Source organism: Diplotaxodon limnothrissa, linkage group LG20 (assembly GCF_057381915.1).
Source record: "Diplotaxodon limnothrissa isolate DT_005_m linkage group LG20, D_limnothrissa_male_GT1.1, whole genome shotgun sequence".
NCBI lineage: Eukaryota > Metazoa > Chordata > Actinopteri > Cichliformes > Cichlidae > Diplotaxodon > Diplotaxodon limnothrissa.
The window spans coordinates 12898243-12970331 of NC_140615.1; the positions used below are offsets into that span (position 1 = coordinate 12898243).

Here is a 72089-nt window from a genome sequence, read left to right on the forward strand (position 1 = left end):
CTGCATGCAAATGCACCCGACCGGGGTAGAATAAGGCTGGTTCACCACGCTCAGGTGGAACCGCACCATTGACTTGGCGTGGAGCGGTGCTTATCCTCGAACTTAAAGCAGCAAGACACGGTCGCTCAGAATCTTCCAGATCGCATCCAAAGGCTCATACAGGTGACAAGTGTGCCCAACTTCACCGCACCGGCCGTGCTGACGCGCACAGTGCGTTTGTCCAGAGGTTGCTCGCTGCGTGAGACCCCGCCGCTCCTCTTCTGACATTTCGCAGCGCTGCCGTGCACATGCAGACTGTGCGTGTGTGGCAGCGTGACGCATTTGCGCCTTTAGATTTGATTTATTTATTTTTAAGAGTCTGGAGTGTCGCGTTTTCGGACAAGTTTGGGTACCGATCGGAATGATCGTCATGTCCGCATGGGATAACTTGCGCGTCTCTTTGTAGAGTGACACAGAGCTCGGCTAGGTGCTGAAGTTGGTTGGGAATAATAATAACAGTACGTAGCGCAGAGGACGAAAGAGGACGAAACGGCTGAATTTATTGCCAGCATCGTCATCTCCGTGTAAGGAATCGAAACTGCGCGGGGGGGACTGCTGCTCTTTCCTCCTCTTCATCTGCACACTTCCAGCTTTTTCTTTTCTTTCCCCCCTCTTTTCTCTTGCAGAAGCATCAAAGTGAATTCCAGCTCCTGAAAGCACAGCTGCGTAAACTTGGCCAGATCTGGTGACATTGTAGCCTGTGTGTGTCTGTGTGGGTTTGTGTGTGTGTGATAAGCAGCCTGGATGGATATGCGGCTCACCGAGGGAATTTGAAAAGCAAAGGGGGATTACTATCGGTCCCTCTTTTGTTATAACCTCAAAATGGATGCCCACGTCAGGCTTTGGAGATGCAACTGGATTAGCCACTCTTCCGCTGATCTGCTTGACATCTGAGTGGCACAAGTGTTCAAAGTTTGGATAATCTCAAAGGCTGACGGTGTAGAATGCAGTCTGGAGTGAAGACGCTCTCCGCAGGTGGAGGTGCGTCACTCTGCTGCCTACTGCTCCTCTGGCTCATCTACTCCCATCTGCTCAGAGAGGGTAAGGGCACTTACAGCTATTTATTACTTTGCCAACAGCAGCAAGGTCTCTGAGGGCTTTTTATTGGGATGCAGCTGCACATGGTGTGGTCAGATCCTGTCATTCTGGGGGAAAATTCCTATTACGCCCAATTAAACAGCCTCTGTGCTCATCAGAAGTCAAATTACGGTGACCTTGTTGAACCTCTTTGCAGCCTGATTTGGCATCTCAGTAATAATATTCCCAGTCAGTGTATAGTGATGTTATTTTGCACAGTTTCATCATGTCTGATAGCACTATTATGTACCTAGGAGCTTTAGACCACCATTTCCAAAACACTTTTTAAGAATCTGAAATGCATTAAGAATAGTTATAACCTTCAACCCAAACAACCCTGATTTTTTTCTGTTTTGATGCTGGACCAAAAATCAGGCTCTTTGCTGTCATGTGGGATAGTAATTTGGCGAATCTATAACTGAGCCTTAGGTGAAAAAACATCAGAAAGCCTTCAGCTATTGTTTTTCCACTTAGGTTAAGGCCTTTATATGCTTCCAAGCCATGTTTTCATCTTGAATAATGCATCCACTGGTGCAATTACACCTTCACCCTGACACAGAATAGAAAGCAAAAGGATGTTTCCCTGCACTTCATTGGCTGCTGTCCATAACACAACATTTCCGCCGCTGTCAGAGACAGAGAACAGGCTTAAAGTACTGGAACTTGTTGGGAGATGCTGAACACTAAGTTTGCAGATTAGATCTTTTAATCAAGCATTGGCCGGCAGCATAATTACCACTGTGGAGGAGGGATAGTGCCTACATCAATGTCTTTGGCAGCTTGCCGGGAACAAAAGTAGACACTGATGTGAAAAATGAACTGCCTGCGCGTTGAAATGTGCTCCCTTTGCCTCTAATTTGCAGTGTTTTCTCCCAAAAACGCTGCTGTCACCAGCCTCTAATTCCCACCCCTCTCAAGCCTGTGCATATTATCCAAGGAGCCACAGCTACCCTCCTGTTCCCCACAGCCATTTATTATTGACTCGTTTTCATCTGAAAGTGATCTCATTAGCACATGATTGTACAAATTACTCGATCAATCTCTTGTGAACTTTGTTGCCCTTCATATATTCCCAGGGTAAGTGAGATCTCCCGTGCATGGCCTGGTAGTTAAAACCTCTGGATATGATTTTTGGGGTAGACAGTCTCCCTGTTTGTTGCTGACTGGTTTTAGAATAAAATGTGTCATATATATATATATATATATATATATATATATATATATATATATATATATATATATATATATATATATATATATATATAATCATCAAAACCAAGTCATTTGAAGCTGGCTGCACTGACCAGTTACTGCACTCATAAAAGCAGCTCTGATTTTTTTAGCATTACAGTCTAAAAATATAACAAGATTCATTTGCAGTATTTCTTTTAGCATTTATAGCTAAGCATCACTGTTAGAGTCAAAGCACTGTTCACTTTCCATGAAAAGCTCGGCCAGTATGGCCCCTGAGGGCCTGAGAGCCACACTGTGTGCCGGTGAACTGGCGAGCAGGACTAACTTGAGGTTAGAGGCTGTGCTGCCTCCACCGTCTTCATAGCCCATCTGTCATGGCGACCAGGACAGGAAATCAAAGCCTAGCAGCTCTGTCCATGCACGCCATTGGGCCACCGTCGGTCACAATAAATGGCCTGTCGGCTGCTCTCAATGTTGCCAGTTTATTCAACAATAAATTTGGAATTGTCTGGGATTTTCGTACTTGGGCCACATTCCGGTTCAGTGGTGCAGCCAGGGAGCAGCGGTGACACATCTCTGCTTTGTCACCCACAAACCTCGGAGTTAGTATGAAAAGGGAGGGTGGAGTGCTGCATTTTTACCCACATTTATTCGCTGGAGGTGAAGGGATAGTTGGCCTTTGCTCTAACTCATCTGACAGAATTCTGTTGCCATGGCAGTAAATCATTAATCTGAAATAATTTGCTCAGATGAGACTTCTTAAATCTTTATTCATCTTTGATGCAACAGCAAAATCATTTCTGTGTTTCTCAGCTGCTCTTTCCATAGATTACTTATCAGCATGTGTAGTGTGGTATCTTTTCTTTGGATTTCCCATTAAGGATGTTTAAGCTGTCATAATTTCTCATTTTACCACAGATGATTATGTGAAACGGTTGTAGTAGCTAACCGATTTAGCAGCTCTCGCCTTCATTTTCATTCATCTTTTTGGCCTCTTTATATGCACTGTTTGGGTTTTCAAGCATTCGAAACTTTCTGAGACTAGTCTGATTGCAAATAGCGGTGGGTGACTGCCTTCATCTATAAAGCTCTGATGACAGCACTCAACACTGCTCAGCAGACAAACTTAGCAGCAAGTTGGTGAAGAAAGCTGAACCTCTGTTTTTCTCAGTAGAAGATGGAACTCTGAAAAGGGTTGAAAGCAGAGCCATTGAGTAAGACAGTCCAGTCACCGGGGGTTCTGAATTCGGGGTAAACAGTTCCTGCAAGTGCTTAGCGGGCAGTTGGAATGTACGCTTAAAACATACAGCCTTGTTTTTGTTTAACTACCTTTTAAAAAGACATCTCAGACTTCTGTGCTGCTATATCTCTATGGTGCAGCTAGCATAAGTTGCTAACCCCCGTTGCTAAACTTCTGTGAGTCTCCGTGATCCGCCATTGCTGTAAAAAAAAAAAAAATGGTGAAGTGACTCTTCCATTCAACAGCTCTGGTTGAGAGGAGACTCCAAATTCATTTTATCTGCTGGTTAGCGGATCTAAACCTGTTGAACATTGAATGTGACTCTGAAAAACAAACAGAAACATATGATGTAAAGCAAAATATATTTAATACAAGAGAAGGTGGACAACCCAAATAAATGAAACCACAGGGTGATTTCCTGATCTTGGTGTTCTGTTTTGTACAGAAAGTGCTTCTCTATACAGCGCATGTGACGTGTCATGATTAACGTGTCATTTTGGTTTGTTTGAATAATCCAGTGAGTGCAACAATCTATCCTGTCACCCTGCTCTGCTGTCGACGCGGCTGACAGCACATTTATGAGCCACGTCTGTGGCCCGTGTCACTACATTTTGATGTGACTCACCGAGACTGTACAGAGAACAGGCTCATGCGGTTCAAGTATCAAAACCAGACCGATTTTACTCCTGATGAATTATTCTGTATCCTATCATGGTCATTTCCCCCCGATGTATATGAGAAAGCAAATCTTCATGGTGCACCAGAGAGATAAAATTCAAAATCTTTGGTTGGTATTCTCTTTTAACTCAGAGAGCAGGGCCTATCCATCCAAGCATTAAACTAATCAGAGTACCGGAGAATTACTGACTTTTTGAAGTGAAAAGAATGATTTCCATTCCAGTCTTCTTCAAGGCGGCATTTTAAGCATGCAAAGGGAGACCTACTTTGATTATGACCTTGGCTGTAAATTGTAAGCAAATCATTGAGACCTGCTTATATAGGCGGTGGGGCTTTAAAAGTATGAGCATCTTTATGGAACAAAATGAAAAGAATTTTTACAGCTAAATCAATTTGGCAGCACACAAAGCTCATATTTCATAACTCCCCGAATATAAATTCTTTCTAGCCGTCAGCTTTGACCTCCCTTGTGGTTGACTGTAGCGCACTACTCAGTGTATTTCTGCATTGTTATTTTCTCTGCGGAAATCTCTGGGCTTGAAACTGCTCCATCATTGGCAGAGTGGTGTAAATGATTTGAGTTATGTTCCTTCGGACTTCTGTCCCTTTCTATTTTCTGCCTGATGCCGTGATCATATTTTCTGAGAGGGAATGTGCTTGAGTGTTAAAGCTCACACAATCCCGCATTACTGTACAGTACTTATGGGGTCGTAATAGTCCTCTGATGTTCACCATTTTCTCTGTGTTTGCAGTAAAGAAGGAGGGCATCATGGAACGCTATCTGGGGGGGAATTTGAAATGAGTCACCGTGGCTTTATACAGTCATCTCTGCGCTACATTCAGCAGAGCTACTGTTTGCATTTGCAAGGCATATTGTACATTCGCTCTCCATGCCTCTAGCCTGTTTTCATCCACAGCAAATTGTTTGAGCGCACTCTGTATTGTAATATTCTGCAGCTGTGCTGTGCGACAGCAAAAGAAATGCATTCAAAGCCATCTCAGTCATGTGAACCGTACCACAGGACAGACCTGAAATACACTGTGAGTCCTAGCAGGGGATGGATGTAAGGGGAATGTTTTCTATTTTAAAGCTGCCCTTGGCAATGTCACACAAAGGTTGCAGACAAACTGTACAAAAAAATGAACTTGGGGATCTTGAAGTTCTCTAATATGATGTTAGCAGACTACACAGCATGCTTTTGCTTTCTAGTGAGAAAGGAGACAATCTAAAGCTACTGTGCCCCGCTTTCCCCAAGGGAGTGCCATCCTACGGCGGCTACGGGAAGTTTCAATTTTTCATTCCCTGTGGGTGGAGTAGTGTTCACACCTGACACGGGAATTAAATTTGAGCAAATAGAGCCCATTTCTGGTGTCTCAGTTGGCAGGGCGGCAGTGCCTTTCAGTGGTTGCTTGTGATTGTCTGAAAATCACACTTGATGCAGCTTAAAAAATTCTGTCATTCGAATGCAGAGCTCAGCATTCGAATATGAGCAGCTTCTCAAGAGAGAACAACAAGGAGCAGACTGACTGAGGGCTAGCACACTGCAGAGAAATGTTCTTTATCTAATAACATAATTCATCCCACCCCAAATGCTCCAACATCTCCCTACCATTACACCCGATTCCTTTCGCACTGTTTTATTTGAAATTGCATAGTTACCATTACAGGTCCTCTAACATCAGCAGGGAGTTGTTCACTTGTATAATTATCAATCGGACTAACATAGAGTATTAAAATAGCATGTGAAATTAAGTGGTGGCACATGTTATGCTCCACTGCTCTGCTGCCCTACTTGTTTAGCAGCAGAAGATCACGGCGATGTCAGGAAACATATAGCACGGGGTCAGTCAAACATCTGCCTCTCTCACCTGGTGTCCTATTACATGCTACCTACTGCGCTGCACGCGTCAAGTGCTGTTAAGGTAATGAGATGGACTTGGCTGCGGCTGCCTTGGCTACCATATGCACAGTCAAATAAGCTGGCTGTTTGATGTCATCCTGAGTTGTTAATAGAAGCCAGAGCTGTGAGATCAGAATGGACATGAGGAGAAGATCAGGTAAAAGTTCGGGCTGCAGTGGCGAATAAATCCAGATTAACTCACTGAAATTACCTTTATGTTTGTGGGATTGAGTTTATTAGCTTCCTTTGAGGTCGTGAAGCAGAGTAACAGTATTTTAGAGTGATCTCTTACTTAAGTTAGCTGAGTCTATATGTGCCACAATTGGTGTTGAAATAATTATCATCTATTAGAAAGCCAATTTCAAGCAATTTCAAGAACTTTAAACTATCGTTCTTATAAACTATAAACTATAGAAATTCTTCTGTGTGAACAAGAAAGTCATTTGACCCCACAAGACAATAACTTATGTACACAAAAACCAAAACCAAAGGAAAATCCCACACTGGGCTTCACTGACTCACATTACTGAATCAGAAAAATTTGAAAATTATTCAAGGTCTTCTTATTACAGATTTTTTGGATACCAGTAAAAATTAATGGTGTAACATAAAGTTATATTCTAAGTACACCAAGACTTACAGTGGGAGTCCATTGTCAGGCTCAGACTACAGTCATGCACACTCTCACTCTGTGCAGTCCTGTGAAAAACTAAGTGCAATCTTGCTGCTTCCAAAGGAAGTAACAGGGTAAAAATGCAAATGCAAATTAACAGGATACTCAAATGCAGCTGATCAACAGCAAGTGTGAGCGCCTCTATAAAAACAGAGGTTTTTGTAAATTTCCTGGTCAGTAGCAGGTGTGTGTTAAAGATGAAGTCCCAACAAATTCACCAAAAAGCCTTAAAATCGACGTGAATGAACAAATGCCCACAATTCTCAATGACCTGAAGCAACGCTGTGAAGAAGAGTGGCCCAAAATTCATTCACAGTGATGTGAGAGACTGAGAAAGTCATATGGAAAATGATCACTGTAAGTTATTACTGCCAAAGGTGTTTCTACATACTTTGAATGGGCTGTGCTCAGTTGTCCTTATAACAGCTTCCTTTTTCACATGACTGCACATTGTGTCTTTCTGTTACAGTAGTCACTATCTCAGCTTTGTCAGTTACAGTCAAAATCTTGTGACTGAAAAACATGATAGTTTGCATGTTCCTCTCTTTCATGGTGTTTGGGATGTAATCGGTAAGGAGACGTGTTCCAGAAAAAGAACTTTAAAAATCACTGACACACAAAGTGGTTTGTCTGATGCTGGCACTTGTGTTTTCAATTTCTCAGCTCCATCCAGCTTCAACAATTCTTCGTATTTTTCTTTGCTATGTCTAAAATTGTAGAGCTGGTGTAGAGCACTGCGCTCATTTGGGTCATCCTCACAGAGGTGGTGGAGTCATGGTGGAAGAATCAAAACATTTCTATCATGCTAGTCTTCCTGTCATGAGTCATCTCAGGTGCAGCATCAGTTTTCATCCATTATGACACAGCATGCAAGATAAAAAGACCAGTGGTACCCATTTTGTACTATTCCTGGCCCAAAGCTGCACTCTACGTCTTCCAGTTTGGTCTGAAGCAGTTGTTGGGCAGAAAAGAATCAGATAAACAAGAGTATAAAGCCTAGTACAGGGAAGGGTGTTCATTTCTACAAATAAAGACAACGCAAACTGTGTTTTTCCAGTGCTTATGTAACTTTGTAAGTTATCAGACAAAATTTTCAAGGTCCTCTGTGGTTAAATTGTTCAGGAAACTGGTCATAGTTAATGTCACACAAAGAATTTTAACTTCCCTTTATCCGGTCGTTAAGTGATGACATGACGAATCCTACTTCCGGGTATAAAGTAGTCTGCGTTTAATATGGCTTTTGTGTTGTTAACATGTTTAATGTTTTGTATTTTCTTCTATTTAATCTCAAAAAGCTCCTAAAACAGTCAGTGAGCACTGTTGACCTACCTCGGCTTTTATTACCGCTAATCGTTTATTTAAGCTCAGTTTTTAAAACCTTAGGATGTAACTACAGCCCAGCCCATGCAGCAGTATATGAATGACTAACCTCGTATTGTGGATGGATTATCTCAGTTGTTCTCTTGGATGAAGTTTGGTCCTTTTACAGCATAGGTGTCAAACTCTGGCCCGCAGGCCAAATTTGGCCCGCAGTCTACTTACATTTGGCCCGCGAAGCCATACCAAATTACTATCAGAGCTGGCCTACTGGTATTATACAGCTAATATATATATTGTTTAGTATTAAGCTTTGCTTGTTCCATATTCAGTTTTTCAGCAAAATGTGTTTGAGTCCATAAGAAAAGATTCATTCTTATATCTGGAGGAATAAATATATTTCAATAAATATTAACGTTAGCCCGCGACTTTGTTCCAGTTTTGAATTTTGGCCCACTGTGTATTTGAGTTTGACACCCCTGTTTTACAGCATCCTGCCATGCGATTACATTTGTTCCTGACCACCGAGAACACTCACGTTAACTTTTATCGAGTGGAAAAAAGTTAGCTTTTTTATATTATGCTAACATAGCTGTGTCGCTAGCGGTCACGTAGCACATCATTATATACCAGCTAGCCAAACTTCAGTAACCCTACAAACGTCACTGCTGTTTAGTTTTCTGTCTTCATTTATGTTGGAAGTGATAGCAGAGCTGTATGTTTTCATTTGTTTCCAAAACCCCGCAGTCAGGACATGCTATATTGTATTTAGATAGAAGCTAGCGAGCTAACTCCCTGCTAACTTCTAACTCCGTTAAATGTCATAAATTCCGTTTTCATGGATGCCTGATCATTTTATTAAAGATGAAAGACTTTAGACAGTTTTTCAACTCTCAGTAATGCCATAGTGTTCGTTTGATATATGGACCCGCAGCGGAGTTTAGGCCCAGACACGGCTAGTGACGTCAGACTTAACGACCGGATTGTGCAGTTGTGTTTTTTTTTAGCACCACTGATGGCTCCTGTGAACCTTGATCACACCAGAGAGGTTCTAAATAAGAGAAAATGTGTGAACATGATATGTTTTGTGCCTCTTAATATTAAATACACTTTTTTTGAGGGTGGCGTTCTGTCTCCGAGAGACCCTCTTTGTGTCCTTGTCACTGCAGTTTTTGCTATTTTGGGGGGCTTTGGAAAGGACAGTCATTAATTGTTTCCTTCCTTGTTTCCTGTTTCCTTCTTCCCAAATGCTGGGTAAGCATCACTGAGCAAGATGCAGATCCCAAAGATTTCACCTTGACACCACCACTAATGTGTATTTATTTGTGTGTGTGTTTGTGTGTGGCTTAATGAGAGGATTTGCAGAGAGCTTTGTCCTCAGAAAAAAAAATAAGTGGAAAGCACTTTATAAAAGCAGTCCATTTAAAAAGTTGATTTAATCCATAATCAAAACAATCATTAGTGTGTCCCTAAACACAAGACAACTACAAGGAAAGCATAAATGTGCTGTGTGAGATAGCTGGCTGATGCTGAATGGGGGTTTTAGCCACTTTTAATTACATTTAAAAAATTGATAAAGGCAGCCACTACTAATCAGTTATGACAGATTACCTGCATCATTAACATTTATAATTTTTCCTGCAATGTTTCCAGTCTCCCACAGAAGATCTGCTGGATTCATATCAGATTCTATACATGCTAATATGATTGTCATGCTCTCTAAACTAGCGTTTTGTTGCCAGCCCCATTTTCATTCTTGAGAATGCCACTTCTGTCACAAAAGGAGCGCACAATGGAATGAAGATAATCACTCACACTTATTATTGTATCTGAGTGCGGTGATTAGAGTCAGATTAGAAAAGTGGTCGGAGTCAGTTCCGGATGTTTAGGCCAAACCAGCACAGAGGAGCTTTGTGCTATAGCTTTGGTCCCTATAGGGAATAATTCCAAACACAATACGTATTGTCATGAATAATTAACTGCACCACTCTACAAGATGTGGAATTTTTTATAAATATAGTGCAAAACTGTATCTTGGAAAGTCGCGTTGTGCAATAAAACATTGTGAAACCTCGCTTCCATGTGTTTCAAAGCTCCAGTAATTACAATCTATAAAGGAAGATTGTTTTAATATGGAAATGGAATCCTAGTCATAGTTCATTCAGTGCAGCCTCTCATATAATTTTATGGCAAATTCCCTGAGGAGAAACAGAGCTTTTCTCACAAGCTCCCAATGTGGTTTCACTTGTACAGGAGCAGCGCGGCGCTGTCTCCTGCGGATGTCCGTTAAATCTGATAAAGCTTTTTTTCTTTTTTTTTAAATCAGTTAAGACTGACTTCTGATGTATCTGCACAGTCTTAATTAAAGACACAAACAAGGAAAAAAAAGATAAGCTAGAAAGGACTGAAAGTTTTTATTGGTTAGTACAACTAAGAAACAGCAAACTGCTGCAATCAGCTGCGATGTTAACAGGGATGATGATAATTGGCGGCTTTGTATATTCACGGTCCGTCGCTGAGGTCGTGCCAGTGTGGTGTATCTAGAGCCCAACGGCTCTTAGTCCAGCAGTGATGCACACTGAATCAGACTAACAATGTGAAAGCAAGTGTGGACTCCTGGCAGCCTGTTTCAGGCAGAGTTATTAAGATATTTGTGCGCCTGTACTTTGGTGATCTGCAGTGTGTCTGATCAAAGAGCTGATATGTAGAGCACAGACTCACATCTTTGCTCTAACCTGTGTGCGTTTGGTCCCCTGTGTGTGTCTGTGTTGCCAGTTAGCACTAGCATAGTGTTATGATTCACTGATAAGGTGATCAAGCTGCCAGTCGGTGCTTAAAGCCAGTGTCTACTACTTCTTGTTGTCATTTCTGACAGGATCCAGGGCCTGTTCAGCGACCATTCCCATCCTTCAGTCGGCGCTCTCCTCGCTGCCACGGCCATATGTGCATTTCATCATGTGAAACAGAGACGAGGCAAAGTGTCCTCACACCACTGAGTGACAGAAACCCTCTGTCACATGAATTAACTCCTGTACGTATGATGGAGCGCTGGCCATGGCTAAGGGCGCTTTACAAAGCAGCTACCCCCACCCACACACTACACAACTCACCACTTCAACTCCCCCAGCGCCTTACTGTTGTCTTCCTTCAGGCTTATTACATGAAGCCCATTCATCTGTTCAGTGTTGAGCACTGATATCTGATGGCACCTCTGTCCTCCAAGCAACAACCAAGTATACAGGATCTCGCCTCAGCAGAAAAACGAGAGAGGCGGGTGGGCTGAGTGATGGTGGTGCGCGGTGGAGGGTGGCCAGCAAGGCTGATGTTATGAAATTAGATTTACATAGCAGATCTCTGTAGAGCTGGTTTTGTTTTATGGCTCTTAACACTTCTGGAGGTAATTTTATGGAAAAAGTAAACCAGTCTTATCAGCTTAAATAGCAAAGTGTGGCTGTCAGTGGAAACTGCAGCCCATTCGTTGATCTATTAACTGAGAGGCTGAGATACCCCGTAAGCCTGTTTTTGATGTCAAGTAGCACTGCTGGAAGTGAAAAGTACTTCCAGCAAACGAGTAGGGCAGAACAAGTCGGATAATATGATTAGCCAACTCTGGTGTAGAAATATAAAGTTTGACCTGCACGGCGGTAGAGAAAACATTACCTACAACTGAGGAGTCCCTCCTCTGTGGACCAAGTATGTGGACCTAACCAAGTATTTTGTTGCTTAAACACAAACAAACTGCAACTAGAAAATATAAAATGAAAGAAGGTTTAATGCCAGAAAGCTCTGAAGGAAAAGCAGTCAACCCGGCAAGTTAATTTTTGCCCGTGAGTCTATCTATCGCCTACCTAACTATCGTTGCTATGGACAGGAAGTATCTCAACTTGGTGAATTATGCTAAAAGAAATGCCGCAGGGTCACCTTAAATCTTCACAGACATCTTGCTCTGATACTTGGATGTCTCAGCACTGCTCAGGTAATTTTATGAGTCATTTGTGTTCATCAACAACCCTTTCAACCTTTGCCATTATTGCGCTCATTTCATGCTACATAGCAGTTAGCGTCTCACTTAATGAGCATTTGAGTGTGGCGGGAAGCGACTAGAAGCAGCAGCATAAAGGAGCTATGGTTGGTGAATGCCAAGGATTGACCTTACAGGAACTGCAGTACACACTCTTCTCTAATCTGCCTTTTCTCTTAGATGTTTTGAAGAATGGAGAACCTCCCCTTCATACACCCCCCTTGCCCCTCCCATGTAGTTCATCTGCAACTAAAGCATGCTTGCAAAATGTAGATTTCTCCAGTTTGTGTAATTAATTTAAAGATAACACTGTGGCAAACTTGGAAAAGCTGCTTATACACGTGTCCCTGGCCAGGGAGTTATCCATCAATTTGTAATGCCTGGAGAACTCTGAAGTAATTCTCTGTGCTTGGACAGAACTATAAGAATAGCACACACACACACACACACACACACACACACACACACACACACACACACACACACACACACACACACACACACACAGATTTCTGAGCATCACTTTAAGACATTCTGTCCATTTGCTGTCTCAGTAGAGCTTAGCTTGGCTTGAAAATTGGTCTGTCTGGTGTAGGAGCAGTGCCCAAAATAAATAAATGTGGCTTCAAACAGGGTGTGAGAGTGTTAACCTCACATTGTACGTTCGGGCATGGCTGTGAGTTCTCTGTTTAATTATTGCGACTGCCTGTAAAGTGGATATTTTCAGGTACACGCGAGGATAAGTTATCTACAAATGGCCAGTGTTGTCAATTTCACGGCGAGAACAGTCTTGATGTTTCATTATTTAATGGGTTGACTGCTATGAAATTTGCAGAGAACATTCATGCTCACAGTCAGAAGAAGTCTTTAGATTTTGCCCATTACGTGAAAAAAATCAATAAGTTGTTTTATGGTGCTCTCATATCTCGGAGCCTCTGACTCGTGTGTTTGTTATTTTGCAGTTATGGGTAGCCAAATGGAAGATGCTCTTTTAACTGATTTTTTTTCCCTGCATGATCCCTGTAAGGCACTTTCATCAAGAGAACTCTGTCATGCTGTATTAAAACTGAAAAAGCATTCTAGCCGCCTGCTTTTAAAGCACTAAAAACTTTCCTGACATTTTTAATGAGAATATTAAACTCTTTAGTGGAACACAAAGCCAAAAAGGTTAAAAAAAAAATGTCTCTTTGCAAACAACAGCCAGCCTGTCGTTTTCACCTTTGAACACCAGTTGCTCCTCTGTAATAAGTTCATTTCTGACTCATTATGCTAATGTGATGTACTTTATCCTCACTGCTGTGTTTGGCAGGCCAGTTGGCGGTGGGAACCTGCGAGATAGTGATGCTCAACAGAGACAGCAGTGTTCCCAGGCGGACCATCGCCAGGCAGACAGCCCGCTGCGCCTGCAGGAGAGGCCAGATCGCCGGCACCACCAGGGCGAGGCCGGCCTGCGTAGATGGTGAGTTCAGTGACTTCTCTAGCCCAATGGAGAATAAATATTAGAGAACGTAGCTGGAGTGATTCAGTACAGTGGGAGAAGAAGTCACTTTGGCAAGCAACTGAATCGGCTGGTGTGCTATAAACATAGAAACAATCTAATTAAAAAGTGTAATTGATGAAAAAAAAGTTCAAAGTAATTTCAATATTTCTGTAACACAATGGATTTTTCCCCTATGCTTGAAGAAAAACTATTTGTATTTCACCTATAACAACTATATTGCAGTCGGCATGTCAAAACCTTTTAATATTTCCCTATATGAAGCCTGTTGTATGCAACTCCACCTTTACCACCATAAATTGAACAGCTGTAGTTCAATTAAACTATTAAAGTAGAAATATTCTCTGAGCATTTAGGGTTTTTTTTTTTTTAATTTTAAGATTTTTTTTAGGGAAGTGTTTTTCATCAAGAGTTAAGGATCGAGTCTCCTGGCACACTTGTGTGCTACATATGATCACTAGCGGCTGGTTAGCTTGGCTTACACCCTAACCCTAACACCACTAGCAGAGTCTCCAGGATGTACAAGGAATGATCTCTTGTAAAATATGATTGTGATATTTCTATACTACTGTTAATAATGAACCTCAGAGATGCCTGCAGGCAGGGTTTAGTTTTCTTTGTACGGAGCCAGGCTAGCAGTTATTCTTTCCAGTCTCTATGTTAACCTACACTAGCTGGCTGCTAGCAGTGGCTTCATACTTAATTGAACAAGTTGTGTCAAACTTTTTACTCTTGTTGAGTGTGGGATCTCGATCTGTGTTTCTGAACAAGGTGGGAAAAAGTGGGAAACCTAGTCATGTATTTACTTTTGTACATTTTTTGCAGTAATGCAGGAGTGGAGAACAATGAAGTATTTGAATAAATCTCGTGCAAAAAAAAATAATTTGATAGTTTTTAATGTATGTAATTGCATTGTAATTTCACAAACCTAGGAGTGCTCTCTGGATGCTCTGGTCCCGTTGAGAAAAGCTGAATAATACACTGTAAAATAAAACTAAACACCAAAATTAAAGTAGTGACATAAATACTGAAAAAAACATTTTAGTTAATGGAAATAAAAAACAAAACTAAATTCAACTGATGCGATATTTATATGCCAAATCATAACAACAATCAATTCAAGTCTAGCAATCAGACGACCTCCTGTGATGAAGCACTTGGCGAGTGTGGGAAGCAAAAACCTTTAACAGGAAGAAACCTCCAGCAGAACCAGGCTCAGCGAGGGGCAGCCATCTGCTGTGACTGGTTGGAGATGAGACAGAGAGACAGGACAAAAACAGCTGTGGAAGAGAGCCAGAGATTAATAATAACTAATGATTAAACGTAGAGTGGTGTATAAACACATGGAGAGTGAGCCCACAGCAGTCTAGGCCTACTACAGCATAACTAAGGGAGAGTACAGGGTCACCTGACCCAGCCTTAACTATAAACACATAGAAATTTAAGCTTAATCTTAAAAGTAAAGTGTGTCTGTATCCCCAAATCCACACTGGAAGCAGGTTCCCCAGAAGAAGTAACTGCGGAAAATAACACTATTTAAAATAAATTAGTTTTTCATTTGATCCATTCTTGCTTTGGTCAAATTTCCAAAGCAAGGAAGCTTTGATAAATGTATCTTTACTGGAACTGGGATATCTGAAACTAAACTCTAAACTAAACTGATCTGCAAACAAAATGAAAAAAAAAAAAATCAACTTCAGGTTAAAATATCGCCAAGACCAATAATACATGCGATAATGACACGTGGAATCATTTCCTCTGCCACAACAGCATCTACAGACCTTTTTCATGGCAGACATTTTGACATAACAGGAACATCATGACAAATTATAAGAGGAAAAGCACAGGTGTAACTATTAACAATAATGTCTCTGTTCCAGTAGGAGTCCCATTTCAGTGAAGCAAAATGCACAATACCGCAGCCCTGCATCGGCTACTCCTGAGTGGAATGCAGTTGCTGTTTTCTGTCTGTCCGCCTGTGTCGTGACTTCCAAACGTGCTGCTGGACAAACCTGCTGTTGCAGGAACTACGGCACCGCTGTGTCGGTCTGACTGTCCTGTCTTTGGACAGTCTTTGTCAAAATGGTAGCGTCGTAACCATGCACTATGCAGTCATGAAACTTTACCAACCCAAGGAGAATGGAAGAAAACAGGACAAAGAGTCATTAGCCACTTTACAGCCAAGTTATTAATGTCAAAAATATCCTAATGCAAAGCAGCATCATCTCCCCCGTTTGACACTGGGTAAAAAGCCAGACTTCAACAACAACAGAGCGCAACCTGTTCTCAATAAGCCCAATGAACAAAATGTATTGGCTTCCTTCTCTCTCCATTAAAAGTAAGTGCCGATGTAATTTGGTTGTTTAACCAGCCAATCGATAATCACTTTGCATGTCTGACTTTTTGATGCCTTTTAGACTGTTTTACTCCTAACTGTGTGATTGGTTGTCTGCATTAGGCCTTCTTCAGTCAGCCACTGTGACATCAACAAATTAGTAATTGCTTTGTGTCTCCAGCGTGTATTGGGTTGAATTTTCCTCCTCCTTTTCCTCCTCCACCTGGGTTTTTAAAAAAAAAATAAAGATCACTTGTAATGGAGACTCCAGTGTTCATCCACTTTGTAGATAAGATTTTATACTTTAGAGCCCCTGTCTCTGAGCCATTGGATAGTATCTAGCTAAGGGTGATAAGAACGATGAAAGGGATGGGAGGGGTGTGATTGGAGCTCACAATATCACAATCAGATGCACCATTAGTTCCATCATGCGATGACTCATGTTGGCCTTAATCTAATATCCCTGACACCAGAGCCCCACAGTCCATGTCATCCTCTCGGCGCGCTGCTTTTAACCACCTCTCCCTCTCCGCAGACATTTTTCCATAACACTCAACAGATGCTAATTAATTTACAGAGAACTATGATTACAGCAGCAGGAAATTGATTATTACTGGCTTCCTGCCGCACCACACCCTACGCTCCATTAATAGCCAGCGCATTAAAGTTGGGACCTGTTGCTTGCAGGGTCATATTAAGATTTTCTGCTGACAGCTGAGCTCGTCAGTCGTTGCCAGGATTTTAAATGGAATTAGTGTGTATTGCACCAAAATGCAGTGGATTTAATGATGCCTGTGCTCACATATCCTCTCTAACCTTTTAGCTGAGAGCATATTCATTTACATTCACTTTAATGGCCCTTCCCATAAATCCTCTTTTGCCCTTCTAAACACATAAACAATTCACAGACTTATAAATAGGTTTATATATTTCTGTATCTCACCAAGGCCGGGGATCATTCTTTCAGTGTTCCACTTTCTTCCTGATCAGTTTTATACAACACTTTCACAGCTGCAGAAGAAGTGGATCACTGCCCTTTTGTGATCCTGTGATAGAACAGTGACCTTTAATGAAAGTGGAACCGTCACTGACTCTCCGTCTGTGGCATGTAAACAAAGGCGAGCGAGCCTGCCTGATACGGGGTGTTTACAGCTATGACTAATTTTGGAAACATATGGTGAACGGAGCACAAAAATCTCATTTGTTTTTCAGGTTAAAGAGTAACTTAAACAAATTCCTTTTTGTGACGGAGAGCTGTGGTTTATATGCATGTCCATATGGTGTTTCTTTTGTGTGCTCGAAGACAAGCAGTCAGCTACATGGCTGAGCGTTTTTTGCCTGGGAGCTGCAGGATGTCAGTGCAGTTTCAAACACAACAAGACTAAGGAACCAATCCCGTGGATGCGGCTTGTTAGAACTGAAAATCGGGAACAAGGTTTATCCGACATTGGCGCATTTTTAGCTGCTTGATTACGCAGTCATATCAGGAGCTTGTGCTATTTATGTGTGCTCCTTCCTTTTTTTTTCTATCCTCTGCTCTCTGTTTCAACATTTCTGCGTCATGGCCTGTGTATTGTGGTGAAACCGACACACACAGAACAGAGAAATTGAGAGGCGGGTTGCCAGACTTGATTTTAACTAGTTATGTTACTGTAAGTGCAATAAAAGTGTTAATAACTCTAAAGTTGTGCTTGTGATAACAACTGGCCTTTTTAGTGCACTCTTTATGACTGAACCTGCCGATGGACAAGTTAAGCAGTGTTTTCTGATATCTGGCCAGGCAGGCGCTGTGTCCTCCTTCATCCTGCAAGAGAACCCATGAGTGGTGCTCTCACATCCAGAGGGAGAGTGGAAGCACGTTGCAGACAAGTAGCTAAGAGAGGATATGGCTTTAATTTCTCTGTATTTGTGGATCCGCATTTGAATGAGGCCACTAAATGAGACAAAGGTGTGCATTTGGGTGTTACAGATTGGATGTTACAGTTTGTAACACAAAGAGGTCTCCTCGTCTTACAAAGTGAGGACACTGTTGCGAATCGCTTGCTCATAAAGGATCATCGGCTCGTTGGCTTTCTCTTTGTAAAGTCTTTAGCTTACAATACAAAGCACCTTGAGATGGCTTTTGTTGTCAATGGGTGGCACATACTCTAGTTAAAACTGGATTGAACGGAATATGTAACTATTCATTTTATAAAGCGGTAGAAAGATCAAGAGCATGCTCATACATAATACCAATAGCTATTAAATGCTGAGACCAAGGATTGAAAAATTAAGATGTGTGCTGACTTATGATTAGCAAATAACTGCAATGTCCCTGGTTCACTTCTAGTGGGATATATTTTTGCCACGTCATAGTCTTCTCTAGTTCCCCCGGTTTCTGCAGCTGGATCTACACGTTCAATATCTAATAAGAAATATGGAAGGTTATTTTTGCGGGGGGATAACTTGTCTTTTGGAAGTAATAGAGCATTTTTGTAAAGGTGTGAGTCACAGATGCAACAGTGTCAAATCCTGTTATATCTCGACAACCTGCACGGTCCACCTTTATTTCCAGTAGTGTGATTAAAGCTGGTAAAGACATCAGATCTAAGGATATCAAAACTTTAGCTGTTAGCATGCAAATAATGTATTATGAATTAGTACCCAAAGATATTGCAGACATTAGGCGACTGACCTAATAGAACAAAGGCCAGTTCATCTACCAGGATCCATAAGCTAGATCAGCTCAACGATCAGCACCATGGACAGCGATCAAGGAAGCTTTATTGAGTGAATTCAGACTTTAGATATGTCCTTTACAAACATCTACATAACTGGTTTTGGAGATGTAGTGTTTTAACACTGGAAAATTAACAGCTGAATACACTCAACAGAGTATAGAGGTAAAACCTTTGATTTTCACCTGAGGTAGAATAATGTTCCAACATTTCCATTGTCAGCTATGGTGAGTGGTAATGTGATTACAGTCAGAACTGAAGCTTTGATAAACATCCATTTTTACCCAATAGGTATGACCAGTGTGGAGGGTTATTCGTATTTATGTTTGTCTGTTACTGGATTTTCAAAGAACTGATGCTTGTCAGCTTTGGTTGCTGTGCACAGAACTTTGGGAGATTGACTTTTCACACTACACACTGATAAAGTGCACAGTTTGACATTTGACCCCGTGAGCAGCTGACCTTTTGGAGTGTATACGTGCAATTTACACTGTGAGCACAGATTGGATCAAGTCATCGGCAGAGTTATAATCACCACGAAAAGCTCTGGGATTTGAGGGCCTTTACTGTTTCCTGTAATGAATCGAAACTAAAATCCAAGGCTTAGTCTGATGTAACCTCTGAGACATTTTCAAAGTTACTACAATCTGCAGCTGATGGCTTAACAGAGGCAATTGGACAATTCTTCTTATCTCCCTTGCCGTCCTGCTTGTATTCTGCCTTCAGTAATTACATAACGACAAAACTATCTAAGCCTCAAAGTGAATAAAGTCTGTTGTTACCTGTGAATATATGAATTGATTAGCCTAGACGGTAGCTGCATTGCTTGTGCAGTATGACATATTACCGAGTTGTTCATCCTGTTTTTTTTTGTTTTTTTTACTTCACTGAACATGTTGCAGCAAGGGCAGTGGCTTTTTTTCTGCAAGTTACTTCTTTTGATACTCTTTTTGTAGGCGTATTTCAAGCTTTTTTGCCCTCTTTTTGTGCTGCTGTATGTCAGGGTTGTGCAGGTTTAGTCTGCACACTGTACACAGGAGGATTATGTGCTTTTCCTTGCTTGTCTCCCTGCTCTCACTCTAATCTGCTCCCCGAGTCTCTCCTGCTCCCTTTCTCTGCGTGGCCCGTTGTTGCCATGCCACCACATCACACGGTAATCGTATGAAGCTCGATGGCCACCATGATAAGAGGCTGCAGGGAGACCGTTTATATGCTGGGTTCAAGCTTCTCGTTTTGCGCTCAGTCAAAGCGTTATTGACAATAAACGGGCAAAAGAAGTGATTTAGAAGAAGCATCAAAACAAAACAAAAGCAGAGGGTTTTTTTCGTATTTATATTGCAGACGCATAGCCGAGAGGATTAGATGTACTCTTTATTTTAACTGCAGACAGAGCCAGGCCCTCGTTTTAAACAAGCGTGACTTTGAAAAACATGTTTGCTTCTGATCTGACATTCATTTGCTAGTGTTGTTGGCATAGTTTGCCTGCAGTGCTAACAGCACTTCCTTCCATATTTACCTCATCTTGATCATTTTAATATTTATTGAATGTATATTTCATAGCAGCAGTTTCATGAGCAATTTCATCTTTCATATGGAACACAGCCATGATTATTCAGTGTTGCATAAGCACAAAAGAACGTGTAAAGTTAATTTTAATTGAATTGAATTTGTTGCTCTTGTTTTTTTTTTCTTTCTGTTTAGGAGAAATATTTTTATTCACCAAGGAGTTCAAATGTTTCTTTTATTTGCAATTGCAATTTTAAAAAAAAGGATGTGCTGATGTTTCACATTAAAAGCCCTCTATGCAGAGAGTAAAAACACCTTTAAGATTTTTATTTAATAGTTTTTCATGGAAATGGAGTCACCCTGCAATCTACAAGCGTTTGATTACTAGTGTGTCTAAGTGCGCAATTTACTACCTTTGAATGAACTTTCTATGGAACGTTGCTTTCAACAGTGATGCCAAGAAAAGATTCGGTGCAGTGACAAAATTCAGCTTTAGAAAAAGACGAAAGGCTAATGACAAGTGATAAAAAGTCTTGTTGTATCACTGTTGCATTTGTAACTTTGATAGTTGTCCCCTGTGTAGTTAAAGGAGTGTAAATTTTCAGTTGAATTCAATTTTATTGTATTTATACAGCAGCAAATCACAACAGTCAACTCAAGGCGCTTCACATTGTAAGGTAGACCCTACAATAATATGGAACAGGTATTTTCTGAAAATACAATATTTGGCATCTGGTTAATTTTGACCCTCTGTAATTGACCAATAGTTTGTTGCTCATGAAAAGCCAGTTGATTGATGGATTAACCCAGATTGGTTATAACCACTTCATAAACATAAAAAAATTATTTTTTTATGGTACAACTCTACTAATGGTTTATTGATTTCTGATCAGTGGAGCGTAAACTTCCCATCTGTGTCAACAACCACAAATAAAACACTACCCACCAGAAATGCAAAGCAAGCCCCCCCAAAAAACTGCAACAGGAAACTAACTGGATTCTCAACAAACACAATACATGATTATGTGTGGATACATTTTGTAGGCGGGCTGATCATCAGCCCATCAGGCCCATGCTGTCAGGATAATGTTGCAGATTGATCTGTGATTGAAGTTTAATTAACATGAGCCCGAAAACCTGTAAAAACCTGTTACAGTGTTTTTGGTGCCCAGCTTTAATGACTGGCTATAATCTTGTAGGGTGTTTACTGCTGCATAAGAATCATCAGTATTAGTTCCATTATTTCATTTCAAAAGATGCTCTTAATTAATTGTTCTAGTGATTCATTTGTCGCTTTGTTTTTTTTCTTCGATGCAATTAATCCTTTGGTGTGTCCTTGGTGAGAAAGTGTCTCTCTCTTCATCTGAATACATTTTAAATGAGCTGCCTGTGGCTTGAGTATAAATTTGATGTTATTTTTTGCTCTTCTGCGGTGGCAGAATTTCATCAGATTAGCAGCGCGTCTGGTTTAGAAGTCGCCGTTGTGCCTCCTGCCCTGCTCTGAGTCTCGTCTGGCAGTGTTGTGTTGCGCTGGGCAGGGCTTGGCACCGTGTGCAGGGGGGACAGATGGTCTTACGTGTGATCTAGTTTGAGGTCCAGAGCCGTACCCCGACAGGGACCCTGGCAGCTGATAAGCCTGGCTTGACGTCCGCGGTCCCTGGGTGGGACTCCGACAGCGACTGCGACACGACGGGCCACCCAGGTGTCGGCCAGACAGAGACACTCTCCTCCTCTCTTCCAGCCACCACAGCCAGCTGTTTCATCTCTGCTGTTACCATAACAAACAGGAAAACATTACAAAACAGGCCTGAAAATCTGTTCAAACACCATGATAAAACTATAATGCCAAGATAGCCACAATATTTCCAGCAATTTGCACCAGTTGAGTAACCCAACAAGCCAGGTTTATTATACCCACAGCATGTAAAGCATACTGAAGGGTGAAATCAAGCAGCAGACAGATATTTTCAGACAGCTTTAGCACAGAAGCTTAGTGGGTGGGTGGGTGGTTGTAACGTCTAAGCTTTTTAATGTGTCTACAATTGTGCGTGCCAGCATTTTGGGAGCGATAGGTTTGATGGATGGAGACAGGCTGAAGCCGAACTGCAGCGCTGCCGTTTTGTTGCCGCTCGCGTTATTCATGATGTTGTCGTGCATGAGGTTATCACAGCAATGCTCTCATCCCCCCCTAACGCCGTGTCACCAATCCACGGCTCTCAGCACCAGGAGACTCATCAAGTCATCATAGATCAACTCATGTTGTCATGGATGGCATTGAAAAAGTAACAAGGGCAAGCTATCGGGTGCCCGGATAGTACAGCAGGAGCTGAAAACTGCATTTATTTTAGCCAACCTGCGTGACTCTGGGTTGGCTGGCCTGATGCACTCCACGGTTAGTCAGAACTCCCACCGCTTTGCCAGCTCAGCTTTTATTCCTTGCCCTGGAAATTGAGTTTTGCTGGCCCTGTAATGTACTCAAAACTACATCTGCAACTGACTGATAAATCTACGCTTTGTTGCACCTGACGGATAGCTGTGAAAATGAAAATTCACCGCGGCACGTTGCTGTGTCAGGAGGAAGGTCACTTTAGATTTGCCTCTTCCCCACTCAGGATGATGCCAAAATGACCATTTTGTCTCAGAATCCAGTCGCAAAGCTAAACTATCTTCTTAAGCTCGTTCTGTACGATGCGACGACAGGTTTATGTATTGTTTCGTTGAACTGCTGTCTCTCCCTGGCTGCATGGCAACACTATGAGAGCAGGCTTAAAAAAGCACAGCTCCTTCCACGATGAGTAAATAATATCCATTATTTGCTGAGGGAGAATGGCTTTGTATTTACACAGCAGTGATTGTGTGTGCCGCGTTACATACATGAGGGTGCTATTCGGCCAGCTTGATAAATACCACAAGACAGCAGATCTTTATTGCAGACTAGCAGTTGGGGTCTGACACTCCAAAGACCAATTTCAGACCGTTAACAAGGCCTGGACAGGAATACCTCACAGCAAAATGTCACAAGGCCTCCCTTTCCGCACCTCTTTACGCGATTGTTGGGCGATCGTGGCTGTTGGGCGATCGTGGCTCAAGAGTTGGGAGTTCGCCTTGTAATCGGAAGGTTGCCGGTTCAAGCCCCGGCTTGGACAGTCTCGGTCGTTGTGTCCTTGGGCAAGACACTTCACCCGTTGCCTACTGGTGGTCAGAGGGCCCGGTGGCGCCAGTGTCCGGCAGCCTCGCCTCTGTCAGTGCGCCCCAGGGTGGCTGTGGCTACAATGTAGCTTGCCATCACCAGTGTGTGAATGTGTGTGTGAATGGGTGGATGACTGGATATGTAAAGCGCTTTGGGGTCCTTAGGGACTAGTAAAGCGCTATATAAATACAGGCCATTTACCATTTACCATTCCCCTTCTGCGGCTCCCCTCTCGGTTCCACCATCAGCTCTCCTCCGGACATTCAGCGAATTGTAGTTCCTCTCTTTCAATTTGCCCACCATGTTACCTCGTTCCACAATGTGCTGCCCCGGGGGATCGTGGGTAGGCAGGAGCGGTGGCCCCAGCCAGGTCCGCAGAGAGCTGATAACCTTTCAGTGTTGCTTTAGCACGCTGTGTAAAGAACAATCAGTGCTTATCAACCTCGACGACAGGCGAATGTTAATTCAATGTCATGCAGTCAGGCTGCAGCGGGAGAATGGGAGCATCACTTGGTTACGCTGTGACAGCCTGACGTCTTCTGCCAACAAATAACTTTAAGAAGACTGGAGAAAGGCTTGTTTTTGATTGCCTTTCTGATATGTAATCTCCTCTCTCTAATCTATCTATAAAATGCTACTAAAAATGAATTTAAGGTTTACAGACCCCTGCAGCTGTCATTTGTGTCACAACTGCATAAAGTCTAAAAACAATAAGTCCAGCACCATAGCAATACTGACATCAGAAATAATACATTTGACATTTGCGAGGGCCTAAAACCAAATTACAGCTGCTAGCCTGCCACTAACATGTTGGCCAAATGCCTCCATAAGTGGGTTTACTGTGTAGGGAACACAGCTGCCTGTGTTGTTTGTGGTTTATTTTGAGTAAAACCTGCTAGAAGTGCTCAAATAATGTCACTGTCCATTGGGGCTTAAGACTGCAAGTTTGAAAGTGTAAATCTGGGGGTGCTGAGTGCAACAAAAAATAAAAAATAAATAAAAAAGCGGTCTAACCAGACATCTGCAATCCATTTCCTTCTATTATTCACCATCGCCGCCTCAACAATTCCCAATCTGTCACTGATCTGTTAATGTTCAATTTGCATTGTGGGTTTGTTGGCATCAGGTTTTGACAAGAAGAATGTGTAGACTGAAAAACCCATGGTGCTGCTGCATCAATTTTACTAATGCATTTGTCCATGCTAAATGAACACAGTTTTCTCCTCCCACAGTTACTGGACAACAAGACACATGTAAAAAACAAAAATATATATAATATATAATAATTTTTGAAAAAGGCCCCCTGTCTGTTATTACAATCTGCGTTTTGTGTGTTTTTTGACCAATTTTCAGTCATGTCATTTGTCACGTTCTAATATGGCCACAATGATCTCCAGTGTATAAAAGCTATGATCTCTTTAGGTAGGCAGGCTAAAAACAAATAATCGCCTAAATTGTGGCTACACCTGTAAAACACAATGGAGATATGCCACCACCACCACAGCCTCCAGCTAATTAGGACCTCAGTGGGGGAAAAAGATGGATTCATCTGCTCTCTGATGATGCCAAGAAAAATGAAGATGTGTGCATTTTGTAACAGGATCAAATTTATGGCCAAGCTGTAGCTGGACTCAACTTCTCAGAGTATAATTTAGCTTAAACAAATGAAACATTATTATGTTTTAATTTCCACCAAGAAAAAAATGTCAAAACGGGAAGAGGGGGGGAAGCAATCTTTCTGTGCAGTTGCAGTGAAAGCTTGCATTAGCAAGAGAGTAATTTATGGACCGCCAGCTGGCCTGTAAAGGTTACTACCACAGGCAATTCTGACATGCTAGTTCAACAAGAACCTCATTAAAATACTACAGGCTTTTAGAGACATCAACGTATAAGGTTACCTTTGTGTCTGGTGAGCATAAAAACAACAGATTTGTTTGTTATGGGAAAAAAAAATTGACTTTTTCCGCAGTTTTTCTCTCTCGCTCTGTGAATCTGTCTCTCTGTCTAATTTACCTCTTTGACCTGATGTCTTTCTTTGCCTCCCAGCACGAATTGTTCGCAGCCGTCAGTGGTGTGAGATGGCTCCCTGCATGGAGGGGGAGGTCTGCAGCCTCCTGTTCAACCGATCCGGCTGGACCTGCACCAGGGGCAGTGGTCGCATCAAGACCGTCACGGTAATTTACTAGACGTGACATTAATATACGCCATATGCACATAACAGCAATGCGCCTACATTTTCAGCATGAGCGAACCCCCGCCAGCCGATAGTGTCAGGTGAAGCCTGAGCCCTGGGCTACAGGGAGTATATTTCAGTCAAACAGCAGGTCAGCATCCAGGTTTCAAACACTGCATCAATAGTGGAACAAAGATGCCAGAAAATTCATGCAGCACTGCTCTCTGTGGGATCAAACTTTGAAGATTTTTTTAGATATCTTTAGGCCTCAGTCTGGTTTGTTTTACACTTTTACAGGAGTTTTGAATTTTGGTAATTCAAACTTTTGAAACACTGAAGCCTGAATCTGTAGCATATACAGTAATAGTGGTGCAAAGATGTGTTGGGAGGTGCATAGGAAGAAAATCTCATGAAATTAGTGAAATCATCATTAGTTTTTACTGATCTGCAGCTCCTAAGTATAAGATGTTCAGCTCCAGAGCTGCTGGATCAGCCCTGTGCTGTATCACATTTGCACTGAAAGCAAGCAGTGTACCATATTACCCGGGCTACTTGTGGAAAACTTTCTTTTTCCTACATCCTGGATTATTTTACAGAATGGCTTAAACACACTAGCCAAGGCTCAGTCATCTCCTCCCAAAGCTAAAACAAATCATTTGAAGCCAGTCAAATCTGAATCTGACACCAAATCACACGAGCTAGGAACTGCAAGTGAATCACACATTTGGAACAAATGTTCTGTAGTTATTATTCTGTCTTTGTGTTTTTATGGAGAAGGTGGAAGCTGATGGAAAACGTCTGCAAATGCAAATGCAAGACAGATATATGTAATATGTAAAAATGTTGACCAAAGCATTAGGCAGTGTGCAGACAGATAACATTAGTGTCTGACCTCTCTCTGACTTTGTTAGAGATTTAAACGAATGCAAAACATGTTGAATTTTTAAAACCCTCAATATGGTGTCATCTGGTCCTCTGTAGGCTCCTCTCACAGTGCATCCAATGCCTCAGAGCTGCCAGTGCTGCATCGCTTACTGAGCACTGATTAATTCTCATTTGATTAAGCAGCGAAACAATGCACAAGGAGCATTGCTAGTCTCCACGAGGGTTAACTTCATATATTTTTTGTATCAATGCAAAAGAATAATCATTATGAATGAGTTTGAAAGCAAAGAATAAAGAAAAATATCTACCCTCCAGACATTACTGCTTGTTTAGTGAACATTAGAGTCACCATGGATACAGGTCTCTCTGTCACTGTGTGCTTCACACTATATCTCTAGGCAATTTCACACTATGCAGCTCTATGCTCCATGAAAATGGAGCAATTTTGTATTCTTTCTGTACAATTCAATGTAATGCATTTCTCTTAGCAGGTGGCCACCTTCCTGCTATGACTTGTGGAGATATGGTGTTGATAACCTTTCTTTGACAAGTCACGTGCAACCCTCTCAACCTCTGGGCGATCGCTTATGATCACAAGGGGATTGCGCAGGTTGCCTGGGGAGAGACAACCTGTCTCCAAACAACCGCTGCCTGTCTCATTCCCTCGGACTCTCAATCATTCTCAGAGTGAAGATGTGCAAATAATTGCCATTAAATTTAAAAATGCAGACGGATTCCCAACATATTGCTATCCATCTGAGTTAGTCAAGTGCAACCCTTTTAGACAGCAACAGACTGGAAATGGTTGCAGACCTATTCCCTTTTTTCAAAGGCGACAAGATCATCAAGCTCTTTGCACATGATTGGCAGAATTCTGGCTGCAGCAGTCTCCAGCTAGTGTTGTTGCCTAATGTAGCATGAGATATCTAGAAATGCTTAGCATCTCTTGACAATGCTTCGGATGAAAACAGGATTTTTTGTTTTTAACTCCAGATCTTAAACTTTATAACAGTTGCTTCGTCTGACAAACTGAATACACACAATCACTGAAAAATAGTCTTTTTTTAATGAATAAAAACATAATTTCTGTCAGTGAGTATCAATCTAAAAAACCTTGCTTTGGACTCAGGACTTCAGTTCTGCATGTAGGAAAAGGATTTACAGTGAAAGTACAATCAAATATGAGACCGAGAGGTCCTGTGCAAGCATCCATGCGCAACAAATTGGAACTGAGACCAATCTCAATGTTGGCATAAACCCATTGTGTCACAGCGCCAATGCCAAAGTACCAGTTTGTATGTATCTGTGGAATACCATGTCCTTTAAGCTATCTCCTTTCAACAGAACATACATGAGTTCATTGGATCATTTAAATAACTGTAAGTGGCTCAATACAAAGAAGTAGGCTCATATTTATGGACAAACACTATTTTGATTGTACCTTCATGCCAGTAGAGTGAATACATTTTTTTACCTGCCTGATATCTGCCTCAGGTAAGATTATGTCAACAGAAAGAAACAGAGGGGTATAACTTACAGAGGCAGTGCAAGTGAAACAGCTTGGTGTTGTCAGCAAGAGATGACAAGATGGACAGAGCAGGAGAGACCGCTGTCCTTCCCGTCAGGTACAAGGCCAAAGGTCAGCCTCTGACCGGCTCTGTTGATTTTCACTCTCTCTTATCTCTCTCATTTGATGTCTCTTCATCTTGTTCGCTCCTCTGCCTCCTCCGTCCAGCAGCCCTGGGCAGCTGTGACAGATTTCACGCATGCATTCCCGCCGTGCTGTAATGTATCCTGACAGCACACTTAGGTTAGTGTTTTGCTTTTTGTACATACATAAACAAAAAATGCAAATGATGTGTTCCTCTGCACATTCTTAATTAGCTGTTGCTGAGCAGATTTTTGTTGAAGAAGTTAATCTGAAGTGATGTCAGTGGGTTTCTTTTTTTTGGGGGGGGGTTGCTTGTTTGTTTTTTCTGTTATGTATTTTTGAGGGGGCAGGGATAGGAAGGATTTGGCAGTAGAAAAGAGGAGGTATCAAGAGGTATTTGTTGTAAGACCTAAAATGGGAGGAAAGCACATTCTGGAAGATAAATGAAAATGAGAAATCTATAAAGAGGATTGATCAGGCTGGAGGGGGGATAGAAGGATGAAGAGAGAGAACAGGATGGAGGACTTGGCTGCTTCTCGGCCTGCGGCCAAGCTCTGTCTGTCCACATCTGCAAGTATCTGGGAGAAGGAGAGTGCAGAGAGGAGGTTTTAATTGCGAGACAATCTGTCTTCACGTGGTTAATAATCATATTACACACTGGCATTCGGGGAGTGTGTTTTTCTGAAAGCTGATAATGGCTCTTTATTCATGCTGAGGTGCACAGGTTTGATGTAGGTGGAGCTAGCAGATACAACAAAGTGACAAATCTACCTGATGGTGGCAAATCATGCAGAAAGCCATGCATCCAATAAAAGACAATGTGGTTAGAATAATTATACATTGAAGCCGACATTTTTTCTTTTTCATATCTAAGTCCAGTATGAAATCTCTTTCTAATAACTTATCAAATCTATATGAATTCAGTCAGCCAGCTAGGGCTGCCACGATTAGTCGACTAGTCACGATTACGTCGACTATCAAAATCGTCGACGACTGATTTAATAGTCGACGCGTCGTTTGAAGCTTTGTAAGATCACAAAAGAAGCAGGAATAAGTAGCAGGATTTAAGAGTGTAATAACGGACTGAAACAGAAGATGGCAGCACTGCATGTACAAGGATGCCAGCTGCCGTTAAACCCTGAAGAAGAAGAAGCTTTGTCCCAGAATTCATAGCGCAGCCCAGCTCAGTTTCCAACAATGGCGGCAGCTAGTTAGTTTTAATATTATTCTATTACTCTTATTATTCTTTCTGGGTCACAAAATAAACGTTTAAAATATTTTTAGGTGCGAATGTAGCTGTGTAAACCTCAAATATCTGCTCAGTTTATCAAGACACCACATATTTTCAAAAGCGCTCCGACGTTTTCGGAGACATCTGTTACCCACCAGCTCGATAGCTAGCCCGGGGGCAAGGCTCACTAGAGCCCGTGAGAACACTGGACTCCCGGCAAATCGTTTTGCCGCTGTCTTTCGCTACTCAGGTTAAACATATATAAGTCACTTAGGTAACTTAAAAATGTTATTGTTTGGCTTTTTTTAGTATTTTATTTGTTCCTGAGTAAATCGGTTTGGCTGAGATTAAAGTTATAGTTTTTACACAGCTGAATAAACGTCAAGCAGACAACTGATTATCAGAAGTGTGAGATGCTGGAGAATATAGCAAGGAGTTTATTAAACTTCACAGAAACAATCTGCAAATTTCATTGAAATTTAATAAACTATCATCTTTTAATTTCTGTGCAGCAGCATCTTTCATCGTCTTTAGTTTTAGTTAGCACATACCTTAAACACTTAAAGCTGTAAGCTAATGATAGTTATATAAGAGCAGATGCTGCTGGTGCAATAAGCTGTAGCTGTACATCCAATGGATGCATGATCTGATTAGTCGACTAATCGCAATAATAATCGGTGACTAGTCGACTATCAAAGTAATTGTTTGTGGCAGCCCTACAACCAGCTCAAGCTAGTTTCTATGGAGTGCTGCTTTCATTAATGAAAGGAAGAGACGTCAACCTGTCAGCCTATCACTTTCGCCCAGACAGAGACATCTCAACAACTATTTGACTGATGTCAAATAATGAACTGTGCAGGTCAACACTGGAAACTCTTTTTTTTATATGAATCTACACAGTCCTCAAAAAGAATAGGACTTTTGTGTGTGTGCGTGTATGTGTACGCTGTGACCTTTCCTCTAGTTCAAATATCAGGCCCGAATGTAGATAATAAAATTTATAATCTATTCTGGACATGAGCCACCCTCAGGCCAAAATACAAACTCTGCATACCAGAAATCTAATCAAACAGGCAAATTGCCATTAATTTGATGCTGCACACTAGTGCTCCCATGAGGATAAACTCTTTTTATTTTAACAACCCCATGGCCTTCCCTACTTTCAATACTTGACATTTTTGGGGCAACTAGATGTTAAAAATGTTAGTATGTTTCATTAGTTGTTGAGGTCTTTGTTCTTTACCTCAAATACAGTATCTAAAGAGAATATATATATGTGTATATCCTCATGCATTATATAATTATTTATTATTAATAATAATGATAATGTTGAAAGAACCTTGTGATATAAAAGAAAATGCACAAATCTGTGCACTAATGCTCCATATACAGTGCCTGGATGACAGGAATTTTGCGGCTGTACACACACAGTGGCTTTCAGCTTAAAAGCTTTAATTCAAGGGGTTTAACAAAAGTATTACATTAACCGTTAAGAACCATTAACAGCCATTTTAAATACACCCTGCCAGCCACCTAGCCATTTTCAAAGTCTCAAAAGAAACTGGACAAACAAAAAAAATATAAAGATTGTTTTTAATACTTGGATTGAAAATCCTTTGCAGGCAATGACTGACTGATGTCTAAAGCCCATGGAGTGTTTCCTGCCTTGTGATAACCTGCCAGGTCTTTATGTAGCTGCTGTTGCTGCTTGATTGTGCGTCTTTTTACCTTCAGTAACTGAAAAACGTGCTCCGTTGGGTTGAGATCAGGTGGCTGATGCTGTCATGGAAAATTTCTTTGCCTTGAGAAACTCTTTGTTTGCTTCAGCAGTGTAGACTGTCGACTTTAATTAAAAAATTATTGCACTTTTATATGCTGACTGTACGTGATGCATTTTTTGGAGTTGCAGTGTCAGCGTCACAGGTATAATAAAACCTTAAAAAAAAGTCTAACTATTGTAACACACATTAATTAAGTGATTTGTCAGTTTTACTGCAATATATAGACACTCCCATATTAGACACATGTCACTGCACCTGCAGCTCTTTATAAACACAACCACCTCCCATCACCTCAGCCTCCTCCTTACCGCCCGCCCTCTTGTGAGTGCAGCTCATGGTGGCACTGCCAGGTCACACACTCCAGCCTAACCTGCTAATGGAGTTTGCATATGCAGCCCGCTCTCCACTGCCAGCTAGCCATTAATATGAATCACTCTCTAGAGGCCCCTCCAAACAAGCTTGCAATTTGTCTTCACTAGTGAGCTGCTGAAAGGTCTACATATGATATTCTCCAAGGTGGAAAGCGCAATTCAGGAGGGCTGGGGTGGGGTGTTATGAGGTTGGTTTCATACACTTGACGGGGACACGGGGGGGTGGGGGGTGGATTTAAATTGCGGGGTTACACAAGAGCACAGTTGCATGCCGGGGTCTGTGCTATTGAACGGAAGCTGGAAATGTTCATAAGGTGGAAAATTGACAAGACAGCCAGGGAGAATTTAGGACAGTGAAATTAGTTTTACTCCTTTTAGGCAAGTGAGAGGCTTGTGAGATTGCATCACTTGCTCTCTGCTTGGCGAGAGCTCTGTTGAGAGCACTACTGAGTTCTAATATCAGCCTTTGCTAATGCTTTGCGTTTGCAAAGTGATGGGCTCAAATTGAAATTCTGCATATCAGAAATGCAGAAATGCGGAAAAAAAAAGATAGGACTATTTTCCTGAATATTGTTACTTCACAGGCTAGCGGGAGCTTAAAGTATGAAATGTAAGTACTTGAAATCCTGATTTGATCATAGTCAGACTGCAGACTCGTGCGCATTTCGACCCACAGACAATAACTCGATGGTTGGTGGGGAAAAAATACCCCAAAAATCTTCATACACCCACACAACAAATGCCATTGCTGGGCTAGTGTGTGGCCTGGAGGGGATTCGACCAGTCGTAGTTGGGCATTTTTTGGCAAAATGAGGAGGGTTACAAAATGAACAGGATACGCACAGACGTACACACACTGAGTGACCCAGTAGGTCAGAGAAGCTTGCATGTTTTTTTTTTTAGCATTTTCTCTTTTTTTCTGCTCTGGTGGCCCTCCTCCAGCTATGTGCTCTTTGTTCCAGCATCAGCCATGGTAAAAAAAAAAAAAAAAAGCCAGCGCAGTCTGTGTAGTCCTGCCAGTGTTGCTGTAAACATAAAGACATCATAGCCAGTTAGCATTGCCGGCTTTTTGAAAGGATGCCATGACACAAAAATCTTGATTTGTACAGGAAGGAATAAGTAAAAGGTGTGCCTTTATGAGAAATAGAGCAAAGAAAAACAGGTGTTTGGCTAGAAAACATTCCAAATATGACACCAAAGGGCAAAACAAACAGATAAAACTAGATTTTTGGCACTGTGTCAGTTCAAATGTTCCCGTCCAGTTATGAAGGAGTTATGAAATTCTCACTTCTTTCATAAGAAGTGAGAAAATTACATGGACAGATGATGTAGTTCCACAGTGTCGTTATGTAACACTTGCTAGCACCTCAGTTATAAAGGCTTCAGTGTCTACGACAAAGGACCAGGCAGCCAAGTCACGTGTCGCCATGGTCACTGCTGTGCTGGCAGCCCATCTGACCAGAGACAGACTTCTAATGAGTTTGCTTCTCAAAGGCAGCCCAACACACTCCCAGGCTCTGTCAGGGACACAACTATTTCTCTGCAGCTTCTTGAAATAAATTGTTGATTAGTTGGTGAGGTTGGAGACCTGCGGTAGAGATGACAGTTCTCTGTATGGCTTGGAATCATTAGTGTAAGAGGCTAGAAAAGGATGTTGTGTCCAAATAGGAACAACAAAAAAACAGTACAACTGAGCCTCAGGTGCACTGCCAAAAAATGTCAAAGCATGTCATCTATCTCAAATGGTGTTCTATTTTTCCAAACAGCTGGTGAAAACTAACACTGCAGTCATTGTTTCACCTTTCCAGTGAATATAATTCTACCGAGTGTGTTTGATTTCATTTATAACACTTAATTATTCAAATAACATGAGAAGCAGGTGGTATTATCTCAACCCTACAGGTAGAACATGATATACATGATAAATCTCACGATAACCACCAAAAATGAATTATCCTAATAACAGGTGGAGCTAAAGTCAGATAAATATCATTCTCCTGTGCCACAAACCCTCATTCTTGTCCCAGAATTATTATGATACAGTTATAACACACTTTTTCTATGGGCACTGTGTGAGAGAGAGTGTGTTTTATTTTAAGTCAGCTTGTCATACACCACAGCCAGAAATGCTCATAGATCACCAAAACTGAGAGTAGTATCCAAGTTATGCAATTAGCAGGTAGGTTACAAGTAAGCTGCTACATGTAGCTAGCTTCAAGCTTTCCCCTCAACTAGTCTAAACCACTGGACTGAATGTATTTTCTAGCATACGGGCTAACATGACTTGCTGAGCAGTTGAAAGTTTGGTGAGCATGCTTCCAGCATATTTAGCTAACTAGTTTCAGTTAGCTAATTAGCCTACCATATTGGACTCCTTTGACTAGGGTTGCCAACCGTCCCTTAAAATACGGAATCGTCCCGTATTTCGAAACAAAAGTACACGTCCCGTATTGAGCTAATAAGGGACGCACTTTGTCCCGTAATACAGTGAGAATCAAAAGTAGTCTATAAATGTTTATGGAATTAACACTTTGTTTGAAAACATAATTCCCAGCCCCTCTCCTGCTTTGTGACCAATGAGCTGACAGCACACTTATGACAATTCGAGTATGACAATTCAGATTACCGCTCATCTCATTGGTCGAGGAAAGGTCGCTTGCGGAGAAAATACCGGAAGACAACAGATGACCACAACAAGAAGCATGGCCAACAGGGGAACAAACGCCGACTCTGCGGTGCAAGTCTCGGATGACAGTACACCTAAAGCTGGGCAAACACTGTGCGATTTTTTTCAGTCACGTTATTCAGCTCCTGCTCAAACTGCACGATTGACTCGCAGGGGTTAGAAGTTCGTATGTCACGATGTACTCTCACACTATACCGCCCGATGCTCTGATGCGACCTGAGTGCTCACACTGTGCCTCCATAACATGAAGGTTATAACAGAAAATCTGTCGCTCGCTCTCTCTGTCTTTCACTCACACAGACACACCACTACCATCAACTTTGCTAAATTGCTAATGAAAAACATTGATCAGGCAGCTGTGATTGAGCAGCAGTGTAAATCCAACTATTTTCACGGTTGTTGTGGTCGTGATAATTTTGTGATGCCACATCGAAAAGGCTCGGATGAGCTTTCCAAAGTTCTACAAGTTGTGCCTCCATCGCTTGTGTCCAGATCACACGCTGCACAGCTGTGCTGCTCCATCTTTTTCACCAACGTTTACGTTTGCGCGTGAGCAGTGTGAGCGCCTGTGGTGACACCCTCACGAGCGATTGATGATCGGGAGCTGGTCGTGAGGTGTTAATCACTTCTCGTTACCCCACGTATACTACACGACGCACGATGAAGGCCAAAATCGGTCCGATCACTCAAAAATCGGCTCAAAATGGGCCAAAAATCGCACAGTGTGAGCCCAGCATTAGAGCAGCAATGTTTGTTCCCCTCAGAGAAAGGGAAGAATGGGAAAAGGAAAACACCTGGCTGGAAAACGTTAATATGGGCATGTGCAGTGAATATCAGCGCTATGTGGCCAGAAGTGTGATAATATAATTTATTTTGTGTAATAAACAACTGCAAGGATAGATGATTACAACAAATTGATGACTAATACATAAAAGTAATACATAGATGAATAATGATGATGAGTTATGATGCGTAATCATGGGAACAAGCGGGTTTACAAACAGGAGCAGCTGATTAGCATTAGAAAAGCTGAAATAATACCTCAACTGAAGCCAATTGTACTAAATGCACTAAATGTGCACTGTTACAAGAATATTTTTCTTTCTATTGTTTTCTATTATTTTAAGTTAAGCAGGACAGAGTGCTTTTAAAGAAAGATTTACTTATATTCTCAAAAGTTAAGCATGACAGGCTTCTGTTTAAGAAAGAGACCTGTTTTACTGTGTTAATGTTGTCATTTTGAGCTAAAAATAAATGGCTAAATGATCATTTGTTTCACATGTGTTCATATCACAAAGAATAGAATATGCATCTACTTAAATCAACTTCAAGTCAAATGGTTAAAAAAATAATTTCACACACAAAAAAAGAGCTAGAAAATTCACCACACTGGGAAGGGTGAAGACAACTGGGTCGCCCGGCCCTGGCCACGAGGTGTCCCTTATTTATTTTTCAGGGAGTTGGCAACCCTACCTTTGACTACCATACTGGACATGAGGGAAAAATGTCTGACCGATTTTCGATCTGTTCATGCTATAGCAAGAATCTCCTTATCATTGATTTGCTTGCTTGGAGATTAGAGCGGTTGCTTGTAGTTTGCATGATAGACACCAACTCATATGATAACAGAGAACATTTCTCCTTCACAGTAAAAGCTGTGCCTCAAAGCTGCTTTGCAGTCTATTTCTGCTTTGCATCTTGTTTTTCACAATTTTACTAATGCTCAGAGAGCAGCTGTTTACTATTTGCAGACAAGGTGGCATGTTCCGTGCAAACTGCTATCTGCTAGCAAGCCACGCATTTGAACATTTCGAGATTTTCTAGTTGAGGATTACTCATTTTTTCCCTCTCAACTGATGGTTGTCATATGGTCTCTACGGCTGAGTGATTACTTATTCACTTGATCATACACTGTCACACTATCCTGTTTTAGGGTATGAGGTTCCTAAAATTACAGTGATATTCAATGTGGCTGCGCAGTTATGAGCTGAGCTGAGATTTCTGTCTTCAGTTGGAGGCAACGACTAGGTGTTACAGACAAAGTGTGAAGGTCAGGAAGTACTGAGAGATGTTCCAACACCTTGATGTCTCTTGGTCTTGATAGGATTCACAGTAAGAAGAACATAGAAGCATTTTTTCTTTTTTAAAATAATTAATAAACCAAGATAGATACAAGACGTTTTCACAGTCATTTAAGTGTAGCCTTCTTTAAAAATGTCATAGCTGTCTCTGAAGCAATAATAACACAAAGAATAAGAACAAGAACAAACCAAAAACAGTGGCTGTTTTGATATATTATAGTGAAGTGCTGTCTCTGTAGAAAAAAAGGAGTATATATGTGTCAAACACACAAGCTGCATTACGCCATAATACTCGGTAAAGTCGTTTTCAAAAGTAAAGTAAATGCTGCAGAGCTGGCTGCTGTGCTGAAGGCTCAAATTAGCCGCCTGTCTTTCATCTGTACATGTAATTACATTTTTATAAGAACTCTTTATAATCGCTTTAGTTGCTATAAAATCTTTATCAAAACAACTAGCCCTACTGAGAATAAAAGCTCTATTTCAAGAGGTCCTTCAGTGTTGGTTTAGTTTTACTTGCAGTTTCATTAGCATATAACTTTGCACTTGTATTTTATATGATTTCACTGTATTTTTTTAGGATATGTAAATTATTTCTTTTTTGTTTTCTTCTTTGTCGCCTCTGGAATCTGTTCAAACCGACTCACTCTCAGTGGGGCACCATCTTTAGATAAAGGTGGTTGTGATGATGGAATCTCTTTGATTAGGTGCTGTAGCACTGTGACCAGCAGCATTAGTTTAGCCCAAATAAAATGCATAATAAGAGAAGTAAAGTAGGTTATTTTTGTAATAGCAACTGCTTGCGCCAAAGGCTCAGAAGGAAACATACAGTAAAATGTTCTTCCAATAAGAGGAAATGGTCTCGGGTCTATTACAGAAAGAAAATAATGATTCAGAAAATCAAAACTGGTTGTCATTAGAAAAATGTTTGCATTTTCAAACTGCACTGAAAAACCAGGCCTGGAACATTTGCAGATATTAGATATGCATGCTGTGCACCATGTCCTTCATTGCTCTGCTGGCTTTCAGTCTCATTCAGTGCCGAAATTATTTAATTTCTGTGCAGCAGCAAGTAAAATTCCAACAATAATGCAAAAACAAACTGTTGAAATAAATTCTAGTGTGCTCACTTGAATGAAACAGGGTTTAACTTTCACTGCTTTTGTAGTAGTACTGCTGTCTGCCACAAGAAATCTGTAATTTACTAAAACTGTTCTTTTTAATTCACTCATAATCGAATGACAGGAACATGCCGCCGTTGTTTCTTTGATACATACATCAGACAAAAGAGCATGGGGTCTAGCTTTTATGTTTTACTGGCCCACCTCCAGGCTTTCGTACCCATTTCTGCTTGTGAATTGACGGTACTCCTGTCATATTGTATCTGACAGGCCCTCTCTGGATCATCGGGGATAACACACTGTAGCTGGGCTGCTTTGCCTTTGGATGTACATTTATAAAATGACTGATGTTCGAACGCTCGGGTGCCCCTGCCGAGCAAATGCATAGTACACAGAGGTTACACTTGATAAGCAAATATACTATTTATTTCAGTTTCATTTGCAGATCTTCTATTTATCAAGCGGAAAAGAAAAATGTGCTTCTTTGGTTTCTCCTCATCTGTTTGTCACACGCTGGGGAGAGATGCCGAAAATGTATTGAAATAGGCTAGATTGATAGAGATGTTCAGAAAACAGAGAAACAGCTAATATATTCCCACCATTCCATTTCCTTTTCCATTTGTGTTATCATAGGTGTTGTGTTATTGTGCAGGAATTCTGCAGGACGCTTCATGATCACATTCTCAGTTTATAGTGTTTCCTGTGGTATTCATTTACATGCTATAATAAAGTAACACATTGTGTTTTTGTTTTTGCCTCCTCTGGTACTGCCATTATCTATTAAAGAGTTCTTTTGTCAGTTTGACTTTGCCAGGCGCATGTTGCCCCCTTCTCTTTCCAGTCCAGAGTGAATGCGGTCCCTTCTGCTGTCACTTTCAGCACACTGTACCCGGCTCCCCTATTTGAAGTTCTGTCATTGGCAAGCTTTGAACTGCCATTTGTGTTTTAGCCTGCACTCTGCCTGCCTCCAGAGTTTTGTCTGGTGTAAATTTGTCAAAGCCAAAGGGCACCAACACGGGTTTTTTTTGTAACAGTGATGCAGAAAAGCTCTCGCGTAGACCGGACATGCAGGCTCAGCAGCATGTCCGGTCAAAGCTAGGATGTTTTTGAGCCCTTTGGATCTTTAGTGTATGTATTTTTAATAAATTGTTCAGTGCTGCAGCCCCATGATGCACCCGGCTACAAGCTAACATTTCTATCTAATTTAAAATGCTGTAGTCATCCTCAAAACAAACCCCAGGCCTGTTTCCAGTGGTAGAAAGCAAATACAATTACTCAAATGCTGATTTAGTAGCCCAGAACATTGTTTTTCAAGTACATTTGTTAATATGTTTTTAATTGTAATTAATGCATGCAGCACCATCTACCTATATAATATATAGTTTTTATTTTTGACACTTTTTCACCAGTATATGTACTCAGTCTTGCATTTAATACTTTAATATAAAGCACAATATAATGGCTTAGTGAAGTTTTAGCTGATGGTAAAGACTTTGTATTCCAGCTGGCCTCTTTGCAAAGCATTTGAAACTTTAAATGTGTCTTATCATCTTTCTCTGGGGGCCTCATGAATTTCTTTACAGCATCAAAATCAATACACAGGCTGTTAAAATACGCTTGATTTGTGTTCTACTTTGCACTGAACATGAATTCTGAATTTGTTTTCATTTATTTAACATTTTCATAAGTGAATACATGAATCTGTGTTCTCTGTAGTGTTTGTGTATGCCACATGGTTCAAGTCTTCCGGATCATGCCAATTTTGTGGCTATAGCTTGCTTTGTATGAATTCATTAAATCCTGCTTTAAAGAGCAAAACTTAATTAGAAGATTTGAAAAATAGAGGGTTTTTTTTCTGCAGATGGCACATCAGAAATAAAGCAACAAACAGAACATGCTGCTTGGAAACTAATCAGGTTTTTTCCTCTGAGGCAGCTCTGGGTGTGATGCTCTGATGCTTCAGTACATCAGGCTCACACGGTGAGTGTGAACCATCCACCCAGGTTCTTCAGTAAGCTCTGGCTATGGCTAATAACAGCAGAAGCTCCAGTGAATTGTTATGACTGGGACCTTTCTGAGGCTCCGGTTGATGAACCCAGCTAAGTCCTGTGCAGGAGTCCACTTGTTAGGAGAGACCCCTAGGGAAAGATTCTTACTTACTGCAGTGATGGCGCAGCATAGCACCTCTCTCTACAATGACACGCTGTGCTGTTGGTGACAATTTTGCAGCTCGAAGTGCCACCAAATATGCAGCCTCTGCATTGTTTCCCCTTGAGCACTGAGCAAACAAGCCGTCTGCTGTGCCTGCAGTGGCTTTTCGTCTCAGCTACAGAGGTTTCTGTGAGTTGCAATACTACCTTGGCTGATGATTTTATTTTGGGTAATGCGAGGCATACTGTATCTCAAAAATACTTTGATCCTAAAATATGTTGTGTTGATGATAAGGAACGACGTTAATTGAATCCCTTAATATTATTATTTTTTTGTTGCCAGTCTCCACTGGCACCCTCTCAAAGATCCGTGCTGCACACCTCATTTGAACTGGGAAACTTTATCATTTATGCACAGTGCTCAGTGTTTACAAGTGATGATGAAACGAGGGCACCCCGAGCTCAGAGACGAGGTCCAAATGTTTCAATTTCACCGCAATATAAGCAATTAGCAAAGCGCTTGTTAGTGCGCATACTCTCTCTCTCTCACTCTTTATCTGTAAATCTCCCCCCATCCCTTGTGCCGGCGGGAGATGAATATGTCTTCGATGTCCTTGGATTTCTGTCTTGTAAACACCATAGGCGCTAAGCACTGTTTACCGGTGTGCATGGCGGGCCAACAGCCGGCTCCGTCTCTTGCACAGTTGTCCCGCGGGGCCAAACTCACCTTGTTACCCTTTTAATTAGTAGGAGCAGTTAATAGTGTCGACCGCTTCTGCCGCCTCAGCACTTGCCCTGACTTCAGGAATCGCTCCAATCGATAGCAAAGACTTGGGCTCAGACGGGGAGATGGGGGAGCGGGAGGGAGTCCTTATTGCGGGAGTGGCTCGGGCACATATATGATGATGTTTGAAGTGGACTAAAACAACAAAATTATATTCTTTGAGGGACTGTTTAGGGGCAAAAACCATGCCTTCTCTGTATTCCTTGAACATTTAAAAGTATAACAGGGTCTCTCATGCTTATTCACTCAGTTTCTCCCCTCCCACATTTCCTCTCCTTTGAAAATGAATGTAATCAAAAAGCTAAGGGTTTGCTTGGTAGATTCTATTGTGCCCTTATAAGCTTTTATCCCCTCCAAGCGCTCACCTCCCGTGCTCATTTCTTTTCTTGTTTTGATTTAAAGATGCAGTGGAAGTACTTAGCATTTAGATGACATGCTGCTGGAGAGGTGTGATGGATCAGCACCTCTTCAGAGGACTGAATTTCTTCGACAGCGCGGGGGCCAGTCGGCTGGTCAGACAGACAGAGAGACAGATCACAGAAGGACCGGCCGAGCAGGCAGCGGAATACCAAGTCTGCCTTAGTGCTGCGAGCCTGGCACAGCCGAAGGGAAAGCAGCGGCTGCTGGGAATGCCAATGCACAGCCCAGACAGCCGTCTCGCCTTAGCTCCTCTGATTGGCTAAACAGACCATTAGCTTTCTGATTATGATTAGCCGAGTCATTATCTGCACAAAAGTGGCTCATTCACCAATATTAAGAAAGCGAGGAAGCTGTATCTCTCCTATGGTCGAGGGGAAAACAGCATGTTGTCGTGTCCTCCTTGAGATGAATGTGGGCGGCAAGAAGTTCCGTTCACAAAGAAATAAAGTGGAACACTGTTTATCACCCTGCCTCACAGCTAATGTGATGAAAAAAAAAGTGTGACGCCACTGATGGAAGAAAAGAGAGGTCCTCTGCTCTTTAATGCAGATGATGCGTTGGCCATTACTTGATCGTATTTTCTGGTTGAGGGGAGAAGCAGTGTCCTCGGAGGTCATAAAATCTGGTAGAGAACAAAATAACCTTCAGCTTCCTTCGTCTCGCCTTAGATATAATTGGAAGATGTGCCATCTGTGCTTTTAAATGGACATATGCTGCTCTGCGTCTTAAGGCCAGTAAGCTGAGGGAAAACTGAATAAAATGAAGGCCGGCCCTCTCTTCCTTAGTGACCTTCTGCTTCTTCTTTTCCAGCCTTTGCCCAAGGAGCCGTCGTAGGATGCAGAGGAAAAACAGCAAGTATGAGTTTTGTGATTATCTGCTATTTTGCATAATTTGCATGCTGAGTGCATAACCCTGTTTCCAGTTCATTTGAAGAAACCAAGGATGTTTTGATTGTTGGATCTTGTAGAAAGCACAAATACTAACTTTGAAAAGAAGCAGCAAATAAGAGAGGCCCTGCCTCGAATGCATTTCATAGTGTATTTTCCAGGTATGTGTTCAATGGCGAGCTTGAATAAAGGTCCAGGTCTGGGACAATTTCCGAGTCACTTTGATGTAACAATGCAATGAGTTATTGGCAGTTTTTTGAAATGCATAAGAACGGAAAGTAAAGAGCCCCTCTGTGGCTACATCAAAGGGAGCGGCTACTTCAAGGTTCAAGTCCAAGTTCAGTTTTCTCTCAGGACATATATCGAAAGCATGTCTACATGGAAGAATGTTTTTAGTAACCAAGAGGAAAGCTACAAAAGATTTCACAATAGATTCAAAAAACAGAAAGAAAAGAATTATACTTTAAATCCCTCTAAATCAGTACCACTTGTTTTAAAGTCAGCAAGTAAACTGGAGTGGGTAGCAAGTTAGCCTGACTCAGGTTTACTTCACATCCAGAAACTTCCCTCCGGAAATGAAGTAACGACTAAACTGAAATCTTCATCGGAGAACTTGACTGAATATATCTGAACCTTTTATATTCTACAGAAAAACCCCCCAAAACAAAACAGGCATTTGGAATCTGCGTGCCGTGTGTCTCATAGCCAATATTCTAAGATTGATTTTCCTTCTTCCACTGAGAAAACAAAATGAATCACGCACAATTACCAAAGACGGGGAGAAAGGGGGGAATTGGGGGCGTCATAAATATTTATCTGCCAGCCCTGGGAATTTGTGCAATTCTGTGTGGATTTGCCAACTCATATTTAAGTGTCTGAATGATTTATGTGGTCAGTCCTGGGGTGTCACATTTGTCCACTGTCACCCTGAATCATTTATGTATTAACATTTATGGATTCATCCATATAACATATTCATGGCAGAATTCTATTATCATTCAAATGGTTTTTTTGATCAAATGATTGGCTAAATTAAGCCATTAACTGCAGAATTTCACCGCAGGTGAAACGTATTCCACCTAGAAAAGAATATATGACATATGAACCCATTTCTTCACATAACTCATATAATTAGATTTTTTTTTTACCTTTTAGACGTGGCATAATTAACTGTGGAGTCACACCAGTGCTGTGTTTATTCACTGGAAGCAATAGTGATTTCAAAAGAAAAGAAAAGAGGTAACTATATTCAGGAAAAAAGGTGTTTCCTGTTCCCTCACAGGCTTCAATGGTGATGGATGTCAAAGCATAAATCAGTTACCGTTGAGTGTGAGGGACGTTCTATTAATACATTCCTCATTAAATTTGTCATTTATTTGATGGAATTAACAAAACAAATGTTGAAGTGTGCCTAACGCAGAGTCCTGATGCCTGTTTTCATAATGTCAGACAATGCACAGGCAAAGAATGACAAGACCTTAATTTGAGTCTCTCGTTAAATTCATAATTGGCTCATATTCTGTATGTAAAGTGTTTTTCTGGAGCTGACATGGATAAAATATGAAAATTAAAGTGGAAGGAGGGAAGTCGGTGGGTGGGTGGTGGTGCTGGTCTTGCAGTTTTTTTTCCTTTAACACCTTTGAATCTGTATATTGGCTGTTTTTGTTGTTAACTAAACTGGTTTTGTTTTTGATTAAAAAAATAATGAGGACTGCAGTTTGGCCCTGACAAAAATGTGACACCAAGAAAAGGCGTTTCTGATACTCACAGTTAGGCAGTGAATGCCCTAAAAAAAAATCAGGGCACATTTTCTTTTTCTTTTTTTACTGAAGTGAAAACGCTAATTTAGTTGTTACATGATTAAAAACAAGACTGCGTTTATTTCTTTTCCTCTGTGCACAGGAACCATAATCTAATTAAAGCTGCTTTTGACTTGCTCCCTTAATTCGCAAGGGGTCACCACAGCAGGTAGCTCCACATGTTTGATTTGGCAGATTTTTACACTGGATGCCCTTACTGACACAACCCCAAAGGGATTTGTGTCTCCTCCCGGGATTAAACCGGGGATCTTTTGCTTGTTAGGCAAGTGTGTAAACTACTACACTAGGGATCTGCTAATTAATTTAGATTACTAAAGTAAAAGTTAATTTTTCACAAGCAGGCAAAAGTGACAATAAAGGCTGCTTTGTGCTGCTGCTGTTAATGCGATAGCATTAGGTTCATGGAAAATGTTGGAATTTGACATAAAATTCAAAAGGCTACACAACACAGAAAATCGTCTGCACATTTGCATAACAAGGCGCATGTCTGAAACGATCTAACTTCACAGTTAGTGTCTCACGTTTGTCTTTGTCTTTCTTTCTTCTGCTGCAGGTTCATTGACATCTATGTTGCTAAAGAAACCGAGGCCAGTCATTACACCCAAGATATTTTGTCCGTTCACCAATGAGGCTCCCAAAACTTACATCGGCTCTGACCTTCAATAATAAAAAATAAAAGATAAAATAACCCATAACATCTCCAGTCACCGCAGTGAGAGACCTGAAACATCTGAAAACTCCACGAGGGCCGCATGGTAACAACATCAGCATTGAACGTTCATCACACCCAACTTCATGGGCTAATCATGGAACAAAATCCCTATGAGAAACCCCAGAACAACCAGTGGAAAATTCACTGAAGGCCTTTTTTTTTTTGTCTTTTTGTCTGCCACTGCCCAATCTGCAGGGGACAGCTCCTTGAAGATTCTTTTTATACCTTTGTGGCTTGATTTAGACTTGTCACAAGGCCTTTCAAAAGTCAGCCCCTTCATCTTCTTTACAGTCGCCGCCATGAAGCAATCCAAGGTTATATTCCAGCCAAGTTTCTTTAATGACAGTTCATTGCTTGAGTCGTGACTTTACAGAGGTTGAGGCAGGCCATATTGTCCGTTGGATTCTAGCTTTTAACACCTTTCTCTCATTTGGCCGGGTGAGATTTTTACAAGGCCATAGCCGCCAATGTCTCTGCATACACATAACGGGACGGATATTATGAAATAGCATGAAAGTCACACAAGAGATGACAGATGAGTTGACTGTCTTTGCTCACTGAATGGAGATCGTGATGGTGAAATGTGGACATTTTGGATGACTTAGCTTATACCTTATGTTGTTTGGTTTTTTTTATGTGGTGCCAACATAGACTAGAAAAGTAGTTTTTGTCAATGAACATCTTGTACACACAACTGGGAGCATTTAGCAGATGTGGACCCCTGGCTTGTTTTAATGATCTATACTGTGTGTGTGTGTATGTGTGCGTGGGCACAAGGGTGTGGGTGCATGTTTGCATCTGTCCGTGTGTGAATATGTGAGTACACGTGTGCTTGTGTGTGTATGTTTTTCTGTATGCGTGAGTGGGTAGGAACATCCAGAGATACACTGTGAAATAAGTCATATCCGATGCATTATTCATACTCTTGTATATTTTTGGGACACGCCCAGACCAGAGCTCACCATCTGGCAAAAAGGAAGCATTTGGGATTTTACAGATGTTGGATCTCATTTTAATCCTGGGTTCGCCTTTTCCTTTCTTCCTTCTTGTCTTTTCTTTAGTACATAGAAATATTTATATTGGGGATAAAATATAATTGAAACTGAAATTGAAACAGTATTGTCACATAAGTTAAAATTCTGTAATTAAAATCGATTTATGTGTGATTAAATGTATTTCCGAATCCTTGTCTAAACCGACTATATTTTGATATGAAATGTTTTGGCTGGCCAGATGTGCTATTTGCCAAGAAATGCTTGATATATTTAAAATTATGTACATACATACATATTGATATATATATATATATCCAACTAATGTATTTTTTGTTCTATGGGTCTTACTCTAAGGAGTTATAGAGGAGCAGTAGCACAAAAGGCATCAGTCTGAGAGAAGCAGAAGAAGTGGACACAATAACGTGAACGCCAGTAATATTTTTCCAAAAGAATACAAATAAAAAATAAAACACATTCCAAACACATCGAGCTATGGTCTGCAGATGAATAACATCTCTCCAAGCCATTTGCAAAAATAATAATCGCCACGGTGATACTTTACTAGGGGTGATTGCAGTTGGTTGCATTATAATGTACAGGTGTTCCGGTTAATGTGCCTGCTCCTTGCTCCCCTTTTTTCATTTCTTTGTACTACAAAGCCCTGTACATCTCCATCTTAATGTATGCATTTGAGGATATAAAGAGAGCATCTGCTCCCAGAAGCTGTGGACTGTGCATTTGGTGTGTGTGTGTGTGTGCGTGTGTTTTCCAGGTCAGTACACAGTCTTCTGTGTTGTGAGAAAATACCAATTTCCACCTGATCCCATTTCTTTGATTTCATGCTGCCTTTATTTATCACTTCTATGGTTGGCACTCACCGTAAGTAAATTGTCCCTTTGTTTTGCCTCACTGTCAGTGCAGGAGCTGCTGCAGTGACTCTAAGCAGGACAGTAACACTGACGGATTTTACTCAATGATAGATAAGAACAGATGGACATACATAAACCTCCTCTGCCTCTGCATCTGAAAAATGTCCAAATCTGACAAGTATTTATGCTAGAACATGTCATCAAAGTAAGTCTGGTATGGTCCCAGTCACACAGGGCTAGCGACTGGTTTTCGACCCCTTGACAGCCTCCAGTTGCTAGGCAAATATGTGTATTGTTGTTGAGAGGTTGCTGGCTGTCACTTGGTGAAATCATTCACAGAGGGCATTACCACTAAACCCTCCTTGTGGTTGCTTTGGTTAATAGCACGTTGCTACAGTCGCCCATAGTTTTCATGGAAGATTCCGGACATGGATGCGAAAACTTGCTAAGTTTGACAGCACGTGGTGTCCATTTCTAGGTTGTGCCCTTTTTATAATTTCCCTACCACTTCGCAAGTAGTTGGCAACTGTTTGCAGACAAGTTGGTGTTTTGTATACAAATTCTTGTTGGCCACATCTGTAACCAAAATATTCTCAAGGAGGTTTTCAGTGCACTATCATACAACTTTTTGGGACCTTCAAAGTAAAAGCTGTGCCTTTTGACCACTACTTTCACTTTCTAGCATCTAAGCAACAACAAGGTTCTCTATGGCGGTATATCATCTTTATGACAGATTTTTTCCCGGCAACACATGGCTGTAATGTATATAGATATTATATTTGTATTTCTCAGACAGCATTTATTTTAAAAAATAGCTGAAAAAAACCCAGAGTCTGAAAATGATATAGTAACGGTATATGAGATAAATTATGATAATAATGAAAAAAAATATTGAATGCATTGTGTAATACTATACCTGAAGTAACTGTAGAGAATAGATTTCATTACAGACAACCGAGTTATTCACTGTATAACATATCGCTTTACAAAAGTTGCCTTATGTCTTTATTATTTTAGTACTATTCCACAATATGGCAAGTGGATATTGACATATAATGCTACAAGTTATAATTGCATATAATTGCATCAGAAATGTTCCCATACTTCTCACAATTAAAACAGGCAGAGTAAATATTAATCTGATTTATTCTATGTTACAGTTTACTCAGAGCTGTGTGGCTATATGAAATCAACGCGAACCCCTAAGGCATTGTTTAGGAACTAATACTCTCTTATACCCCTGCTTAATATATAATTACCAAATGTTAATGCCTATTTAGTTACTTAATTGCTCAGAGCCACTTAACCCATTGTGCATAAAAGGTTGAAAAGTTTTATAAATTTCATGAGGCTTTTGCTTTCTTTCACAGGTCTATAAAAAGTCCTCATTAATGGGAAACTAAAAGCAGTTTTAAATGTAAGTGCTTGTAAGTATTTTTAATTAACTGCTAAGCCAGCATGACCTTGCATATACTGGTCACAGCAAAAGCCAGTTAGGTGATAATTTGCCTACCGTACTGTATATATTTAGAGTAAAGTACGAGAGTGTAAATGCATCGGATTTCTACTGTAAATCTCTCTTAAGACCCACCTTTCCTGCTAATTACTGTAAAACTAATTAAACTCTATACAACTGCGGCTCTACGGTGGAATTCATTTAGTGTTTTTCTAATCTTATTGGCCACTCAAAAATTTTTACACTGCAGCCTACACACAGAACTTTGTTCTTCATTCAACCAGTAATGGACAGTTTGACATGCGGGCCAGTGGAGCAGTGGACTGATCAGCGGAGGCCGCCACTCTGCCTCCTGAGTCAGCTGGCTCTACTGTATTCTCTCAAATGACCGAGTTCTTTCCAGGAAATCTTAAAGAAATGTAAAATTAAGGGGAAGTAAGGTATTCGTAAAATGCTTTGCCTTGCTATTATTGATTTATGAATTGGCACTGTTTTTCTTATTGGCTCACTGCGAGTGATATTTCTAGGTCATGATGTAGCATTAGTACCATCAAGAATATTAGGTGTTCCACCTGACTGTAAAAAGACTGAGGCATGTGGTTTCTGCGGATGCTGCTGAGCCAGTATTCCCACTCAACTCCCACTCAGAGATGTCCTTTCAACAAGGCCTGTCCCTGCTGCTTCCTTCCACTTTCCTTGTATGTCTTGCTGTCTCAGGGTTTTGGATGTGGGCTTCTGTCGGGATCAACAAATGTGGTATTTTTCCTCCATTCCATCTACATTACAGCACAGTATTTCACTGGATATCAGAAAACCTTTACTACACCAGACAGTGAGCTGTCAGGAAGCTACTGTGACAGAATAAAAACTCTTTGTAATGTGGATTCTATCATATATTGATGTTATAAAAATATGACTTTTACATAATCTTTATGATTATCTAGCATTTGTTAAAGGGAAAAATTGAGTGTGATAAAGGTTTGAAGAAAATCTGATGTCACTTATTATAACGGGTGGGCCATTTATATGGATACACCGTAATAACATGGGAATGGTTGGTGATATTAAAGTCCTGTTTGTGGCACATTAGTATATGTGAGGGCAAACTCCTCATCCTGGGTGGTGACCATGGTGGCCATTCATGGTGGCCACACTGAAACCAAGCACACCATTGTTTTTCTTGTGACATTACCACTAAGTTTGATGTGTCACATGGCCCTCTTCCTATTGAAAAAACAAAAGATGTATCCAAGATGGCCGACTTCTAAATGGCCACCATGGTCACCACCCATCTTGAGGAGTTTGCCCCCTCACATATACTAATGTGCCACAAACAGGACTTTAATATCACCAGCCATTGCCATGTTATTACGGTGTATCCATATAAATGGCCCACCCTGTACATTTGTTAAAATGTGTAGTTGCAGATATGAACTTCATAGACGATCACTTCTCAACGCAGATTACCGCCATAAAATCTGATTACATTTCTCAATCAGCTCTGGGAATTGCCCTGTAATTGACACATAAAAAAAGTGATGCTATGTATTGTAGCTACAGCCGAATAACCATGCAGTAAATGTTTGACCATCATGGAATAACACTAGAGTGGGATCAGTGGAGGGGCGAAACTCGTCATGCTATGCTTGCATGAGAGCATTTTTTTCCCTCAGATATATCGTAGCTCGAGTGTTATCAAGTGCCTTTAGCTTGTGTCTATGTGAATCCCAGCTAGCAGCAACCACCATGTAACACAATAACACCTGACACTTGATCTTACTGGCTGTTTTTGTGCTTTAAAAAAAGCAATTGTGTCAGCACTTGTGGGATATCTTTTTTCCTCTTGAATAAAACCATCAGGGCCAGCACAAGGGATAAGTGCTCCAGCACTGCGGGCCTTCATCGCTGTATTTCAGTTTTGCTGCTGAGTCTTCCCTATCCAGAATGGATCCCTGGCCGAGCCTAATGAGACACAAACACACCCTCGAGGCTCAGACTGTCTTGCTAAACACAGCATTGTTGAACGGCGCCGCAGTGTAGCGAATTAGCATTTATGCCCACATAAAAATCCATTTACTGATCCATTAGCTTAGCATAGTGCTAATGAGTTGCTAGTGATGATTCGCAAGGGACTTTGGTAGCAGAGCGTCATTAAAGGTTGACTCTTACAAAATAACAGCTTTGCATGTTGAGAGAGGGCTGTAGAATAACACAACTTCCTGTACTAACAATGTTGCTTTTATTTTATATAATCAACTTCTTATATTAAGGGCCAATTTTTCTCCTCCATCCCCACTCAAATGGTGCTCAGGAACCTGCATGTTTTGCTTGTGGGAAATTGGCATGCCACTGTCACAGGAAATCTATTTAGCCATCGCTCAAACTAATGATGAGGAGGTGGCTGTACTCAGCAGCTTGTGCCAGGTAAGCAGAGCAGAACAGGCTGCAGAAAGCCCCTTCTCAATGGTAAGTTAAAGGTAGAACACAATCAAAGGTATGAGTGAAATAAGCCCTAAGCAGATCATATCAACCCAAAGATTTCTCGAGACATTTTATTGCTTGACTCTTGCTTTCTATTACACCACTAGACACTTTAGTTTTTAATTCAGAATTGAGAAGAAATGTGTGGCTCCACGCTTTGCTCACTTCCAGCAGCACAATGAATGTGAGAAGCAGATCTATAACTGAATGAAATGTCATTTGATTTCCGTTCACAAGAGAAACCAGCAGAATGATATTAGCATCATCGGAGAAAAACCTCATTGCCAAAGCCTCCCGGTCCAGGGCCCATTGCAGTGCTGCCACACTGAAGGGGAAGCAGCTCCGGGGGGGAGATGAAGGTATAAAATGGTCGTTTTACTAGAGCAACACAAGCTAATTTATCATTCTCCAGGGGTCAGGCGACGCTTTCTTGGTTGTGAATTTTAATGTTGTTTTTTATGGGTCTTAATAAACTCTATTTTGCTGCGAGCGTTTATGCAGAAGAGCACAACATCCTTCACTCGGCTCATTTAGTGAGTCAAGGAGAGAAGGGCCGCAGCCAAATTTATCCAATGGAGTCATCAGTTTCTTGCACTAATATGACTCAGGAAGGTGCATTGACACTATTGGGAAAGTCATTCATGCTCTCTGCCGCATTCTCAGATTGTGCATGTTACCTTAGATTATTTCACTAATATTATGCTAACATGTAAGAATTTCATGCATAATCACTTTGGCTGTATAATTCAGGATTTCCGCTAAATGGTCAGTGATCTTGATGTGCCTCGCTTGGCTATACTAGCTGTGTGGCTCTACTGATGGCAATATTGGTCCGTTAGTCTGCGCCTTTAGTGCAAACAAAATGTCCCAAAAGATGTTTGGACTGTGTTGAAATGCTGGCCTGAGCCTTTATAGTTCTCGGAAGACTCTTAGTGACGTTGGTACTCATCTAATTACAGCTCCTCCAGGAGGATGATGTTTTGGCTTTTTCGCCAATGTCTCTGCAACTGTTTGGAGCCATCCATTCATCTTAATTTAATTAATTCCCTCTGGTATTTATACTAAACTAATATGGTAAACTTGGTAAACATTACATCTGTCCAACTTAGCTTTTTTACCATCTTAGCTGGCCATTTTAATTAGCCCATTGATTTAGCATTTAGCACAAAGTACAAGATTTCTTGTATAGATGAAACTTCCAAATCTTGTAATACTGTGAGTTTCAAACAAAAGAAAACTGTATGGACATAAAGGAATAGTAAGCAAACAACAGCAATGAAATGTTGGAATTTACTTTCTAAATATTTTTTATTTTTTTTCCAGAAAAAGAAATTTGCTTTATAACTAAAGTCCAAGGATTTATCTAAAAGCACTGTGATACTATGGTATTCAACTTTACGGGTGAATTGTAAGTGTAAGGGCCACCTCTTATTAGAAAGTCACAGGTCACATTTAACCGTTGACATAGTTACGCAGCAGGAAAATCAACCCTGATGGGGGTATAGATCTTGTGCCAGCCTACTGACTTGTTTATCAGATTTTAAGAGGTTGAGTGACACCATTTAACAAAGGGGTCAGTTCATCACATGATTACTTCCCGTTACATTGGCTCAGTGCTCCCAGCTCTGCATCCAGTCAATTACCAGGCCTAATGTTGAGGACCCGGGTGTTTATTTGAATGCTTATTGCCTTTGGACTTGACAGCAGCTACCCGTCCTTGGGACCAAACACAGAGAACGTCCAGATGTCACACAGGACGCTCAGTACTCGCTCAAGGAAAGATCGAATGTACGTTTTATTAGGGCAACATAATCTGCAGAACAGAACAGAACAGAACTCTGTTCGAGGACAGCATTCGGGGAAATGTATTTCTTTATTTTAAAAAAAAACCTGACACACAATAAAAGCCTGATGAATATTATTATGGATAAAGGCAAATAAGCGGCACTGGAGCTGCAGTGCATTGTTTGCGCGATTGCATTATTTATTAAGGAAGTGAGGGTAAGGCACCCTTAGAAGATAAGTCCGACCATTTCTAAATTTTTCAATTTCACATGGAAAAGCACCCATTCGCATGGAAAGACCTAAACCAACAATGAAATGTTGTTTGTGTTGCCTATGCCTCATACAGCATTCATAAATATTTATATTCATTACGGTAATTTATTATCCTATGTGCTAACATTCTCCTCTTATATATTGCAATGTATTTGGCCTTTTCTTTTTTAACTGACATAAACAAAGGCTTTTCTGAATGTATTATGATCACTCTTCATTCTGCTGTTACTGAAAGGCCGTAACGTATCATTTTATAACAATTAAATAATACCATGTAGCTTACAATGTTGACCTGCTGTGGTAATAAAATATGTTCCTTTGTTGTCTCTGAACCAGAAAGAAAGCCAAGATAAAATCTGCTTTGCACTATTTGCTTTATTTATTAACATTAAATATGACTGAATAACCCGGAGCTTTCTGTGCATTCAGACTTCAGTGCTGTGACAGTGATTAGGCACGAGCCATCGCTGCCCACCAGGACAAACTCTTTTTTCCATGCCTCCAACCAAAGAAATGAGATATCCTCAACGGTGAAATATGTAAAAGTGAAAAAAGGTCTGTCATTGCAGGCAGTCTGTCATTGCCAGTCTTGATTAGCGCAAACTCTGCTGAGCTCAGTGTACTGTCCAGACCCTCCTGACTCGAAGACGAGGTCCTCTGGGTTTTAGCTATGACAGATTGAGGGTGTCAGGAGGGACTCCCAAGGGTGTGTGTTTGTGTGTGGGGGAGTGTGCGCACCCATGCATGAGCAGTTTAACCATTTGAGTGTGGGTGCATGCATTTGCCTTTGCAACGGCCCATGATCGTAATGTGTATACAGTAGTCTGTGTGCTTGCTGTCCGCGTTCTGCCAGCGTGACTGCACGTGCTGTGTAAAATGTGTGTGTGTGACACTGTGGTTGGAGGCTGAGTGTACAGGGCCAAGATCTCATCTGTGAATCACATGTCTCCCATCAGTCTGACAGCATTAAGTCGAGCCCAATCAATACCCCGAGGGCCTCCAATTGCTGCAACTCAGTGACACACACAGAGAGACAGACACACTAGAGGGTGACTGAGAAAGGGTGAGAAGGGGAGATAGTGTATTGGAGAAATGACTTGCAAAGTGATGGATAAGACTTCAAGCCTATGTTTACTTTGCAGCTAAATTGTTCTTTATCTCATTTATCTTCCTACATTTGGGACACATAACTAAGAGGAAAAAATTGCTTTTTATATAGGGGTGTAATTACTTTTTGTTGGTAGAACTACAGATTTTATAACGAAGAAATTAAAGACGACAAAGTAATCTGAGAAACCCCAGAGCTCTATTCTTGGCAAAAATGGAGCACCATTATTTTTTTTCTGAGATGCTGAAAAAAATTCTCTTTATCTGCTGGCTGCAGTAAAACTAATCAGACTGAAAAAAAAAAACCCACTTTCCACAGCAGATTGGCTGAGACTTTCTCTTCTAGAATAAATGAAGGTAGCCACACCCACACAAAGTGAATTCAGACCATCGCCAAATGTGCATGACAGAAATATAGTCTTCCCATTCATTTTTTTTGCATCAAATCTCCAAAGCAAAAAACCAAAACAAACCCCAAAAGCACCCCCCCCCCCCCCTCCCCCCATGCACATACACACGCACACACTTAACCAAACATGTTTTTCTTAACTTGGCTGGATGGCATCCCAAACACTCCCATGGCCAGGAGTAGTACACGCAAATCCACAATTCTGGTGACATGCTTTGAGATATAAATAACTCATTAATGCAACTCTAAATTAAACAGTAGCTGTCACGAAAACCCATGGATCTGTTATTCAAACAGAAATACTTCATCTCTGCAGGACCTGAAGCAATCCTTTGCATACTTTGAACCCTCTATGGCATGAATTTTAGTTTTTACGTGTTTAATGCAACAACTGAATAAATGCTAACTGGACTGCCGTTTATGTAGCGCTTTTCTACTCAAAGGGTTTTATACAACACGCCTCATTCACCCATTCTAATACACATTCATACAAGCACCTTTTCTACATCCAAGTGCTTTCTGTCTAACATCCACACACAGATTCAAACTCTGATGAACACAGTGGGAGTAACTTGGGTTCAGTACCTTGCCCAAGGGTACTTTGGCATAGAGACTGGAGCAGCCAGAGATCAAGCCTTCCAATCAGTAGTTGAGTTGTATGAATTTTATGAATTACTTGGGGGTGGTTATGGCCTAGGACGAATGTGGAATACCATGCATGATGCATGGGTCTGCATGTGCAATTGTGTGTGTTTCCGTGTGTCTGAATGCGCTTAATTGCGCTGTGTGGAACTTTATGAATCAGAGGTGGATGTCACATTTCCGTCATTTGACATTTGGATTACCATCACGTCCTGGTGTCTTACATCTACCTTCATAAAAGCTACAGACACCCACACAGACACACACACACACACCATTATGTACATGCACCTGCCAATGCTTACACACACACATCAGATATGTATAGCCTTTAACTGACCCATGATTTCCTAACTGTTCCTCAGACCTAATTCTGGGATCCTCTTGTACTCGCTGTCACTTTCATCCAGTTCACTGTCCTCACTGAGGGAGTGACCTTATGACCCTAAATGTCCAATCAAATTCTTTCCTACCATAAAATCTTTGTGTCCTCATTTCCTCCAACTTTTTACATGATCATTTTAGTGCATGATTTGATTGCTCACACATCCCATCGCTCCAACATACTTGATTCAAATGACCAACTTATGTGCATGAACTGTCGGATAACAGACTGATCATTTGAATCAGGTGTTTTGGAGTGGGGAAACACCTGAAAACCTAAAAGAAGGTGGTTCTAAATTCTAGTCCACTGCTTTACCATTATTGCCTGAAGAAAGGTGTCCTAACTGCACAATCTTGTCCTGAGGTAACCAACCAAAATATGCTGGTTTAAATAAATTAAATCTGAATCTGTCTATAAACAACTAAAAAATACTTCTTCAGATGTTCTTACAGTTTTTCTCAGTCGCTTTGGTGCGTTTCTCAGATCAGAATTGAAATTCCCATAACTATTAGTTCAACCTCCACAACACTCAGTCATTTGTGCACATCATAGTAGCAATTTCTCCTCTCTCTGAACAAACTGCAAATGATTTTGGACATGAATCAGTTGCTTCCATACATTTCCCTACTGCTTTCTGACATTTCCATTTGCTTATGTCATGTCAGTCAAAAGTAATCATACCTATGGATGCTGAATAGTCATTCCCAATAAAACTAATAGTCATACATCTATTGCTTAAGTCATCACACACAAAATTGTTGAACTAGTTATCACATGCCAAATATTGGCCATCTGTCAAGCAAATCCTATACCTTTCTGTATCATTTTTCCTGGAAATGTCTCCGAAATTGAACAATTGATCTCAGGTGAATTACAGCTGTCACTCATGAGGAGGCTCTACCAAATTGGTGATTTTATGTTTACATGTATTCTACAGTGAACAAGTGACTGTAGCATATTTTTCTTTTGCACAATTCTGTAGGATTACAAACACTTCTACACAATGGAAATGTGAAACGTACGTATTCAGTGTCTCAGTTACTCCCAAGACTCCCATAACATCTACAGTGACTTTACTGCACATTTCAGATGGCTGTACAGGTAGGCCATAGTGCTGTCGTCAGCATTTTCAGGTGTCACCAATTGTTTTTGCAATGGGAAACACTGAAATTATAAACTGTCATAGTGGAAACATGACAATGCCATTTGACTATCTTGTTCATAAAGATGGTGTCAAGACTTTTCATTTTGATGGCACTGACAGTTTCATTGACATGGATACTTGCTTTTGAGGTATGGATAATCAATTCTGTGCATGTGACGTGCTTTTGCAGGCTATCCACTAGGTTTTGCAGTTTGCACTAATTGTTTTGGGAAATGCACTAACTGCTGTGCAAATGTTAATGGTGTTCTGAGAAACGCACCAAAGCGACTGAGAAAAACTGTAAGTAATGGAAACAGGGAAGGAAAAAAGGCTGAGGTATGCCTAATTACTCAAGAACTGCACTGAAAATCAGTGACGACATGTCTTACAGAGCGATGAATCCAAAGTTGAAGTTTTGGTTTGAATGTGTCTACACAGTGGAGAAAGAAAAACATACTAAGGAATATCTATCCTTTATCTATCATTTATATTTTCATTGAAAAATCGGATGGATGGATGGATGGATGGATGGATGGATGGATGGATGGATGGATGGATGGATGGATGGATGGATGGATAGATAGATAGATAGATAGATAGATAGATAGATAGATAGATAGATAGATAGATAGATAGATAGATGAATGAAGAAACAGGGGGAAAGGAGACAGATTAAGCATGTTTTGCTCTGTCTCCCCTGGGGAGGCCCATGTCCAGATGGCTCATTGGAAACTATCCTCCCCCCTCATGCACAAGAGTCCTGTCTCTCATGCAACACAGAGGCCTTGTTATTTTTCACAGTTTCATGGTCTGCAGACTTTAATCTATATGACCCATCATGTATTTGATCCTAGCATCAACCCATAATCCCAACCAGAATAGTATATACTCTACGGGAACTTTGGTGTGTTCCCGTATAATTTATGTGTTAGCACAAATGTCAACTCTGATAAACACTTAAGGAAGCACACTGCTCTCTGCAAGTGTTTGAAGGTTTCAGCATAATGTTTATTGTTTGATTTAAAAAAAAAAAAAACAGCTAAAGAATTATTTTCTAGGACCATCATGGTGGGCACTCTTGGGATCAACACCTAAACTCTCTTCATTCTTCAGTTTTAGAAAAAATAAAAGTCCCACTCAGCACTACTGCTTTTCATTTAAGTTTTTAACGGGTACTTCTTTGACATGCAAATCAATGAGTTAGAAAACCAATGATTGGATTTCCTTACGTGTTGGCATTTGATCAGAATTTGCACCGAGATCATGCGGCAAGTCGATCAAGTGTAATTCACTATGAAATATCCAAAGTTACGCTTCAGTGGGTGCATCTGGCCCCCGCCATTCATTTTGTTTAGCTATTCCAATGTGGCAATCAAAATGAATTAGCATGACAATTTTATTTCTGAAAAGGCTTAGGGCAACCCATTTTTATTGATGAATTTCAATAAGGATTTGACAAAAGCTTCTTTGAAATTGACTGCTCCCCCCTTTCACTTGACCTTCAGGTATCTGTGTCTGTTCTCTGTATGAATGTGGGCTCCGTAAATGTCCATATCAGCCTTAATCGTTTTATATCACCATCTAGAGCTGTATTACTCGGGACTTGAGAAGGTAAGCACCCGAGGTGATGAAAAGGTCTGAATAGATGGTAATGATTGCAATAAATCTCCCAATGTGTTGTGTTAAAGAGTCACACTGCTCATTCTAATCTTTTCCTCAATTTGTAGATTGGTTTAATTTGTTGTAATTTGGATGATTGATGGTTTCCTACAGCATTAAAGGTGATACATAAATGCAGAATATCAGGTGTCACTATGCTCTGAGATTTATTAGAGTATGGAGAAGGTACATTGTGTCACAAGATCTGAGCCAAAGCGGATTATGAAAATGGCCCCGACTTCCTTAGTTTGCAGGGTTAAAAATGTTTCTAGTCACACACTGATCTACAAATGGATATTTTTACAGTTTTAGGGCAGCCTGTGCTAAATATGGCTCCTTTAATTATTTCAGAGGAGCCTTGTTTTGTTGGGTTTTCTTTTCCCCATTGGCCTGGGAAAATACAAAAAACAGCTGTGAGTTGTGTTTCTATTAAATGATTCTCTACCTATCTGACATTTTATAGGCAAAATGACTAAATCAATTATGTAATTAAGACTAAGAGACTACAGATATGCTGCATTTAGGCACATGGCTGATTCTGGCAAAATATCACCACTCAAACATGTCCACATGCACAATGAAAATGCTGTTGTTGTTCTTTTTAGTTGTCTCTGTACAACCTGGTACGTGCTGCCTACGTGTAACAGTCATAAGCTCCTGTTTGGAAAGTTCCCTACTGAAAGTTTACTTTTATTATAAATGCTACCAGACTAAATTCCACTGATAAAAACTTGAGCACTTCGTGGGATGATTTGGTTTTCTTCAAGTAAGACATGATGATAAAAAAAACAAGGCTCGCTAAGGCTATTATAAATTCATCCTGGGTCACCAACGCCCTGCTTGAGGAGCTTGATGTGGCTGTACGTGCTTGTTGCTGTGCTTTATAGGCTAATCAGTCCTACAAATCTGAGACTCAATTCAGCTGATAACATTTCATTTTTTTTGTTTTTTCCTTCTTTCAAAAGGTGTCATACTGCTCTTAAGACTTTCTGAAAATGCTGAACTGCACTGAATGCAGAATACCAACTGTGTTCTTGAAGGCTCATCAGAGTCAAACAGTAGACTGCAAGGTTGTTATCCTGTGGATTTTAGTGATGAATGGCACTGCCTGCTGACTTTGGTAAGCCTCTCACCTACATTATGGTTAGGCAATACAACTTTTAAAGCCTTTAAGTGCCGGCGCGATCGTGAAAAGCTCTAATTCATCCACACAGTAACTGATAATGTTTGGACAACTTTTGTGTAAGTGATCCAGGAACAGCTGGCTCAAAAACATCAAAGTTGGTGGCAAGAGAAGAAAAATCAGGTGATCATGAAAGGCTTAAGCATGCATAAATTATGTCTAATCTTCTGATAGTTCACTGACCGAGAGAAATTTCCACCCATGGGGAAAAATGAATATCTGTACAAAAATTCCCAAATCCTTTCAGTGGTCAGCATGAATCACAACAATAGATTTACTGACCAGCCAACCTGCTGACATCACCCTCACTTATGTTTTTTTAAATTCACTAATTTATTGATAATTAATTATTGATAATTAATTTGTTTTCCCCTCTCAGCTGTTATTCATCAGACAACCGACTTTAATACGTTATTTACATCGCTTGTAATTTATGGTTTATTAAGTGCGCACATGAAATCGTTGTTTCCCACAAAAGACACAGGACTTTTTAGCATTGCTGCAGTAGTCTGATCCTCCATCTGTGAGCATTGATATTTGATAGTGTCACTTATTATGTATCACACAGTTCTTGGCTCCACAATCTACACCACTATGTTCCCCACTACAGCAGCTCCTCAAACACTCTCTGAGCAGTGACAGCCAGCAAAATCTACACCCACATCTTGCATCACCACAGCCAGACAGCCATTATTTATGGTACCTCCTGCTATGAGCCTTCAGCAGCATAACTGCAGGCCTGCTGCTACAGGTTGTTAGGGTTTTCTGGTGATAAATTGAATGGGATCCAATGCCCTAGGATCCTTAGCGCTACCACCGTCAGTGCTATCATCAAAGAGCAGGCAGTGTTTGATCTGGTCTGGATCAAAAGGTGAAGGACAAAACTGTCCTGTAGTGCTGCAAGACAAGAAGAGGTGTCACGCTGAGAGAGACGTAGACTAGATATAGATGGAACGCTGCAACGCCAGTGGAGGCTGGCATAATTGAGGCCAAGGGGAGTCCATCGTGGGTCCACGGGGAATTTTCCTAAAGGCCTCATCTGTGTTTCTTCAAAGGCAAAAGCTGCATGTGACTTTTCTCACACATTTTTATCCTCAACAGCAGTTGAATCCCATAGAGGATTCGTGGGGAAGTCAAGAAGTCTAGAAGGGTACAAGCTCTAACAAGTCGGCGACAATCCTCATTGGTTTAAGAGGATCCTTAACCGAATTCTTAATAGAAGTGGTTCTTCTTTCTCCTTTTTCTTTTTTTTCAATCTTGTGTCCAACTGGCTTTTCTTTTATTGATGTTAGATGGCCAAGGAAGTAGCTTTTGGCCCCGATCATTTGAAAGCACATCATCTCCCTCCCGAAGGCAAATTCTCATTAGCTTCGAAAGTGCATCAAAGAAAACAAAGTCAAGACCATGTAAAAGAAAGGAAGAAAGAGGGGAAGGAAAAGACAAAGAGGGAGAGAGAGATCTGGTTTGCCTCACCATTCATCATCATCCATCTGTCTTAAAGGCTTGGCTCAGATCCCTTGTAGTGAAATATGTTGATGAGGAGGAAAGAAGCAGCGGCGAGGGAGAGAGGAGGAAGGAGTGATTAGCAGAGTGAAAGGAGGAGAGGAGGAGGGGCACTGGATGAAAGAGAGAGAAAGGAAATGAAGCGAGAGGAATAGAGGACAAATGAATGAGAAAAAAAAAAGTAAGTAACAAAGAGGCAGACAGTGTTCTCCATCAGATCAATGCTGCGTCTTGGAGGCCGCAGCGGCAGTCCTGAGCGCAGAGATCCTGTCTATAGTCAATTAGATGAGATGGTTCACCTCCTCCTGTCAGATGCTGGCTGAAGCCCCCAGCAGTCATAGCAGGTCTTCGTCTTCCTCCAGACTCAGACAAGCTTCCTGTTGCTCAGTGTTTTCATCTACATGAGGTTATGTGATGTGATGTTTGTGTGTGGTACTCAGGGTGCATTCAAGTGTGAGCACAAAAGTGTTCAAGTCTGTGTGAGCTGTACGCCGAAAAGTATCCTCAAATGCTCATTGTATTCCTCATAGCACAACTTTACAACTTGTATTTTAACGTAAATTGAATATTTGTATTACATATGCATTAAGTGCCTCCAAAACCACAACACTGCCTTTAACTTTCTACATTTACTTCATAAGAATGAGCCCTTCTTGCAAAGTGACCTACCTCTCTCTAACTCAAGAAGAAGTGAACGTCCCGAGCGCCTGAGTGAAGGTGCCAGGATTGCACAACAACAACAGTGCCTCTGAAACCCCAGAGAGCTGCTTTGGAAAGGCATACCTGAATGAGCGAGACTGCCGTACACAGGAAAGCAGCCCATAAGTCATTTGTGTACGCATTAAGACCTGCTGTTGTGTTTTAATGTTAAGTGACTTCCAGCAGCTGTGTGAATAAATGTTATCAATTTACATGGGGCAGAACTCAGCTCCATGGCAACTGAAAATTAATGAGATTTGCAACATGTTAAATGTGTGTTTTACTCCAATCAAAATCTTTGGCTAAGCCTAACCAAGTAGTATTTATACCTAAACCTAAGTAAGTAGTTTTGGTACCTGAACCAAACCCAAATTCAAATCAAAATGACACTCACTGAACACTTAATGTGGTACACCTTGCTACTACATCTTTGGCTTCAAACTGCCTTAATCCTTATGGCATTCATTCAGCAACAGTGTCCTCTCTTGTGCACTGTCCAAATCAATGGACGGTGCACGAGAGAGGCGGAGAAGAGAGTGCAGGCAGGGTGGAGTAGGTGGAGATGAATGGCACGGGTGATTTGTAACATAAGGATAGCAGCAAATGTCAAAGGGAAGATTTACAAGATGGTAGTGAGACCTGCTGTGATGTATGGCTTGAAGACGTTGGCAATAACAAAAAGACTGGAGGTGGCAGAGACAGCAGGGACAGCTCAGGTTGAGTAGTTTTAAGACACATGCAGAGGAAGGATAGTGGATATATTGGACAAGTGTAGGTGCTGAATCACCACCACATCCCAAACATGCTCTATTGGATTGAGGTGTGTGGAGGTCGTTTCATGTTCAGGTTGAGAGCTTTGTGATATGACATGTTTTTCTACTTGAAGCAGTCATTAGTCTTTTGGTTTTATGCAAGAATTTTCAAGTCTCTTATCAACTATCATGAGAAATTATAAGAGAGAGCTTTTTCTGGGTGACTTCAACTTTCATGTCTGTTATGCCTTATTCTCTGTATTTGCTTCTGACTTTATCAAAATTTTGGAGTCTTTCAGTCTGAATCAACATGTGGAGCACCGTCATATATATGTGCATGATTGTAAGCTTAATGGACTTTGTTGTCTCAGACCACAATGCTGTGCTGCTCCAGATCCAACCCATCTACAGTGATTCGCTCCCAAACACTAAAATGTAGCTTTGTTGCTCATTTTTGTATAATTTTCCGCATTTACGCAACAGCTTTCATAAGCAGCAAATGTGATGTCGCTGTGGATGTCTTTGTAGGCACTTTTAATAGCTTATGCTCGAAATTTCTGAATACTGTAGCTTGAAAACTGAAAACTGCTACATTTTCTTGGTTTCCTTGGTTTAAAGAGGCAATGCAGAAACGCTGAGAGAAAATGGAAAAAGGACAAACTACATGTTTCCCTCAAGAAGCTGATGTTCATCTACCAGCTGAAATTCAAAGAAGTGAGATCCTGTCACAACTTAATACAATCCCATAATACTTCTTAATTCAATAAAATCTGTTACTTTTTCCTATCCTGTCGAATCTTCTGACAAGACTTAGCTTTGGTGTCCGGCACCCAGGTTAAAGGCACAAGTATAGGTTTGCTGTGGTTGCTAGCAGATTTCCACTGTTGCTTCTACTTTTTAACGTTTCCCTCTAAGCAGTCTCTAGCTACTAGCCAAGCGGTATTAAAAATGTGACACAGACTGGAAATGGAGAAGGTCTGCCTTCAAAGTAAAAGTTGCACTTTAAAAAAAAACACATTGGCTGCAACTGAGGCGCAACTTTTTGAAGGTGTATGGTTTCCACTTTCAGTTTGTGTCACCCTTTTTACAGCTTCACTACAAGTGTTTGTACACAAGCTCATTACTTCCTTCTAAACTATGGCCTCGGCAATCAGCTAGCAACCCAAGCAATCACAAGTAGGTTTTTGCCAACCTGTTAGGGAATGCACAACTTTGTTAAGATTAGTAGTCATCAGATGCTCACGGACCAGTCTCTATGTTTGTGTGACTGAGGCCTTATTCACCCGATCTTGCATCGTCACCATGATTCAAAATAGTAGACAAGCTAACATCATGTGGTTAGTTGGTTATGCATATGCAAACCTGAACAAATGGTATGGAGCTATAGCGGCAGTTTTTTGCAGCTTGTTTTTTTGCTCAGGCCTGATTGTGTGTGTCCATTTTTAGCGCAAGTGGTCACCAGATAGTTGGGCGAGCTGAAGGGAGCAAGTGTGATTGATTGAGTGAATGACTGAGTCCGACTGAGTTTGAAGGAGTACGTGCACACTAGAAGCCACTAATAAAGTATTAGCAGGACAAGCAATTTGCTTCTTAGCCAGGCTCCTTGGCATGAAAAGAAGGACTTTTACAATAATGAGAGAAGCAGAAGAGGCAGTGGAAATGAACTCTTATCTCAACTAAAAGAGGAAAAGAGGCAGACTTAAATGGCATAATATATCAGCATAGCACAGGGGGGTAGAGAGAGATAAATAGAGACAGAGAGAGAGGAAAAGCTGATTATTCACACATTAGCCCTTTTTAACCTCTAGTTAGGATGAACCAATTATACTATGGAGACAGCGATGGTAACAGAGCACCTGAAAACACATAGCTGATCAACAGGGCCTAAGTTACAGCTCATTATCATGATGACAATTAAAAGGTATAAGTGTGAGAAGTCAATCACACTGATATATGAAGCCTATGTATTCCTTACATGGGAAGCATGAACGTGAACATCATCACAATCAAAAATCAAGCTCTGCTTCACTGATGATAAATGTGAGCCTGGTTTTACTCAGACACCTGTATATTTAAACGTGTTAACCACTGCTGAGCCCCAAAATGTACTGATCGTGCTGCAAACACAGTTGGGTGCTGTTGGTACTGTATTACTTACGCACTAACATACCTCAGCATTCAACTCGTGGCCAAGACTACAAGTTAGCAAGACTACAGTTGCTGGCAGTTCTGTGAAGCTGTGGAAACTGTTTAGCATGTGAAGATGTTTACTTTTGGGTATGTTGCTTTTGTGACTGAAATTATACAATAAGTCATATCATTTTCTGATTTTTCTCTGACCATGTGGGGTGAATAAAGTAATGCAGATGTTACCCTTGTGATTATTTTACATCGTACATCCTCAGCATTATGCTAACTTGCTACATTTCTCTTTCATTAGAAAGACTGTGATCCTCAAGCCTTTCTGGCTTTGTTTTCTTACACAGCCTTCTGTTAGCTCACTCCAAGAATAGGCTGGACTCTCACTCTGTATTTTTGTTTTAGTATATTTTATCTGTGCTCTGTGCTTTAAATTTTGATGCGCTGAGGGACTGTAGAGTGGTGGGAGGGCTGGCCCAGAACAAACACTGGAAGTGACTCAGATGAGCTGGATGCAAGCCTGCATTCAGCAGAGGACCACAGGCATCTTCATAAAGCCATCTCACCAGATACTGAATGACTGGCACTACAGAAAGCCATGAAGGAGAGAAGGGACAAGGAAGTTTTGTCCAGTGTAGAAGACGAAAAAGCCCCAAAATGTGCTGCTGAATCTTGCTGCTACTTGCATTCCTTTGAAAATGATCAAGTTTCAAGAGCTGGTGCAGAGGATTGGTGTTTATTTTAAACTCTGTGCTAGTAAAGCACATGATCACCTTATTCTGTGCTCTCAAAGTAAATGTAACTGGATTCTACATGAGCCTGTGAGTATAGTTTTACAACTAATATATTGTGTGGATTGTTCATAATGGAAACTTTACCTTCTTCATCTGCAGGGAAATTAAATTTTGGAGATTTCATTCTCATATGCAAAAGTAATGCTCCGTGATGTTTCATTTGTCTCACAGACAACAAATGTATTGTTGATTAATTACCTACAATGAAGCACTGTATCTCATTAGATGTGGAATTTGCTGACTAGCTGGTATCTGATCTTTAAGTCCATCTGGGAGCAATATATCAGCGCTACACTAATAGCCCACTATGCATCGCTTTGGAACTTTTTCTGCATGAAACACAAATTTCATTTGCAGTCAAATGAAATGGAAATCTCTGAAAGTCAAAATGAAAAAAGATGAAAGGTATGAGCAGCCTGTGAGATTGTGTATCCTTGTAATATTTCAGTGATGCTAACTTTATTGTTGATCGTCATGGCAAGGATAGATGAGAGAAGCTGGCAGGGAAAGGTCATTTTTCATGTCACTCTTTATCCTCTCCCCTCTCGTACTTCCTCGCTGTCTTTCTTTTGTCTCCCTCTTTTTTTCTGCCAACTTTGCAAATGTAAGGCTTCGCCCTCTCTCGTTTTCCCCCCATCATTCCTCCTCCACCCCTCTCCCACCTTCTCCTCCCTCCTTCTCCTCCTCCTTGCATCTCCCTCTATCTCTGTCATCATCTCACCCCTCTTGCTCCATCGCTCCTCTCTCTCTCTCTCACCACGCTCCCCCTCCCTCTCCTCTTTCCTTTTCTTTCTCGGCGTGAAATGTGTAGCTCATTAGTTTGCTCGCCACACCGTCTCACGTCAGTCTGTCCTTCACATCTCGCTGCACTGCTAAGAAGTCATTTACGCTGCTGCGTAACCCCACCCCCACCCCCTGCAAACCTCACCACCACCAGCCTCCATATGGTTTCATCATCATTTTGCAGTAGCACAAGAAAAAGACATCCTGGCCCCTCTGAACCCCCCCCCCCCCCCCCCCCCCCCCCACACACACACACACACCCCACCCCCTCCAAGTCTGAACACTCTGTAGAACAGAAGAAACTGAAGGGTGAGGCTCATCTCTTGGAGGAGGCGGGAGGGGCGAGAGGATCAGGATTATCCCAGGCGTAATGATACAGCACTTTGATAGAACAGAAAGGGAAAGGCACAAATAGGGGGGGAACGGAAAGGAAGGAGAAGGATGGGTGGAGGAATAAAGCTTAAGCTGCTCCCGAAAATCATGTAAATGCTGAGATAATAAAGGAACTGTTTGGCATTCATAGGAGTGGGTGGCGCATCAGTGGGGAGAAATCTAAGTGAGAATGTTGACTAATGCCAGCTCTCTCGCTCACTCTTCTGATTCAGAGCCAGCGGGGTGTCTGGGTATTTTTTAAGAAGGCAGTGGGCATGGTGAAGGGGGGGGTCTAGGGTGGAGGCCTGGGAGATACTTGGCTTGAAAGTCAAACGTGCCCTGTGATTAGTTTAAGTTGCTCTGTAACATTTACTTATAAAAGTTTACTGTCAAGTAAGTTGGGTACTATGATGTTATGCCAAATTATATGTATTTATCTCTTCCTGCTTACTATGTTGAAGGTAATATTGAACTAAATATGAATTATATTTATGTGTGGGTCACAGTTACTTTGTGAATCACATGGCAAGGAAAATTTTAAAATACAATTTCTACAATGTATAATGTAAACAAAGTGAACTTCACCTTATCCAAGACTAGAAAGCGGTTTGCACATTCACTCATCAGTAATAGTCAATAATAAAAAATCAATCAAATCATGTATGACATGCTTACTATTAAGTCCAAGAAGGCAAGTGCTGATATGGTGCTGATAAAAATATGTGAAAATATTCTAATTGTCTGTGTTTCATTCATTGAAATGGCTTGTGTTATGGCTTAGCATTGTGTTTACTTCTTATATTTCATAAAGATGATGATAAAATGATAAACATTTATCTGGAGCAATGGAACTCGTCACTAACACCTTTTTTTTTTCTGAATAAAAGACCTCATGCTCCACTTTTGAAATGCTCCTGGTGTGATATGAAATCCTTCAAAGAGCAGCACAAAACTCTGTTACACAGATGCAGAAACAGACATGGCAGATGCAGTGCACTCCTGAGGTAACCCCGGCAGAAGAAACTGCCTCTTTATCAGGTCAGTGCACTCCTGGGTAGCAGGTAGTGTTACACGGTGTTACTGTCTAAAACTAATTACACTCCTTTCGAAGCATTTAGCAGTAATAACTTTAAGTACACAGCAAAATCTCCAGTGTTAAATTAACACTAGAGAGTGTCTATATGGGTCCACACCTCTGAGTGTTAAATACAACACTGTTGAGTGTTAAATTAACACTTTTGACAGTGTTATATGTTTAAAAGTAACCCAGTCAGTTTTGAAGATTAACAATGGCTAACACTGAGCAGTGCTGATTTTCTAACACTGGAAAATAACTCAAAATGTTAGAAATATTCCAGTGTTAGAAAATCAGCACTGCTCAGTGTTAGCCATTGTTAATCTTCAAAACTGACTGGGTTACTTTTAAACATATAACACTGTCAAAAGTGTTAATTTAACACTCAGAGGTGTGGACCCATATAGACACTCTCTAGTGTTAATTTAACACTGGAGATTTTCCTGTGTACTCATTTCCGTGTGACTTTATCAGCATCTCACATCTTTTTTACAGCATTGAGTTCATTGCAGGCATTCACGTATGGAAGCTCTCTTATAGTTCAGCACTTCAACCAGGTTGAGGTTTGGACTTTGGCCGGGGCTTTCAGCACATGGTTCTGTTTTTTTCAGCCATTCTTAGGATAATTGTTTTGTTGCATGACTCAGTTTCATCCAAGCTTCAGCTGTTGGGGAGATCGCCTCACATCTGACTCTAGAATATTTATACAGAGGAGTTCATCGTCGACTCAATGGCTGCAAGGAATCAAGGTCCTGTGGCTGCAAAACAAGCCCAAATCATCACTGCTCCACCACATTGCTTTATCATTGTTATGAGGTATTTGTGCTGATGTGCGCATATATTTCTGCTTTTATAGAGGTGTTCACACCTTTTGGTGATCATTTAATCAAGTGTGCATTTGATTAGCAATTCCTGGCTGCTACTTACCCTCCTAATTCCTATGGAAGGGGTGTACTTCCACAGACTTCACAGAGTTTCCTTTTCACACGACTGTATCTTTGTCTGCTGCTGTGATCTCGCAGAGCTGAGAGAGTGGCAGAAGAACATATTTAGAAAGTTTATTTAATGTAACAATACTGCATGGAAACCATATCCCATATGATTAAAATGTACTTTAGATATCCAGCATAAAATCACTTTTTTACAAAGTGGATCTCAGTGTTTCATGTGATTTGCTGTTGCTTAATGATTTTTGACATTTTAGCTGAATGAGATGGAGATAATGCAAATGATTTGTTACCCTGCTTAGGAGTTTAGTCGCGTAATTGCAATTTGTTTGGTTATATAAAAATATTACATCATTTACATGTGTGATCTCAAAGGCCCTGCACGCCCACAGTCTGCCCACACAGGCATTTTCACTTATGTTACCTAATAAGTGATGTGCTTGATTGACATTCAGCGATATCGCTAATTCCCAGTACAGCTTCACTCAATTTACACCAGAATAGAGGTCTAAGTGAAAACACCTGTGTAGGTGTGCTGGGCTTTTAAACTGCAGAGTAGCCCAATGTGCATAAAATATATGTAAATAAATGAAAGATGGCATATAATAAGAGTAGAAGTGTAAAGAAGTATAAAAAGGAAAACGTTCAGTAGTACATTAGTTTAGTGCTAGTGTATTAATGTTTTCCGACTGAGATTAATTATTGTCCATGCTTTATTTCTGCTGCTTTCATATGAGACTACAACTCCAAAACAGAGTTACAGTTATTAAAGTTTGTCATTTTGTAATTAGTTTTTATTTTTATGTCTTTTTTTCAGTTTTTGTTTTAATTCAATTTCGTTCCAGTTAGTTACCAGGGTTAGTTTTTAATGTTTCAGAATGTTTAGTTTTACTTTTGTTTCTTATGAATTTTTAGTGGGTAGTTTTAGTCTCATTATGTTTACGGGGATATGCCAGAGGCAAGATTTTGAAATATTAGTTGACTCGCAGTCTTGTAGAGATCCAAAGTCTCAATAAATATGTCCTATATACGCTTCATAAGGCAAGTTGGGATCATTTTGCTTAATTAACAAATACTAAAACACTGCAGGGTCTTCACTGAAGGAGAAGGGCCATCTCTAACAGCATAGAGGCAGTGGAAAAAAGGCGTCAGGTGGCTCTGGATAAAGAGAGCAAGCAAAGGCTTGATCAGCTGGGTCACCTGAGTGAAGGTGTCTGATGTTCGAGAGACCCAAAACACCCGATGACCTCAGGACACACCACAGAGGATGTACCATAGCTTGGCATCTGAAGGTGTGTCATTACAATAAACAAAGGCTACTTCCTCTATATGTATTATTTTATTTTAGTTCATTTTCACAGCTCGTTTGTCAGCTTTTGTGTTTTTAAACGTTTGTTTTAGTTAACTAAGTTTTAGTTGTTAGTTAAATTTTAGTTATGTCTCCAGAAATACCTGTTAGTGCACTTTCATCGAGCAGTGAAGTTGTTCTACATTTCTAAAGTGTTGCTTAGATTTTGACCCCTCAGATTTGATCCACCTCTCCATCTACCGTGAAATCTGGTGACGTTGCGCCAAAAACTTCTACTCCAGCGTTATTCTGTAGTTGAGAGATGCACTCACCAGGGGAGAGAAGCAGCAAATATACACATCCAGTCTCTCACTGTGCCATGATGACAAGCAAGGAGCAGCTGCCTTCTGTTGTTTTAATCCCCAAGGACGTTTTAAAAAAATGCCTCACTTTTTAAACCTGATGTGAATTATATGGATCACCTGAAGAAATGAGATGCTGGAGGATCCTTCACAACACGTGCAATCTAATTACTCCATCTGAATCAAGATGAAACTTCTGGGGCCAAAGCGAAGTGCCCAAAGTGCACATCCTCTAATAGCTACTTAAATGAGTCAGCCCCATAGACTCCAATGTAAAAACTTAAAATCATAAAGCGTGTTTACAGAAATGGTTTTCGCCTCTATAGATAGCTTCCTCCTTCATTACAAGTGTACACTTGATCCCATGGGATCCTCATAGATTATTCCATGAGGCTAAAGCAAGAATAATCCACGATGTCCCATAATGCCACAGTCAAGTTAAAAAGTTGTCCTGTGGGTGTTGCTGGTATTGATTTCAACCTGCTAAAGGATATTCTGAATTTGTTTGATCTACTCATAAAATAATTCATTCTCATTCTTATTAAATGATGTGTTTTGCTATATCACGAAGACATTAAATTTCATAACAGTCTGAGTTTTATTACATTTGAACTAATTTATGTTTTAACCATTTTTACAGTTCCCACACTTCAAATTTAGCCAACTAAGTGATTGTAAACTCGCTAAAAAATGTTTTTATCATTGGTTGCTCTCCATTTTTGTTTATGTGCTGAGTAAATATTATTTTGTTTGATTTGGATTTTTCCAAGCAGTTACAAGGCTCATGAATTATGTATTATGGCTGCACTTAAATTCTGTTCTGGCATTTCACGCATGTGCATGCTTGTATTTTTAATATCAAGTGAAACTACTTGTGATTCTTCCAAGTGTAGATGAAAATGCATGACAAAATTACGCTCCTCATATTCTTTTGGTGTCGTAACAGTGCCTCTCTTTATAGCTTCCAAGTTTTATATAGTGTTTCCTATATTGTCCTTTATTGTCATTTCTACTGGAATGACTACTGTCGATAATGGACCTGATTTTCATCATTATTCACTATCAAAGGTTAAAGTGGATTTGGCAGGTGGGGGAATTCTAATATCAAGGGGCAAAGGATTACACAGTAAATTTAATTTTGGTTTGTTTTTTTAAAACTATATTTCAAAAAACAAGAGTAGTGCTGCTACGCCAATATTAAATGTTTTAATATTGGTGGGGTGGATTTAGGGTTCCAACTGATTTCAATAAGGTATAAGCAGATGTTTCATGCTTTTTATGGCTGATTTCAACTCCTATACAGTATAATGCTAGTATAAAAGGTAGAATTAGGTGAGTGAAATGAATAAAAAGATGAGATAATCATTAAATATTATAACTGATAATATATAAATTCATAACAACTCTTAATGTACACTAACACTGACCATGAAGAGGCTGCTTTGTAGCAGTCCAGCATACTGAATCACACTGTAAACTTCACCACGGTGCTGCAAACTAACCACTGTAGCCTGCTCAAAACAATCCTCAGTTTCTCTTGCAAGACGTTTCACAGAGACATAATTCAGCAACACATTGTGTATATACAATGTATATCCAATATCTGGTTTAAAAGCTCTCAATAGAAATGCAGACATTCTATGTAAGCTTGACACTTCCTGTTTATCAAAATTCACATCCTGAGCTATGTTTGAAAATGTTTGTCTTTCAATGGACAACACAGCAGCTGTATCTTTAGCTAATACACATATTTTGTGACAAGCTGTGCAGAAACAATTTGTGTGTTTGGAGATTTTTTGAGTTGATTGAAAAGTTAAATTTGCTCGCTCGTCTTCTGTGCTAGATGCTAAAGTACCCCAGCTTTATTTACATCTGCACCATGAACGCATCACAGGCACGAGAAGGGCACGAGCGTGCCGTGGGATGTCATTATTTTAATTGTTTTCTTATTACTGAGCAAGTGTCGCCACTGGAAGCAACACCGACCTACAGCACACAAAAAACTGGGCTCATTGGACAGTAATATGCATTAATCAGATTTAAATGCTCATTAATTTAAGGTGTCTGGATGCCATTCTGGGCCACTTTAACCCCTGTTCATTTACTGGGTATACATAACATTTCCTAATAATTCTGCTTCTCTCTTGCAGAGTAAAATCATTATGGGAAAATCGTTAATCCCCAGAACAACCAAAGGCTCCTGTTTGGAGTGTGGCCACAAGTACTTTTGAGCGCTTAGAGACCTTACATTCTACGACTCTACGATACATATACTGTATAACTGAAGAGAAGTTTTGGTTTCAGAAGATTCATAGCTCATTAACTGTATTTATTGCTTTCCCGCAGTGGAAGGCACTGCACTGTATTCAGCATCAACAACCCTCTTTATTACTGGCAAAAGACAGGATTTATGCGCTTTGTGTTATAGCCTGATTCTGTCAAAAACCTGTCACAGTAGTGGCTAGTCCACCGAGTATTACTTCCCCTAATCTTCATGTTTACAATAGTGCTGGGATTTTTAAATTATTCTATCTATATTATTCATACAATGCATGCATAATTTTGGGCAATATTGTGTTATGTGATGGCTTCTGGTTAACCATTTTCATACATGCACTGCAGCCGGAGCTTTTCAAGGCGTTAGGTAATGTGTGTGAGAAGTCCGACGCAGGTGGTCAGATTGGACATCCAACAATCTTTAACTAACCAGCTCTGTAATACAAAGTCTATATGTGGTCCAATTCTTCTGATGTGAGAATAAAAAAGCACTTGTCTGTAAATTCTTCGCTAGCGGGTGGTCATCCTGTGACTTGCCTCCCGCATGCGCTGCTCAGTCAGCACGCTCGTCTAA

General features: G+C 40.8%; 1 protein-coding gene across 1 annotated transcript; it reads left to right on the top strand.

Moving 5' to 3' along the window:
• Nucleotides 1-983: 983 nt before the first annotated feature.
• Nucleotides 984-26597, top strand: tafa5l (TAFA chemokine like family member 5, like). Its single transcript, XM_085345031.1, has 4 exons — nucleotides 984-1080; nucleotides 13450-13599; nucleotides 25433-25560; nucleotides 26541-26597. The coding sequence occupies exons 1-4, from the start codon at nucleotides 984-986 to the stop codon at nucleotides 26595-26597; spliced, it is 432 nt and encodes a 143-aa protein (XP_085201157.1).
• Nucleotides 26598-72089: the final 45492 nt, after the last annotated feature.

What these genes read in the sequence shown, in the direction of transcription:
- tafa5l (XM_085345031.1), top strand. Translation starts at nt 984, where the DNA reads ATGCAGTCTGGAGTGAAGACGCTCTCCGCAGGTGGAGGTGCGTCACTC. An exon ending in CTCCCATCTGCTCAGAGAGG is followed by an intron (nt 1,081 to 13,449) that starts GTAAGGGCACTT and finishes TGTGTTTGGCAG; the next exon opens with GCCAGTTGGCGGTGGGAACC. An exon ending in GTCGCATCAAGACCGTCACG is followed by an intron (nt 25,561 to 26,540) that starts GTAATTTACTAG and finishes GGTCCTCTGTAG; the next exon opens with GCTCCTCTCACAGTGCATCC.